The sequence below is a fragment of the Cryptomeria japonica genome, chromosome 4 (assembly GCF_030272615.1).
Source record: "Cryptomeria japonica chromosome 4, Sugi_1.0, whole genome shotgun sequence".
Taxonomy (NCBI): domain Eukaryota; kingdom Viridiplantae; phylum Streptophyta; class Pinopsida; order Cupressales; family Cupressaceae; genus Cryptomeria; species Cryptomeria japonica.
In genome coordinates, this window is record NC_081408.1 from 92,665,464 (window position 1) to 92,737,552 (window position 72,089).

The 72,089-nt window shown below is 37.1% G+C and overlaps 1 protein-coding gene across 2 annotated transcripts; it reads left to right on the forward strand.

Moving 5' to 3' along the window:
* The first annotated feature begins 32,723 nt into the window (after nucleotides 1–32,723).
* On the forward strand, nucleotides 32,724–45,908 carry LOC131032944 (universal stress protein PHOS32). Of its 2 annotated transcripts, none has more exons than XM_057964048.2 (5): nucleotides 32,724–33,354; nucleotides 44,685–44,806; nucleotides 44,913–45,031; nucleotides 45,165–45,238; nucleotides 45,455–45,908. In XM_057964048.2, the coding sequence occupies exons 1-5, from the start codon at nucleotides 33,135–33,137 to the stop codon at nucleotides 45,478–45,480; spliced, it is 561 nt and encodes a 186-aa protein (XP_057820031.2). In that variant the 5' UTR covers nucleotides 32,724–33,134; the 3' UTR covers nucleotides 45,481–45,908. The 2 variants fall into 2 exon arrangements, with proteins under 2 accessions (XP_057820031.2, XP_057820032.2); XM_057964049.2 differs by having other exon boundaries at nucleotides 44,727–44,806.
* The last annotated feature ends 26,181 nt before the right edge of the window (nucleotides 45,909–72,089 follow it).

A 72,089-nucleotide genomic window follows, 5' to 3' on the forward strand; every position in this document is an offset into this window, starting at 1 on the left:
AACCAATGTAGCATCTTCAAGGAAAGAGGCATATTTCAACTCCATGAAAAAGGGCAAGGAAGAGGTTGCTCATAAAGGGTCCAGTGAAGACTCAGATGCAGAGGTAGCAAACTTTGTCAGAAAGATCAAGAGAGGATCTAGTAAGTATAAAGAAAAGATACCACTCAAATGCTTCAACTGTCGCAAAGTTGGACACTTTGCTACAAAATATCCCTATAACAAAATCAGTGGAGATGAGCAAAGAAGTTTTGGCAGATCTCTTGGTTAAAAAAAAAAGAAAAGAAAGTTTACCAGCAAGAAAGAAGAAACTACTGGAAGCATAATAGCCTATATACCATTGAGGATGATGCCACGTATGAAGAGAGTGCATCAGAAGATGACTGCCCTGAGAATGAAAGATAAGTTAATCTCTTTATGACATTAGATGAACCGATTGGTGAATATGAGGAAGAAGAGGACATTGCTGAAGTGGATCTAGAAGGTGAGCTTATAAGTTCTCTTGAGGAGTTAATTAAGACAAGAAGAGAACTCAAGAAGGTCAAGCTTGCTGCAACAAAAGAACAAGGTCTTTTGAAGAAATCCCTAGATGAGTTCAATCAAGTTATCTATGACTTGAAACTCCATTTGAAGAAGCTAAGTGGATATGTGAAGTTACATCCTCTGAACTGATGAAGAAGGAAAAGGAGCATCAAGATCTGGAAGCAGAAATAATGAATCTCATAAAGGAGCTTGAGAAGAGTAAGGATAAACTAAAAATGAGGAGCAAATATGAGGGTAGCACAGAAGCCTTGGACAAGATGTTGAGCAAATAGAAGCAATCTAAAGATACCGGTGGCTTAGGATTTGAAAAAGGATAAAGTTCAAATAGAAAAGATACATCCGGTAAGGAGATACAGTTCACTTCTTCAAGTGGAGGTGAAGAGAAGAAAAAATTCACAATAAGCAAGGATACCGGTAAGAAGACTTATGCAGAAGTTGTTAAAAACCGTCACACAAACTAATATACATAATTATTGAATCAGAGGTTGTTGGCATTTTTGATGTTCATGTTGTGATTGTCATTGATGGACACACACTTGCATTAAGATCCTCTTTATGTGTATGAGTTTGAGCACAACCGGTATTTGTTCCAACCAGTATGTTGTAGGTATGTTGTATTATAGTCATTAGACTATTGATGTTTTGCAAAATGTGTTTACCGGTCTAAAGCGGCATGTCAACCCCAAGCGGTACGAAGGATTAAAGCGGCATTGTATATGGGGGAAATGGATAACAATAATAACGATATTGAAAGGCTAAATGAATTCAACCACAAAACCCTAGCCTAACAACAACAAAGATCCACCATAACATATGAAGATTACCTAAGACAATGTAAATCAAACAAAATCACCAAGATTATACCATCACATGTCCAATAGGGTTTTGATCTCCATTCTTCCTATCTCCATTGATCTTGCTTGGTATATTTGCTCTCAGATTTTATGTGCACAAGAGCTCAACAAAGAACGGAATGTGGTTGCAAGTAGGATCGTAGTGTAGTCAAGTCCTTAAGATCAGTGATTAGAATAATTGATTAGGGTTGATAATGAAGGAAGCATCTCCTTATATAGAGGACACAATATGGAATGGAGGGATAAGATTGAGAGGTGTAAAAGGAGGTCGGCTATGATTAGAGGGTAGGTAGAGGAAATAATAAAATAATGAAAGGGGTAGGTAGTGTATGAATTAAGAGATGAATGACATGTGTCATGTGTAGAAAAGGTTAATGAATTAATTAAATAAATAAAGATTTATTTAATTATTAGAGGAATGGGATAATTAAATAAATAAGATATTTATTTAATTTTAAGAAAAGGATAATTTAAATAAATAAATGTATTTATTTAAATGAGAAATAAGGCTAGAAGAGGATAAATGAATTAATTAAATAAATAAAGATTTATTTAATTAATAGAAGAATTAGGCTTGGATAATTAAATAAATAAAATATTTATTTAATTAGACTAGACAATTTTGGGTGTCTACATTTTGCCCCTCTTTGAGACAATGCGGCTTGTCGCATTATTTCAAAGAAGATAAGATGAACTGATACAAAGTTGCCCCAATATGGGAATGATATGCCCCCTTGAGAGATTGGATGAAAACGTCTGAAAAGATTGCAAACAATCTCTCGATAAAAAGGAAAGGCTAGAAAGGACTGACCGGATAAAGTGACAGAGTCACAGGATAAAGAAGATTGACTCAGGAGACGAGGGCTAGGGCTAGGGTAGCCTATAAGATAGACCACGAGGGAAAATACATCCTCATTGTCATCCACACATCCACAGCAGAGTGCAGAGCGAAAATAGAGCAGCAGCAGTCAGTAGTGATGGCTTTCATTCATAGATTCGACCACGTTCGTCGATTCTAGAGTCCAGCAGAGGCAGGAGAGCCAGTAAGTATCGTAAAACCGCCTCATACTTCGATGCATTTATTTTTGTCATTAATGCATGGTAGATAGAGCAATAAATGCGCTTAGAAATAGGGTACAAAAATTTCAAAAAATGCTTAGGCGCGTCTGTGTTGGTGCTAGGCGTGTCCATGCTCGTGAGGCGCGTCTGTGTTTGTGCCAGGCGCGTCTGCGTCGAAAAATGCATCTGAGTCGAATGCGGCCGCATTTGTGTTGTGCAGGGGCGTCTGTGCCAAGAAGGCACGTCTGTGTTGCCCAAGTGCGTCTATGCAGAGCATAGGCACGTCTGTGTCTTTTAGGCACATCTGTGTTTTTTAGGTGCGTATGTGTAGTCTTTAAGCGCATTTATGTCAGGAAAGCACGTTTATGTCCAAAAAATATGAATTTGCATCTTCTAGGTCAAATTGGTACTTCTGTGATGAACATACTCTGTCGATTGGATAAGCTGTTGAGAGGATACACTCAAGCAGGTCCTCTAGGGAAGACAAGAATAGATTGAGACACTTTGTGATGAATAGTGAGTACCAAGATATAGTACTTTGTGATGATCAGGGAGTACTAAAATATGAGCAGCACTTTGTGATGAACAGGGAGTGCAAAACACATAGTACTTTGTGATGAACAGGGAGTACCACTAGGATAGAAGCAACACTTTGTGATGAACAATGAGTGTCACTTGGATAGATAGCAACACTTTGTGATGAACAGGGAGTGTCACTAGGATAGAATGCCATATGCATTTAGATAAAAAGTAGCATTTTGTGATGAACAGTGAATGCCATTATGACTAACATGATTGATTTGCTTGACTACAGGAGTATTTACCTATGCTGGAGTCATGGGAGAGATTCCCATTGACTCAGAGATTGCGACCTGAGTTGACACTTGAGGACCGAGTTGTGATTGAGGCTATGGGATTGAGACATGTTCTGTATGTGCCTAAGTTTTGGGTGAACATGGGTTTGCTGACTGCACTAGTGGAGAGGTGGCACTCTGAGACATGTACTTTTCATTTGCCAATGGGTGAGATGACAATCACCCTGGAGGATGTATACAGGATTCTCAGGATTTCAATCGACGGGGAGCTGATTCCGTATGATCGAGATGGAGACAGGGAGGCTCTGAGATGAGTGTTCCGGGACCCAGGATTGGAGATGAGGGTTGGACATGTGGCGTGGGACACTATGACTGCTACAGGATTGGCACTGCCAGCAGTGATAGGAGGAGCGATCAGTGGATTCCTGTGTCTTGATAGAGCGACACGAGGGTTGGTTGTGGGCTGGGGAGGAACACTGGAGACACTGGTGACACAGCACACCAGATATGCCTAGGGACCATGTGTACTAGCACACCTGTACTATGAGCTGCATCAGTTTGTATACCACAGATTAGTGGGATTGGGCTGCGCGGTGACATTGTTGCAGGTGTGGGCTTATGAGCATCTGCTAGTGACGAGACCGATACATTTTAGAGGTAGAGGTCACGGGCATATTTTTGTGCATTTGTATGATATGATCACTTCGTAGCCATGGATAGGTAGGTTAGAGCACTGGCGACGAGTGATAGATGATATTGATGTGGTCATTTAGAGGCCATACCTGAGATGCGAGGAATGGGAGGATGATGCGGTAGAGCTTCCCTACACCTTCTGGAGCAAGTACCTGATTGGGCGGACGCCCTATGTACTAGAGAGATAGCTTGTGGATAGGGTTGGTAGGTAGTTTGGCAAGATCCAGAGGATGCCACAGGGCTCAGGGATGTATGCACGGACAGTCAGGGATCAGGCATAATTTGGACCCTTGCTATCATATGATCAGGCTATGACACAGCTATTAGAGATGATGCCCCTACCCTTGGACATGTGGCTAGAGATTAAGGATGCCAACATGGATGCCGAGTACACACCCTACTAGGTCGAGCATCCGTTCCCATGCCTGACGGATCCAGGAGAGTTATTTGAGGGAGATGGTGGTGGGGATGATGATGATGATGATGGAGCTGATGGGGGTAGAGGCTGACGGAGGAGGAGGTGGGCAGTTGGAGAGAGGAGGGTTGCACCGCGAAGGGAGGGTGGAGAGGAGAGACAGGCTCGAGTGGTGAGAGATTGCGATGGATTACCGCTACAGGTGTCAGCAGCACAGGGTCCTAGATAGGTGCAAGTCTAGGGACAGGGATAGGGACAAGTACCAGTATAGGGATAGGTACCATTACAGGCACAGGCATAGGTGGAGGCACCCATACAGGGGGAGCCATAGGCAGAGCCACAGGGGGCCGAGGCAGAGGAGGATGAGCTGACGGAGCTGAGGGAGATCTGCCAGGGACAGGTAGATGAGATCCAGGACCTAGAGAGGGAGAGGGATAGGCTCAGGAGGCAGCTCAGGGATACTAAGCGAGAGCAAGACCAGGCCATTTAGCACTACACAGAGGCTGAGACAACACTGAGGGCTGGGAGACAGGCAGCGGAGGATATAGGGGCCGGATATACCTATGTCCTGCGGGCAAGGGAGGAGATTGCCTACTGGTGAGATATCTATTATGGTGCAGTGCCAATGGATTAGCGGGCGAGGAGCTTCCATAGACCATCATGGATAGCGACAGCTATGGGAGGGAGTCGGGTGAGACAGGCATCTAGTGGTGGGGTTATGGGTCCTCCACCACCACCAGATAGAGGGGACAGGAGGGATGATCCTGGGGTGGGTCCTTCAGGGGCTCAAATTCCATCAAGGCCAGGCAGCTCCAAGGGAGGGAGTTCATCATAGCCTTAGAGGGCTCCCTATGTATCAAGATTGTATCATTTTTGTATGATGATGTAGACACCTTTGGGTGATTGTAGCCATATGATTTTTTTGACATCATTGTATCATGACACTTTATATATATATGAGATGATTCATCTTTGCGGTAGCTATATGCATGTGTACCTATGTGATGAGATGTTCTTATGTGATGTATATGATATGGATGCAAATATGTATATGATGCAATGCAATATTTTTGTTCTTTTATGTTTTATATGTGTATGCATGATGCAATTGTGAATGTATGTAATGCAGATGAATATGATAATGCAAATGTAAATTGAAAATATAAAATGTGCTAACATGTGTTATGTGCAGGATGTGATGCACTTGTGATATCTATATGTATGTATGAAATGTTTAATATGTGATAATGCAGGTGAAACTACATGAAATGCTTAATATATGGTAATGCAGGTGAAACTACATGAAATGCTTAATATATGGTAATGCAGGTGAAACTACATGAAATGCAAATATTTTTGGTGTGTCATTATACTCAGTCATGTGATAGCAGGCTACACGGACTCTAGAAGGATGATGGAAGTCAATCAAGAAAGGGGAATCAAAGACAGAAGATATGAAAGGGAAAGAGCTTCTTGTGTGTTATCATCATTGAGCTTTATTATGGCAAGTAGGTTATGACAATCGAGGCATATGTTCAACCCAGAAAGTCATTGTACCTATTTGCATGGAGATAAGACAGTCACAAACAAGGAATGCCCCAGTTCATACTAGACTCATAGTGTCCTCATATCCTTGGAAAAGTCATAGCATTACTAAGAGACAATCCACAGATAGCAAATACAAATAGGTGACGATACCCCATCCTCACCTTTCTAGTCAAAGACATCTTGGAGATAGAATCTCTAGTCAAAGACATCTCAGAAAAGCTAAAAGACATGTCACCAAAAGATAAAATCAAAAGAAAACCAAGACTCGACACTAACATCCACTGTAGTCCTCAAGTTTAGTGTCTCTTGTCACTTGTATAAGTCTTATTTGAGTGTGGTCACAATGTTTACTTTCACAGAAAGGATAGATAGCACTGAACCATAATGTTGTCTGAGTCTGTTGAAAGATTTGATTTGTTGAAGCCCATTGTTGCTGCTGTGTCTCATCTAAAACTGACTGAATCCATGAAACTGATACTTTATTGTGGAGAAAATGAAACTTTATTTCGGATTGGCGATGCAAATGTTGCTTTATTGCGGATTGTGCACGGATAGACTGAAGAAAGCTAGAAGAAACTCTACTCCTCAAAACATATGATGTTCTCAGTTCCACACCCATCACTAGATGTAGGATTTGCCTTAGCCACAGATAGGAGCCAATGGATGGAAAGGGAGGTTTATTATGAATGGCTAACCAATCTTGGGTAGATCAATAACAAGCCATGATGGGAATGGGTAAGTTTATTATGAACGAATAGGTTGTGAGTGTGTACAAAGTGAAAGGATGAAAGTGAATCCTAAAGGAGGGAGGAGCAATGTCTCTATGCATGGTGCTGGTGACCCAGTTTTCACCATGGTACTTGCCTAGGGCGCCACCGAAGTGGTTTTCACCATTGGACAAATTTATTTCTCTTTACCTTTTTTTCGATTTTTCAATGTTTTTGTGTCACAAGGCGCCTGTTTGCTAGGTTTTCACCAAGTAACAATTTTTTTGTTTTATAATTTTTTTGTATTTTTGAATTTTTTTATTTTTTTGTATTTTTGAATTTTTTGATTTTTTTGTATTTTTGAATTTTTTGATTTTTTTGTATTTTTGAATTAGGATATTCCAAAGAGCTATGTGTAGAACCTGTGAAGGTGCATGTTGTTGATAAGATCCTCCAAAGGTTCACCTTCTGTAGTTGAGAGCTGATATGCCCCGGATCCATAGGCTGTTGTAGTGGTGTAAGGACCAAGCCAATTTGATTCGAACTTGCCCTTCTTCTCTCTATCTTGCTGATTTTGGGGGTTTTCTCTGAGAACCAAGTCACCTACCTCAAATGTATGAGGCTTGACTTTGTGGTTGTAGCTATGACTCATTCATTGTTGATAAGCCTTGAGATGATTAAAAGCAGTTTGTCGTCGTTCATCCAGTAGTTCCAGTTCTTGTAAGCAAGAGACCCTATAGTCTTCATCATTGATGATGTTTTGCAAAGAGACCCGTAAAGAGGGTAACTTGACCTCAATAGGCAAGATGGCTTCAATTTCGTAGACAAGTGAATAAGGTGTAGCTCCTGTAGGTGTGCGGACACTTGTACGGTAGGCCCAAAGTGCAGGATTAAGTTGGATATGCCAATTACGGCCAGCGTCATCGACTATCTTCTTAAGGATTTTAAGGATTGTTTTATTAGATGCCTCAACTTGGCCATTACCTTGGGGGTAATATGGTGTGGAGAAACAATGGGAAATATGGAAGCGGTCATAGAGTTCACGAACATCCTAATTTTTGAAGGGACGCCCATTATCAGTGAGAATAGAAACAAGAATATCGTATCGGCAAATGATATAGTTGAGGATGAATGTAGCAATCTATTTTCCAGTGACTTGTGTGAGAGGCATGGCTTCAATCCATTTTGTGAAATACTCTGTGGCGATGATAATGAATTTAAGACCATTGGAAGAAGGAGGGTGAATATTGCCTATGAGATCGAGTCCCCACTGACAAAAGAGCCAAGGAGACGCAATTGGTTGAAGTTCTTGTGCTAGCGCATGTATGAGGTCTCCATGAATTTGACATTGCTTACATTTCTTGACAAACTGATATGAGTCCTTTTCCATATTGGGCCAGTAATATCCAGTCCTGATGAGTTTCTTGGCCAAGGTAGGACCACTAGCATGTGGACCACATATCCCTTCATGTACTTCACGTAACGCAATCTGAGCTTCGTCGCTTTCTAAACATCTAAGGAGAGTGCCATCTAGACCTCGTCAGTATAGGATATCAGCTAAATGACATATCGAGAGGATTGGCGAATGAAAGTGTGACATTGGTTATTTGATAGATCAGGAGGTAAAATATTGTCGCGAAGGTATGTGAAGATGGAACCATATAACTGGGACTCAGGACCGACAACACATATCGTCTCAGTAGGAGTGATCTCATATAAAGGAACCAAAAGTTTATCCACCAAGAACTCATAGCAGGTCTCATTTGGAGGTTGATCGATCAGTGAAGCAATTGTAGCCATGACATTTGCGGCGCGATTCTGCTCTCTTGGTATCTGCTTAAAATCTATCTTTGTGAAGTGTTGTTTCGAGTCATCCACCATTTGTTTGTAAGGCATTAATTTTTCATCTTTTGTTTGGTAATCATCAGTTGCTTGACGGATGACAAGTTGAGAATCCCTGAAGACACGAAGTTCCTGGATCTTCCACTGAACTGCAATCCGTAATCCAGTTGTTCATGCCTCATATTCTGCTATATTGTTAGTGCAAGGAAATGATAAGCGGTATGACTTTGGTATAGAATCCCCTTGAGGAGTTATAAAGAGGATGCCAGCTCCTGCCCCATGCTATGTGTATGAGTCGTCGAAGTACAGTTGCCATGGCTTTGCATGTGACATTGTTAAAATGGATTCATCTGAAAATTCTGAACTTAGAGGAACATCATCAATCATGGGAGCATCTACTAATTGATCTGTGATGCCTTGTCCTTTTATTGCTTTCCTGTCCACATACTCGATGTCAAATTCACTCAGGATCATTACCCATTTGGCTAGTCCCCCAGTAAGTGTTGCTTTATTAAGAAGGTATTTCAACGGATCTATCCTTGTAATCAACTTAGTCTTATGAGTGAGCATGTAATGTCAAAATTTCTATGAAGCAAAGACCACGGCGAGACATGCATGCTCGATTGGTGTGTAGTTCAGCTCATATCCCACCAATGTGTGACTGATATAGTATACTGCCTTTTCCTTGCCCTCAACACTTTATTGTGCTAAGAGTGCCCCCAGTGTTGTTGAAGTAGCTGATATGTATAGTAACAGAGGCTGATCTGGAACTGGTGGCATCAGAGCTGGTGGATTTAGAAGATAATCTTTGAGCATCTGGAAAGCCTGTTGACAGTTATCATCCCATTTGAATTTGATATTTTTATGTAGCAGGTGTTGAAAAGGATTACACTTATCTGCAAGTTGCGCTATGAATCTTCGTATGGACTGGAGTCTTCCTTGTAAGGATCGGAGTTGACTGATATTTCTTGGTGGTGGCATTTCCAAGATGGCCTTGACTTTTGTTGGATCAGCTTCAATTCCTCTTTTGGATACAATGAATCCTAGGAGTTTCCCAGAGGTTACTCCAAAGACACATTTCTTGGGGTTTAATATTACTTTGTATTTTTCCAACTGATCAAAGATGATTGAAAGTATGTCCAAATGTGTATTTCTGTCTATTGATTTGCCCAAGAGGTCGTCGACATAATATTCCATGGTTACATGCATGAGATCATGAAAGATAGTAGTCATGGCTCTTTGATATGTAGCACCTGCTTTTTTTAGCCCGAAGGGCATGACATTCCAACAAAAAGTTCCCCAAGGACAAGTGAATGATGTTTTGTGTTGATCCTCGGGCACGATCCTTATTTGATTATAACCAGAAAATCCATCCATCAAGGATAACATTTCATGACCTGCTATGAGATCAACAATCAAGTCAATATTTGGTAATGGGAAGTCATCCTTTGGACAAGCTTTGTTGATGTCTCTGAAATCTGTACATATTTTGATGCTGCGATCTGGTTTACTGACAGGCACTAAATTAGAGATCCATTCAGGATAATCAATTGGGCGTATGAATCCGACATCGAATAATTTCTCAAGTTCCACTTTAACTAGTAATGCCACTTGTGGATACATCTTTCTTAATTTTTGTTTCACCAGTTTTGCCCCTAGTTTGACTATCAAATGATGCATTACCAAATCTGGATCCAATCCAGGCATATCAGCGTATGACCATGCAAAGTTGACTTGTCGTTCTTTGAAGAAACTTATGAATTTTGACCTTTCTGACTCTGTTAATGATTGAGCTAAGAATATGTTGTGTGGAACCTCTTCTGTACCAATGTTTGTTTTTATAGTCTCCTCTACCAACATGGATGACTTTTCCTCATATGATGCTGGGAGAATGTCGATCCTTCCATCTTCGGGTGCCTTAGAGAGGTTTTCGCCCTTAGATACATCCTTTCTTTTTACTTTTTTGGGGTCAGATAGCGCCACAGTGTGGTTTTCACCATAAGACCCTTGGTTTGTTCTTATTTTCACATTTTTGCGACTGGAAGGTCCGACACCCTCACCAAAATATGCCATGTTGTTGAGTTCTATAGTATATCCTGCTTTATGGTCCCCAGGGGGAAGATCATCTCATATGCCAAGATAGTCAATAACAGCTTCATCATTTTGGAATGTGTCAAACTGTGCAGGTCCTTCATGATCCCAGTCAATGAGTTGATGGTGAACAAGGGGAAGGCCTTTAATGTCTTTGAAGTTGGTGGGGCTAAGAGTGAAGATGAAGTTATACTCAGGTATGTCAAGGTAATTATTGAAGTCATCGATGGCACTCTCCTCATCAATCTCGATCACGAGCGAATCCAAATTATCATCACTAGTAGCGCATTCTGGGACAGGTGTTCTCATCCTATGTGATTTCAACCTAGAACCTTGAGACAAGGACTGTGTAGAATTTTCGTGGGTTGTTTCTTGACCAACTCTAAACTTTTTATAAAATTCCTCTTCTTCTATGGGTTCATCTAGCTCTCTAAATGTCTCGGTGAGCTCGTAGTCACTGGAGGATTTATTTGAACCCCATTCCCATTCATTGGAGTCCGTGGAATAGCGATCCTCTTGTTGTATTTTGGCAACTTTGATTTGTAAGGCTCCTTCTATCCTTTTAGTGTGGACCTTGGAAGTCAGGAAACCAAGTCCCTTCGTGCGTTCCTTTTTGAAAGTCAATTCAGGCTGTAAAGGTTCAATGATGCCTTCCTTTCTTAACCCAAGAGGGCTTTTTCCATCATACCCGAATTTTTGTAAAATTTTGAAGCCTTTGCCATATTTCTCACATGGTAGACAGATGTGATCTTGTGTGTCATCTTCAATGTCTTTGTAGAGAATTTTGTATAAGTCTTCCTCTTCCAGTTCACCCCATCTTTGAAAGGTAGTAGGGTCCCATTTGAGTACCACGATGGATACTTGCTTGTTAGGATGTGGTCTTCCATATTCTTTTGGGGAACTCATGACTTGTCGTAAGTACATGGTCTGATTTAAAGTGTATTCTCCCATGCGTTTGTCCTAAAATTTGCCTTTAAGCTCACCTTGCTTTGATGTCGAAGGTTTCAATGACTCAAGATCAATGTATGCCGAAGAAGGAACAGCTTCACGATTACTGGGAATGATGGTCTCAATTTGTGATCTCAGGTTATTGCAATATATGAACGAATTAGGATCACCGTTAACTGTTACCTCGATTCCATTGTGAGGAAACTTAATGCATTGGTGATATGTCGATGGGACTGCCCTCATTTCATGAATCCAAGGATGTCCTAGCAATATGTTATAAGTGAGATCCAGATCTAGGATTTGACAAACCACATCCTTTGTAACTGGCCCAACTCTGAGAGGTAAGGTGACTGTGCCCTTGGATGAACATTCTTCATCATCATATGCCTTGCTGGTGATTTGATTTGTTGAATTCATAGCTTTATCAGAGTATCCCAATTGTTTAATTGTGCTCAATGTACAAATGTTTAGACCAGCTCCTCCATCTATCAAGACTCGCTTTATTCGATGTTTGTGTATGAAGGCTTCAACATGTAGAGGTGCATTATGTGGCTGACTTATGGAGGCATCATCGGCTTCTGTGAAGGTAAGCGAATGTGGAATGGAAAGGTATCCCACCATGGCTTGAAACTGGTCCACGTTCAGATCAGTAGGAATGGCGGTGTCTCTCAAGATTTTGTCGAGAATAGCTTTATGAGTAGGGGATATGCGTAAGAGCTCAAGGATGGAGATGAGCGCAAGTGTCTTCCCTAACTCTTCTACAAGGTCATACTCAAGTTTGGTTGATAAAGAAGTAGTGTTTTTATTTGAAGCATCTGGCAAAGTGATTTTACCTCGACGAGTTGTAACATGACATTCAGAGGTAAGTTCAGAAGAAGATCCAACACCTTTTAGGACAATCTTGGGTCTCTGAGTAGGATTCTCAGGGTTTTTGTCCTTGATGATAATAGTAGAGACATAATTGTCCATCAAGATGTCATTGATGGTTGAATCATAGTTGTAAGATGCTCTGGTATAGTTGGTTTGATCATATGTGGCTTTAGCTTTTCCCTTGTCATGTTTTGGGAATGGTTCCTTAAACATCTCATGTTCTTGGTTGGATGAGTGTCCCTCTATCTCAATGTCACCTCTATGAATGAGATCTTGTACGATGTTCTTCAGTCGATGACAATTTCTTGTCTTATGACCCTTGCTCTTATGAAACTCACAATACTCATCATCATTCCACCAATTTGGTTTAACCTTTGGTTCATATGGAGGAAAATTTGGAACTGTGATTACCTTGTTCACCACTAGCTTTTTGAAGACTGACTCAAGTGGTTCTCCCAATGGGGTGTACTTCCTTCATGATCTAGAAGTTGTTTGAGTATTCACTTGATTGTTTGTAGAACTTGATCCCGAAAAAATGAATTTGGGTCGCACTGTATTGGCATCAACAACACCATCATTGACTGTGTTCTTGTTTTTATTCCAAAATCTTGGCTTGTCTTTTCCTTTAAAGTCATCTTTGCTTTCCTTGAATATCTTAATGACTCCTTTCTCAATTAGGACCTTTTCTGTTGCTAAGCCTTTTTCAATGACATCCTTGAAGGTAGACAGACAAGCTTTCCTTAAGTCATAGCCAATGTCTTTGTTAACATTTTGTGTGAACATCTCTACCATTTGTTTTTGTGGAATTTCACAAGAGCATCTGCTGGCTAGATTCCTCCATCTTTGTAAAAATGATGCAAAAGACTCTCCCTCTTTTTGCTTGGTGTTGCACAAAGTAGTGACTGATATGTCTATCTCTATATTGTAGGAGAAATGTTGAATAAATGTCTCTGCTAAGTCACCCAGTGACTTAATACCAGGTGGGAGTTGGGAGAACCATTCCATAGCTTGATCACCTAAGCTTTGTGGGAATAATCTCATCAAATATGTCTCCTCTACTGCTACTTCAATGCAAGTTGTGAAAAACTATCTTATGTGTGCCTTAGGATCCCCTTTTCCTCTATACTTATCAAACTTAAGCGTCACAAAGTGTGTAGGAAATGGAGGCATTGGAATGCTCTTGTCGAATGGATAGGGACATATGTCTCTCATTGTGTATGTTGGCTTTGGTGTATTTATGTCCTCCATTTTCTTTTGTAAGTCCCTAATTTGTTGTTCCAAATTGCTCTTAGGTGGAGATCGACTTCTTGAAGCATACCCCATGTTTGAGGCACCAATTTGACGAGGAGCATTTTGCATATATGGATGATATTGATCATACACATGTTCATATGGAGGAGGTCTATAGTGATGCTGGGTATATGGACCACTTGGTATAGATTCATGTTGAGGAACACCATATCTACTTTGTGCATGTATACCATACTCTACAGGCGTGTCATGTTCTATTGTGTTGCCCCCAAATTTGACACAGGGTTTCCTTGTGTCCAAATTTTGAGCATGCCTTTGAATATCCAATTGCTTTGGTGGTTGATCCCTAGCTTAGGTCTGTGATTGAGCGTATCTTTCTGCATAAGACTTCCATAATGGTCTGCAAAGGTGAGTATCATATGCTTGACCATGTGTATGTGGGACCTCTAGTTTTTGAAGCAAAGATGATGGTGATTCAGGTACCATATATGGTCCTCTATTTCCTCCACCATTGGGCCTCCTTTGATCCGTGTTGGAGTGAGTTTGTTGCAAAGATCGATTTTCCATTATTTGAGACATATCAAAATCATGAGGTATTTTGGCTCCACTTTGTGCCATCATTTGTAAGAAGTATTGTCTATCCCTTCTCATTATTTCCTCAACCAATTGATTGAAATGGGGATTCATAATGGATTCTTCCACATCTGCTGAATGTACTGAAAAGTTGTCCATATTGTCATTGTGGGTATCATTGTTGTTTGTAGTGCCCATGTTCTCAACATTTGGAATGTTTCTATAGACATCCATGTCAGGTAATGTGTTATGATCAATATTGAAAAAGACATCATTGTCATACTCATAAACACTCATGTTTGCGGACTCTTGAGCCTCTTTAGTTTCTCTCCTAGATTTTTGAAGATGGGTTTCAACCATGAACTAGGTATTGACCAAGATGTGTGAGACTAGATGAAAATGGAAAAGGTATGGAAGACCAAGAGTTGGATGGAATGTAAATGAATCTGAAGTGTACTTGCAATGTCCAAAGTGTAAGACCAAGTATGTATGTAGTAGAGTAGGTGTGACTTCCAAAGAGAGGATAGTTTCTCTTGATGAGGTAAGTTGACCTTGACTCTAAGTAAAACCAAATGAGACCCAAAGGTAAGAAACCTTGATGAGGGACCACCTAGCAAAGTGTTGTTGTATGTAGTGTGTTGACAAAGTATGATGAGGACAAGCAAGTGACCTTTTGACTCAAGTTTAGACAATTGTGAATGTAAAGTGAGATGTGAAGCAATGATGGACTGTGTGAGACCCAAAGACCAGTTGAATGCTAAATGAAACCTGGAGAAATGACCTAGGAAGCTCAAGAATTCTGAGACTGACTGTGTTTGTTTGTTGGACTGTAACAATTTTTTCAATTCTGAACACAGACGCACCTGTATACTTCACAGACGCGGTTTCCTGACACAAACGCGCTTCTGAGTTTTTTTTTTTTTTGCAAAGTGCACTGTTGATTATGGAACATAGATGCGTTTCTACCCTTCACAGACGCGGTTAAATAGCACAGACGCGATTATGACAGACACAGACACGTTTCTATAAAATTTGTGCTTTTTCCAATCTGTGAAGTCGTTTTGTTGTGACCAAATCTGACTATTTGACTGTTTTTCGTGACAAGAGGACACAGTGTTGATGAAGACCCAATGTTTGTAAGTGTCTAGACTCCAAAATGACTCCAATAAAAAGTGTGTTGTTTGATGTAAAAATGTTTTGCATACACTTGAAGACATAAAAGACACAATGTTTTGTTGTTTGGTCTTAAATGTTTTGAATGTTTAAAATAAGTCAAGCACAATTCTTATGGCTGGCCAAGACAATAGTTGTTGATCCCACATGGGGTTTTACCCTTGAGGCTATGTTATTCAGAGCAGATACTTAGATGCTTAACCTCATTGGCTCCACCCTCGACACTCACTTCTCGGGTCAGCCAAGCATCAGTCCCCACGAAAACTCCCCATGGCGAACTTTGTATCTCTACTAAGAACCATATGTGTGTGGGCTGCTACCAAAGGTCTGACCTCCTGCCCCAACAACTAGAAGGATTTGGGCTTCTAAAACAAAAAGGTGCTAGTAAGGGCATCCGCTCATGTGGCCATACATGCGACACTTTTAGCTCTGTGAATACAGAAGGCTCCTAGCCGGTAGGGGTTATGCCCTACAACTGATCAAATAAATTTGATCAAACGGGTTTATGGGGAGACATAGTGTTGGTATGAACTAATCAGCACACGTTATCCATAGTTTTCACCATGAATATATTTGTTTATAGTGGTTCGAAGAGGTGGGTTTTTCTCGCTACCACTTGGGTCGTTCTCTTCTCACTAGTAGTCCTAATGACCACACGGGAAGACAGGCCCTCTAAAGATTAAACAAAAAGAGCCTATTGTTCAAGACACAAAAGACAATGGTTCAATTTTAGTGCACCAATTGAAGTGTTTGCTAGTCTATTGAAAACAAGACACATAATAAAAATCCAAAAACCCTTACCAAGGACCTGCACCAAAGAGTTGTTAGTAGTTTGGATTGTTTCAAATAATCACCCCTTCTTACAAGCACACAAGTTAAGTAAATTTTAAACCCAAAAGACTTTGTGAAAATAGGGGCCTTCAACAAAACGATTTTGCTTTCAAGACAAGCTGCACCAATTTCGTTAGCTAGATCTGAAAATGTCAGCGCAAAATAAACCAAATCTGAAACCCTAAATGCAAAACTCAAAACTGAATCAATAAACTTCAAAATTTGAAATTGATGAACACAGACGCGATTACCCTCGACACAGATGTGGTTCTCTGACGCAAATGCGGTTCTGTGAGGCACAGACGTGGCTAAAACCACCACAGACGCAACTTTAGGACATAAACGCGATTTTTGAAACCTACAAAATAAAATATTGCTTATAGCACAGACACGATTTCAGGTGTCGCCGATGCGCCAAAAAATAAAAAATGCAATCCAAAGGTACACGAATGCGAGAATATCAAAATGCTGTCGAAATCATCAGATCTGCAACTTCAAAAACACAAAATCTGAAACAAGGAGGTTAAATGCAAAAAGGGACAAGAGTCCCACCGGGCATGCCAAAATGTATATGGGGGAAATGGATAACAATAATAATGATATTGAAAGGCTAAATGAATTCAACCACAAAACCCTAGCCTAACAACAACAAAGATCCACCATAACATATGAAGATTACCTAAGACAATGTAAATCAAACAAAATCACCAAGATTATACCATCACATGTCCAATAGGGTTTTGATCTCCATTCTTCCTATCTCCATTGATCTTGCTTGGTATATTTGCTCTCAGATTTTATGTGCACAAGAGCTCAACAAAGAACGGAATGTGGTTGCAAGTAGGATCGTAGTGTAGTCAAGTCCTTAAGATCAGTGATTAGAATGATTGATTAGGGTTGATAATGAAGGAAGCATCTCCTTATATAGAAGACACAATATGGAATGGAGGGATAAGATTGAGAGGTGTAAAAGGAGGTCGGCTATGATTAGAGGGTAGGTAGAGGAAATAATAAAATAATGAAAGGGGTAGGTAGTGTATGAATTAAGAGATGAATGACATGTGTCATGTGTAGAAAAGGTTAATGAATTAATTAAATAAATAAAGATTTATTTAATTATTAGAGGAATGGGATAATTAAATAAATAAGATATTTATTTAATTTTAGGAAAAGGATAATTTAAATAAATAAATGTATTTATTTAAATGAGAAATAAGGCTAGAAGAGGATAAATGAATTAATTAAATAAATAAAGATTTATTTAATTAATAGAAGAATTAGGCTTAGATAATTAAATAAATAAAATATTTATTTAATTAGACTGGACAATTTTGGGTGTCTACAGGCATAACACATTTTTACCAGTCTTCATTTTTGACAAACCGGCAAACCGGTATTTTGTATGAACCGGTAATACTCTGTGATGAGTTACCAACCTGCATTTTTTGATGAGTTACCAATCCACCAATTGTTTAACGGTGTCGAAACACTGGCGATGCTTCTTGTGTCGTATTACTAAGTATGTCTAGATTCATTGAACCTAGGAAATTGAAATGTAATCCTATTGGACCGACATGAAATCAGATTCCTTTAAAAGGACATCATGTCTAGGGTTTTAGGTTGTAAAAAAAAAGGGGTTTATGTTGTTGCTAGGGTTTAAGGTGGTTGAGGAGTTGAAAAGAATATGAATGTGTAGAAGACTGAAGTAATGCAAGAGTGCATTAAGAATGAGCTATCAAGGATCTAACCGAGTAGTCTATGCTATTAGATAGATCAAACACTTGTTGATTACTCACATCTTTGACAAGTCTGTAGCCCTTAACCGAGTAGGCCCAAAAGCCTTTTGTAAAATCCTCTAACAAGGTGGTTCACATCTATGGATCTAAAATCCTCTAGCAAGGTAGTCCTTGATCAGACTTATCTCCTAACAGAGATTGAGATTCCTAACAGGATCTGTTCTGGTGAAGAACATTGTAAGACCTTAACCGGTCTGACCTTAACCGGTCTGGTTTCTATTCTACAGATAGTGACTTGTGAGTTCCATCTCACCGTGGTTTTTCCCATTTGGGTTTCCACGTCAAATATCTTGTGTTATGGTTGTATTGCTTTTGTGGGTGAATGCTTTATTTGCATTTTGGTGTGCATGTGTGATAACTGGTCTATCTGTTAAACTGTTTTACCAGTTTATCTTTAGATTGTTTAAGTGTTTAAGTGCAGTGTTTTTTGATATACTAATTCACCCCCTCTTTTAGTATTCATCAATTGGTATTAGAGCCTACCTTTCTATAAGTTTAACCACTTGGAAAGAGATATGGGGGAATACACCTTGAGGGAACTTACTCAACGGCTCGCTCAGTCTGAGCAAGCCTATGATGATCTTATGGTCAAATACAAGGCATCTCAAGAAAAAAGGAGAGAACATGCAAAAAAACTGATGGAGTTACCTAAAAATAGTTTTGTAGATGAAGCAGATATGGAAGCCCTAATTACAGAAGTAAATAAGCTGAATGAATCAAACTCCAACCTGAGAAAGGAGTTGGAAGGACTGACTATCTGGATGTGTCAAGAGCTTGAGAACCGGAGAAAAACTGAAGACCTAGTGAAAGAAAGAGATTGTGAGATCTCCAAGTTGAAACAAGAGATGAGTGCCCTAAATGCTCAACTCCATGCAAGCAAGGTGTAAAAGGAAGACATGTAAGGAGAACTAAACACTGCCATCTCTGAGAATGAAAATATGTTGGAAACAAATGCTGCTATTTCCAAAGAACTCTCTAAGTCAAAGGAAATACTTGCTAAGTTCAGCAAAAGTACTGTCAAGCTAGAGCAAAAGCTTGAGTCGGCTAGACCGGTAAAGAATACCAATGGACTTGGTTTCTCTGGACATGAGGAAGGAGAATCCTCAGGAACAAATGCTGAAGCATCAAAGAAGCAACCGACATTCAAAGGAAAATGTAAGCAAAAATTCAAACCTATTTGCTTTAACTATCTTAAAGAAGGACACATTGCCAATGTATGTAGGAGCAAAGCCTACAATAATTTTCCTTACTTTATTAACAATGTACCTAGATCCAATAAGTTCAATGGTCATTGTTATGCATGCAACAAGTATGGGCATAGAACATTTGAATGCAGGTCTGTCATGAATGACACTAGAAGATATCCTCAAAGGACCCAAGGAGTTGGTCCTAAACCTTTTGTGAACCGGAGTCACAACCGGTTTAATGTCTTCAATCATCAGCCAAGAAGCAGTGGCTATCAAGCGGCAACCGGATGGAGAGAAAATTGTGATCTGTCATGGTCATGGTCACACTGCTACAACATGTAGAAGGAAGAATGGAAACATGAACAATGGACCTTGGAGAACACCTAGATTGGTTTGCTATCACTGCAACAAACCGGGTCACATTGCAAGATTTTGCATAAGTAGAAAGAGTATATCTGATGATATATCAGTCACTCCGGAAGGAGGAATTGATGTTGAAATAGTTCAAGCAGACATGAACAAAAAATGGAAGAGGAAACCAGTAATGTTGGAAGAGGAACCAGTTTCTGCACCTAGTGTGGAAATATTGGAAGCAGCAAACTAAGCTTCAAAAGGCTTAGGGGGAGCAAACGAAATAATGTTTTCGAACCCCCAATTTATACCGACAAAAGATCTTAATCAGTATGTGATACATGTTGCTTGGCAGAAGACCGGAAACGGTAAAAAGGCAAATTAGGGTTTATGCCCTAATGGAGGAGCATTAATGATGGTAGGTGAGGACTATGTTTAAAAGCATTTTTGAAATCATTTCTCACTATCAATTTTCGAACGAAGAAAAGTTTTTCAAAGAGCAGAGCGGCAAAAAAGTGATTTGAGCAGAGATTTGGAGAAATTGAGAAACCGTGAAGGAGATTCAAATACAAATAGAAAATAGTCAAGTAGAGAACACAAAGCGGTGATTCAGCTACCGACGAAGTGAGGAGTGAAGGAGAATTAGAAAGCCCTAAATTCGTGTGTTTTAAAAGGTATTTCTCATGTTCTTAAAATTTCTACAATGGCTTCCGCATCTCATACCAGTTCTAGTGCGTCTATTGAGTTTGAAAGTTTTATTCCATGGAAGTCAAAGTATAATGCCCTATCACAAGTTTTGGCTAGAGTGATAGTAGAAGAGGGAATTTCTGACTACATAGATTGCAAGATTGAAGATCTAGGGTCTCTAGCCATCCACTCCCAACTAGGTCTATTTTGTGGAAAGGATAAGAAAATCAAACCAGAGTATAGTATCTTGGAGAAGAAGAAACTCCATAATGATGTATACTTCCTGGAAGACTTTACAAAGGATCATATAAGGATCATCTTGAGCAGAGTCCATGGTGACATAATGTACCTGGAGAGGATGCATGATATCACATCCCAGGCAATTCATGCAGTCACCGATTTTTGCAATATAGGGAAAGTATCAGCCCTAAGGACAGTTAGCAAAACTGAGATGTCCAAGCTCACTGGTTCAGTGAGTGACTCACGAGGCATGACTATAAATTCAATCAAGGATGATCTGGTCAAGTATGCCTTCATGGTGATAGGCTACCGGACATTCTCAGCCAACAGAATCAACTCTGTATCTGTTGCAGCGGTAAATGCCACTTACCGAATGATAAAGGAGGATGCATCATTTGACCTATGCACTGGTATGCAGAGACAACTCCTATTGAACTTAAAATCAATCAAACAAGATAATGCATTGAGGTTAAAGTTTGGAAAACTATTGGTTGGGTTGTTCTTTTACTTTCAAGGATACTTCCTAGGAGTACGAGATGTTCAGTGGTCTGGTGACCAACCGGTAACCAAGCAAATCAAGGAAAGCATTGAAGTACTTGGAACCAGTTACCCTGATATTCTGAATAAGTATTTTGATGAGTTCAGAAGGAAGATGAGCCAAAGAGTGAGGATATCAGGAGACATCGTCAAGAAATATGAAGACGATATCTACTTCACCATCCAAGTAGACAAATGTATAATGGAGGCTATTGAGCCTAGAATGGAAGAAGTGGATCCAATGGGCTATGAGGTGATGTACGACATGTTGGAAGGGTATGCCTCTACCCGTATTGCCTCACCACTTGATCCTAAGGCAAAGAGAACTAGCACCTACCTAGAAAGGATAGCACCGGCTGAGGAACCACCAACAACGAAAGAGAAAGAACCGATAGTGAAGAAGGCAAAGGCAATGTCTGCAGCATCAGCACCGGTTACTATTGCAACTCCAAAAGTGACCAAGCGGTCACCAGCCAAGAAGAAACCGGAAGCTGCACTAGAAAAAGTGTTCAAGAGAAAGAGGAAGACAAGGAACACCTCTCCAGACTCAGAGGAAACTCTGTCTGAGGAAAAGCTAAAGAAAACACGTCAAGCAAAGAAGAAGACCAAGAATGAACTGACATCTTCTGCACCGGTAAATGTAGATATCTCCTCCTATAAACCTTTGACACATTGTCAAAGAACAATAAAGAATATTAGGAGAAAAGTGTTAAATGATTTACTTGAGTGTTTTGATGACTTCAATGAGGATGAAAAGGAAGCGGTTGAAAAGGAAATAATTAAGTATCTGTGTAGTAATGACCAGTCACCTTCAGAGATTAAGTCTCAGACACCAGATTCTTTATATATGTCATTAGATAATAGATGGCGCATTTCCATAGAGAAAGAACAGGAAATCAGGGAGAAATTTTTTGCACAGTACTTTCCTGACCTGTCAAATTCTAAATTGTATGATGTTATTGACCAAAATAAAGGACTCTTCTTCACTAGAAAAACAAGACTCTAGCTGTTAGAAGGCAGAGTTGCTGATGTCAAAAAAGACACCCATCTATTTATGCAAATTGCCATCCAGAATCACAAAGCACGTCTAGCCAACCAGCAAGCTAAAGAAGAACCGGTTATATCCAAACCAGATGAAGCATTTGATGATGAAGGATATCTGGTTGATGAACCGATCAACACTATTGATGTCGATGCCCTGGATAGAGAAGATGTTATCCAAGAGATACCATTTGAGGCAACAGGTCAAGAGCAACAGGCTGAACAGGAGAAGAAAGTTGAGGACAGATAGGAAGCAACAAAGAAAGAGGCCGAGCAGAGGAAAAAGGAAGAAGAAGAGAAGAGGAAAAAGGATGATGAAGAGAAGTAGAAGAAGGAAGAAGAGAAAAAGAAAAAAGATGAAGAGGAGAAGAAGAAGAAAGATGAAGAGGAGAAGAAGAAGAAAGATGAAGAGGAAAAGAAGAAGAAAGATGAAGAGGAGAAGCAGAAGAAGGATGAAGAGGAGAAAAAGAAGCAAGAAGATGAAAAGAAAAAGAAAGAAGAGGAGGATAAGGAACAAGAGAAAAATAAGGAAGCAAAGAGGAAGAAGAAAGAAAAAGAAGATAAGGAACAAGAGAAGAAGAAGGAAGCAGAAAAGAAAAAGGCGGAAGAGGACAAGGTAGGAGAAGCGACGAAGAGCACCAAGATGGAGACTCCGAAGGCAACCGGGAGTCAAGCCAAACCAGCTAACCTCTCCAATCCTATAGATCTCCAGTCTGCAAGTGAATCGGAGCTAATGCAGAGCATCAAGGTTTCTCAAGAGTGCCTTGAAATCATTCGAAGGAAGAAGGATTAGGATATAATTCAAGCGGTTGTGGACACACTTACCAGTTTGATACCTGGTACAAATCTTCCCAACATTGAATCATCACTAGCAAAGCTTAAGCTACTATGCACAGTAGTGGATGATCAGGTGCAGAGCCTGGAAGAAGCAGCTGAGGCAAATGTCAAGAAAGAGCATCAAAAGGCTCTTAATATAGCTTTGGTGAAGAAGTTGAATGAGCTTCGATCTGAACTAAAGAAAGAGCAAAAGGATATAAGGGACACTCTAGATGAAGGGAATATGCTACTTAGCAAGATCTGCCAACCCCATCTGTTCTATGATGATGTGCTAGCTCAAAAGCAAAAACTTGAAATGGACTTGCAATCCTACTTGAGCACATTCAAGCCGCCCTATGATTCCTTCACAACTTATGGGCAAACCGTTCACTGGTTTCATATCTAGTCCGCCAAAATGGAGCAGGAGATCAGCACACGGTCTAGAGATTTGCAGGAGCTTCAACTGGTTTTACTTCCATATCTGCAAATTCTTTAGAAGTGTTATCTAAACCTGGATGCCTTGACAGTTACACAAGAGATGAGCACAGTTGATGCCATGGAAGTATAGGTCTCCTAGATGCAAACAAAGAAAGAAGTGGCCACCTCCCTACTTGAGTCCTAGTCTCTATCCATGAAGCAATTCTTGCTGGACTATAAATCTATTTTTGACAAGTACTATTCCTTATTATCATAAACTTTTATTATTTTTATATATCAAATGGCAACAGGGTTGTTTAGCGGTACTTTGTCATTGTTGGCAAAGGGGCAGAAGTATTCTATTTTGGAGAATTATAGGGGAGAAGTATCTGGTATATCTGGTATTTAAAATTTTGCTATGTGCTATATACTCTGATATCTCAATGTTTATGCTCTGTATGCAAAATTGCTATACATTGTATTGATTAAGGGATAGTGTATATGCTTAGGGGGAGCAATTTTGCAAATGGCATGATTTTGTTGTAAAACACTTAGATGTCAAAATTTTATTTTCCTAAGTGTTGCCATCAATGCCAAAGGGGGAGATTGTTGGTATTTTTGATGTTCATGTTGTGATTGTCATTGATGGACACACACTTGCATTAAGATCCTCTTTATGTGTATGAGTTTGAGCACAACCGGTATGTTGCAGGTATGTTGTATTATAGTCATTAGACTATTGATGTTTTGCAGAATGTGTTTACCAATCTAAAGCGGCATGTCAACCCCAAGCGGTTCATGGATACCAAGCGGTACGAAGGATTAAAGCGGCATAAAAAATTTTTACCAGTCTTCATTTTTGACAAACCAACAACCGGTATTTTGTATGAATTGGTAATACTCTATGATGAGTTACCAACCGGAATTTTGTGATGAATTACCAATCCACCGATTGTTTGATGGTGCCGACACACTGGTGGTGCTTCTTGTGTCATATTACTAAGTATGTCTAGATTCATTGAACCTAGGAAATTGAAATGTAATGGACCGACATGAAATCAGATTCCTTTAAAAGGACATCATGTCTAGGGTTTTAGGTTGTAAGAAAAAAAAGGGTTTATGTTGTTGCTAGGGTTTAAGGTGGTTGAGGAGTTGAAAAGAATATGAATGTGTAGAAGACTGAAGTAATGCAGGAGTGCATTAAGAATGAGCTATCAAGGATCTAACTGAGCAGACTATGCTATTAGATAGATCAAACACTTGTTGATTACTCACATCTTTGACAAGTCTGTAGCCCTTAATTGGGTAGGCCCAAAAGCCTTTTGTAAAATCCTCTAACAAGGTGGTTCACATCTGTGGATCTAAAATCCTCTAGCAAGGTAGTCCTTGATCGGACTTATCTCCTAACAGAGATTGAGATTCCTAATAGGATCTATTCTGGTAAAGAACATTGTAAGACCTTAACCGGTCTGGTTTCTATTATGCAGATAGTGACTTGTGAGTTCCATCTCATCGTGGTTTTTCCCATTTAGGTTTCGACGTCAAATATCTTGTGTTATGGTTGTATTGCTTTTATGGGTGAATGCTTTATTTGCATTTTGGTGTGCATGTGTGATAACCGGTCTGTCTGTTAAACTGTTTTATCGGTTTATCTTTAGATTGTTTAAGTGTTTAAGTGCAGTGTTTTTCGGTATACTAATTCACCCCCACCTCTTAGTATTCATCAGAGGCCACACTCAATGTACCAAAATGTGTATCTTAGGAGAAATGAAAGGGTTGATCATGAAGGATTCACTATAGTTAACAACATGAAAGGAAGACCCTCGGTGAGACAGACGTTTGCAGGACCAAGGCAACCTAACCGGTATGTTCCAAACTTTCATGGTTATTTTTACCGGTGTAACAAATTTGGACTTTAGTTAATTGTAGATTAACAAATAATCCCACTCTGAGTTATGAAAGTAGAAATCCATTTAATGCACTATGGGATATGAATGTTTTCTATTATTAGTGCAATGGATTTGGTCATAGGAGTTTTGAATGTAGGAAGAGTAAACATGTGTCCTACAATAGTTTCAAAGATTCATCTTTCAATGTAAATGTGAAATGCTATAATTGTCAAGAGTTTGGACATATTGCAAAGCTTTGTAAGAATAGGAAAATCAAGCAGTAGAGAGCATTGATTTTGAAGAAACATTTGCACCGGTAGCTAGACTAGAAGCAATTAAGATGTTTCTATCTTTTTCAACCTACAAGGGTTATAAGGTATATCAAATGGATGTAAAATCTGCCTTCCTCAATGGAAATTTGGAAGAAGTGTACATGGAGCAACCAAAAGGGTTTATGTTACATGATGATGAAACCTTTGTGTGCCAGTTGAAAAAAGCCCTGTATGGTTAAGAGCAAGCTCCTAGAGCATGGTATTCAAGGCTAGATAAGTACCTAAAGGAGCAAGGATTCAAAAAGGGGAGTGCTGGCAACAATCTATACATCAAGACAGATGGAAATCACATGATCATTGTGGTTGTGTATGCATATGACATCATTTTTGGAGGCAACAAGGACACTCTTTGCAAAGATTTTTCTGATTAGATACAGTCAGAGTTTGAGATGTCAATGCTTGGAGAATTGACATAATTTCTTGGTTTGCAGATATCATAGCTAGATAAGGGAATCTTCATCTCACAAACCAAGTATGCAAAGTACATGTTAAAGAAGATTCAAATAGAGGACTACAAGTCGGTGAGTACCCCCATGGTGACCAGAAGCAAATTGAGAAAGAATGATGAATCACTGGTAGTGGATTAGATATTGTATAGATCCATGATAGGCAGTTTATTATATCTTATTGCTTCTAGACCAGATGTAGTGCAGGCAGTGTGTATGGTGGCTAGATTTAAAGTGACACCTAAGCAGTCACATATGAATGCAGTCAACATAATTTTTAGCTACCTGCAAGGGACACTCAATTATGGATTATGCTACCCTAAAAAGGGGAATTAATCTGGGAATCATATACTGATGCTCATTGGGCAGGTTGCATTGATGACCAGAAAAGCACAATTGGTGGTGTATTCTTCCTAGGTGATCGGTTGGTCTCATGGCATAGCAAGAAGCATGATTTTGTCTCCCTGTCCACTGCTAAAGCATAATACATTGTTGTTGCCACATGTTTCTCTCAGTTTCTTTGGATGAAGAAGACCCTCAAAGATATACAGGTGGATATCTCTGATCCTATTTTCATCCAGTGTGATAATTCAAGTTCCATCAACATATCAAATCACCCGGTGATGCATTCAAGGAAAAAGCATATAGCCATCAAATATCATTTTCTTAGAGAGAAAGTTGAAGGACTAGAAGTCATGATGGAATATGTCCCTACAGGAGAACAAGTGGCAAACATTTTCACCAAACCATTACCGATAAGAACTTTTGAGTACTTAAGACACAAGTTGGGAGTTGTGTCACTTACCTCATGCACTTAAGTTTGGAAGGAGATCTATGGTTTAGGAGGAGTTCATTGTAAAATCCCCTATCTCTTGGACCATATGCTGGACATAGGGGGAGATCAAGTGTTTATGATGCATATCCAATATGCTTGAACTTTTGGGTGTACTAGATGCACAAACTGCAAAAGAAGGAAATTATTGTAGGAATACCCAAGAGAATTTCATGATTACGGGTATCTACTTTCCCACTTGGCAACACTCATAGTACAATCATATTTGATTCTTATATGTTGCTAGTTGAGTGGACTGGGGCTAAAAGGGGAGAATACACTGTATAACCAGTGGAGAATGAATTAGATGGCAAGATGCCCTGACCCTTTGCCATTGTTGTAGAAGGGGGAGAATGGTCAAATGGGCCAGATGAAGGAACATAGTGCGTTGACATCAATGCCAAAGGGGGAGATTGTTAGCATTATGTTGTCATTGATGTCAACTGACATGGAATGGTAATTGGTGATTAGGTAGTGGTGACCGGTAGGGTGAAGTAAGTAATGATGTCAACTGGTATGAAGGATGGAGTCTGTAAGTAGACAGTAAAGGTATGTTACCCATACACATGAAGTGAAGCATCTACCGGTAAAGCAGTACCGCCGATAGATAAAGAGAAGAATAATACAATTGGTAAATGGAATTAGCGGATGGACCAACATGTTTGATGGAAGGTCGAGTTGATCCATCGGTAAAGAAGAGATTAGCTAGTATGAAGGTCCACCGATGAGGATAGGTTATACCGGTAAGGTGAAGTTGAACCAGTAGTATGTCTTGATCAATGAAGGATGTTAAACCGACTATGAAGTTTGAGCATAGGTGGATGTCGACAAGGATGACAAGTGGAAACCAAGTGGCAAGCACACAGAGGTCAGTGAAGTGCTCATCGACGTAAACATTAACAAGTAGGTTGGAATTAATGAAGAACCCACATATCATGGGATGATGGCAGAATGTTGCAGCTCGAGGGTGACAAGGTGGCAAGGTGATTGAACTAACCTTGCAGGATGATTGGATCCTTATACTCATTGGCTGAAGGAAAGAACTGATCCATTAAAGGCGATTGATAGAGCAACACCGAAAAACATGTTGCAGACAACCAAAAATAGAAAACGCACATTGAAAGGCAAAGAGATGACGGTGTTGTTTGATGTGATGCAGATCACCATTCCAAAAAATAAAATCAGATCAAATCTAATACGGATTGGCTTGGTGAAGGAAAACCCTAACATGCCACCGCTTGAATGTTGCTTTTGGCAGGAACCCTCACACTAAAATATGTGAAATTGAGACTAAGATGGGGGGATTCTAGATGTGAGTTGTGAGAGAAAAGAGAGCTTGTGAAAGAAGAAAGACTATCTGCCTAAGAGTTATTTCATAGAGAGTTAGAGTGTGTGTTAGCAGGCTAAACCGATGAGAGGTTCTAACCGGTAGAGACAGAGTTATGGGTGGACTATTATAGTCTTAATATTCAAGCATACTGGTAGGTATTGAAAGGTTAGGAAGACATCCAAGTGTGATACTGTGTAGGGAGAGGTACTGAGAAAGAGAAGAGAGGTAAAGAGCAAACGATAAGAGATCAAAGAGAGCAATCTGATAACCGACAAAAGAAGGACTGGTGAAACAGAGGAAGTTGATAAACGATAGACATCCATTGATAAGGTTTTGTAGAACTCATTTGCAACTAGGTGTTACCATTGCATTTAAATTGTATTTCATTATATTACATTGAGTTGGTGCTTGGAGTAGGGGTTGGTGCTCCTTGGGTTGGCTCCCTAAATCATTGTAATCCATTGTTTCATTGTGAGCCTGGATTGGAGTAGTAGACTCCAACAACATTTCTCACCGAGGTTTTTTTCCCATATTAGGTTTTCCTTGTACATCTGGTGTTGTGAGTTATGCATTTGTGTGTTTACCTCTTTTGATATCCTCTCATATCTTATCGATTTGATTGCTTAGTCTTTAGGTTGTTAACCGATACTCAAAGCTTGGTTTAAAGAAGAAAAGATTTTAGGAACCACTGATTCACCCCCCTCTCGGTGGTACATTGTGTTCAACAGACGTTTGGATATTTTTCCGCAAAGTTATTGATTTCGAATTCTGAGACAATTTTCTGGCTTAGAACACCAGAATATCCTTGGACCTATTCTACTATTGGTGAATCTTATGGATCCTTTCTGTAGCTTGTAGAGCTTCAGTTCATTGTTTCCAATGTTCCTTTCCATGTGGACGACCTTCCATTTGGTCCGCACTTCATCCTTTGGATTTTTTGGAGGGTTTTCTTTGGCGGAGGCCGACTTGGTGGTTTTACAGATTTCATTTTATTCATCAACATTTGGTTCCTCTTGGGCTGACGCGGATCCCTCTAGATCATATAAATCCATGTAATTAAGCTTGTATAATTCAGTTTTTAGAATATAAAAGATCTATCTTGAGATTAAGAGGTCCAGAGTTGACAGATTCTGTAATTGAGCATGTATGTATTCAGGCTAGTGAGCCTAATTTTGTAGCCCACAGGTTGCCGACAGATTGTAATTGGTTTTCATGATATAATTCAATCTGTTTTGCATTGCCTCCATCATCTTTTATTGTATCCATTGTGTTTTTACTCCTACTACATGGTCCAGATTGATCTCCTTGAGGCCCCTCTTAACCGTGACTGCACCACCTTAAGGAAACATTGAATTCACAATATTTGTAACTCAAGCTTGATGTTGTCGATGATGATGCAATTCTATTTGGATAGGACCCTCAAGCGTTGATGCAATAACATAACATGAAAAGACAAGATCAATCATAAAATCTAACTTGCATGAAGATTGTTGTAATTTGTTTCTCCATAATGCTCAAATTTGAAGAAATTCTCTCATAATGCTTTCTATAGGAAGTTCTTGAATGTGGATGGGTCAAAATGAATAAGGAAATATTAGCTCTTTAATAGGGTTCCCAAGGTATTTCATAAATTGGGTTGATCTCCAATGATCATATTCAAATATCAAGATCACAAATCAACTGCAAGAGTTGGCACATTGACATATTCAAATTTGGACCTAGTCTCAGGGGACTATGATACCTAGCACCATAGTCCACTAGGACTATGGTTCCTAATGCCCTAGTCCACCCAACAAGTGATAGAACAACAATAGATTTAATGTACATAGGCTCTCAACACATGATTTGATCATTGTATTAGCATATGACAATAGTTTTGCAAAATCAAGTGCAAAAATAGGCTTAGAAACATACTAAGGCAAGGGTCCAAAAAGGAGTTTGAAATTGTAAGGTGTTACAATTTAAGATACTAGAACATGTATCTTTCTTTCTTATTGCATAATTCAATATATATCTCTATGAATCCTTGAGAATTTATGGTAATCATGGAGATCAATTTAGCTCTGTATAGTTTAGTCTAGCTTCTTAGAATAAGCACACCATCACTTTAAAGTTATCAATGGTAGGATCATATTCTCTTTAACCTTTTCTCTAATGGAATCCAACCAGACTAGCATTCTAGAGTTAATCTTATTCATTTGTGTAGATAACTCCATCCTGGATAGTTGAATTTTTTTTTAATTTGAGATAAAAGAGTCAATGAACCCGAGTGTGACATAAAGGATTAGGTAGAGGAGAAGGACTTCTTGATGATATATATTCCATGGAGTATGAAGATCTTAGACTTGGGTAAGTATTTGTATTGTAGTCCTTTTTGGTGAATATGGATTTTAAAGGATTCAGGTCTTTTCTTCTTTAGACTCTTCCTCTAAAGTGATCTATTATTACTTTTTATCCATTATTTCTTCCTATAGACTAACTATGAAATAAAAATGCTAAAAAAGAAACCTCTATAAAAATTCTAATGTTGGTTATTTAGATAAATCACAACTAACTAAGAATTTCCTAATTGGTTTTTTCTTAAAGAATAAACAACAAACAAAACAAGTAAAATTTTAACACTTGTTTTTTTTTTTTGTGTTTTCCTTATAATATTTTGAAATGCAAACATGACAATAACTAGCATAACATACATTCAAGCAACACAATATGAAACAACAATATTTACTTCAACATATTAATGCAATAAATATTAAATACTTATTTGCAGTAACATGGGTTCTTCCTCTATAATTGAGTGGTAAGCTCTTCGGAGATTGAAATATCTTTTAAATCATCATATTCAACTGAGGACATTTTAGGAATTAAAAAGAAAATTGTCTCATTAGGATCACATATGATCACATATGCCATATGATTTACTTTCAAAACTAAACTGTGATGTCTTGGATTAAAAAAATGATAATATTAATATTGATAATGTTTTTTCCATGACACCAATGATAAAAAGATGACACAACTAACTAACATCTAAAAATTACCATCGCTTCTAAATATTTATGACACATCCTTGTAATACAATTACATGTTAAACATACACATGCTATTTAAATTTTAGGAGTCTTAATTGAATGAAAATATATACACTTTTTTAGAAAATTAGTGTAAAGTCTATTTTCAAGCATAAAATAAGGAAAATATCTTCAAGGATGACTCCCAATAAGAGTCTACCATTAGTATGTTAGTTTTACAAATAATAAATTGAATAATTATGAGGTTTGTGATTTGGATACCATTAATAGAATTGGGTGGTGTCATCTTTTTAAGAACTAGAGCATCTTGAACTTACAAATTTGGTTTGGTGAATCTTTTCTAGCATTGAAACCCTCCATAGATTATCAAACAATTTTGAATGTGTGTGTGTATATCAAAATCTAGCATGATACATTGCCACATCATGTATACATCAAAATCTCTCACATCTAGCCAACACTATCACTAATGCCCTTCTATGCAGAGGGTCCTTTTGATGGCGGTGTGCCTTGTTTAGGTGGACCTATAGATGCCAATTTGAATCTAGATACTCGTAAAAAAACAATTGAATGCTCCACAAATATCCCCTTCTATATGTTGCTAGTGTTCCCTATTCATATGATGATCTCACATCAACAAATCTATATATACATCCTTATTGAAAAGACAACCTTTCACAGTTGAAAGTAAGATACATAGTGTCAAATTAGAGAATTTCCAAGGAGGAGCATATAACACATAAAGTTATCACTTTATTGTTTCATTAAAAGACACATCCCAAAATCAAGGAGATATAATGTTGTAGTTTATCGCTACATCTTTTTATTGTTTATGCTTTCTTTGTTCTATCAAGATTTAGTTTAATTTGTATTGAATGTTTGTATTTTGATACATTTGATCCAAATTTAACTATCACAATTATTAATATATATTTTTCAAAAATAGTTTAAAGTACACAAATTTTAATATCTAAAAACTAAAAAGATGTGAGAAATACACAAATCTACTCTTTTTAAATTGAAATAAAATCAAATTACGTTTTTTTTTTAAATCACTAAAATATGTAAAAAAAATTAAATATTTAATATAAATAAAATAGTTTTTTTATTAAATATTTTCACAATTTAATAAATTAGAATAAATTTATATTTAAATTATATAAAAGTAACTAATATAATTTTAAAAATCTTAATATACATAATTAATATAGGTTTTCAAATGCTATATTAATATGTTTAAAATCTAGATTTATTTTTAACTAATCTAAAATGATTTGTAATACGTTTTGAGTTGATAGATTTTTTATTTTTTTTAAGGCTTTTAAGTTTATTTATTTACTTACACAGTATTTTATAATAAAAAGATATTATCATCTTTGTTTGCAGTTTGCGCAAACTATAGTAGCCGCCAATAAATTCAAAACAACACGTGTAAAGACTCGTTCAAAGATTCGATATAATGACATTCTGCAGACCGCCATCAGGACAGGTGTGTAGCGGCCGTCATTTTCTGCGGACGTGATTTTTGACTAACAGTAGGAAGGATTTATGGGATTCATTTGCTTCAAACTGCTCATGAAAGCTGGTTATTTTACTGTATTCAAAAGTGGATTGGCACACGGTTTTTCAGGAAACAAGAAACCAGGTAGGTTCACTCCATGATATCCTAAATTTCTAGTGTAGACAAGCCCACACATTTTGGAAAACAGAAATCAGGTGGGTCCTCATGTGAAGAAAGCAAATTACATATAGAAATTAACTGGTGGGAACACTGTGAAGCTTTATTTGAAGAGTCAAAAGTAGGGAACAGTTGCTAGAAGTTATCATCAATGATCTAGAATCTGATCAGAGGTACAGTGTTCTAGAAAACTTTTGCCACTTACAGCAAGAGTATTCTTTAAGTACACCAGAAGACCATTTTGGTTTTTGTATCTGTTTATGAAAGTTTCGATTGTGTACGAGTTGCAATTCAATTAAAAAGTGTTGGAATTATGGAGACTGGGGGTCACAGGTGGAAGGTCATAACTCTGCCATCATCATTAGGGAAAAAGCATGAACCAGAGCTTGAGAGAGAAACAGGGGAAAGAAGAAGAGGGAGGGACATTCTGGTGGCCGTTGATCATGGACCCAAAAGCAAGCATGCATTTGATTGGGCCGTTGTGCACTTCTGTAGGATGGCTGATACACTCCATCTTGTGCATGTTGTTTCCAGTTAAGTATTGCTATTGTACCCATTTCTCTTCTTTCACATACTTATATAGGTCTGTTATGATCTATGCGGATTAATGCAATTTTCATGTTGTTTTTTAAGATGTGGAATTTACTTTTGTTAGATGTTTGTATGTTTCAAAAATCAAAGTAATTTCAGATATAGACTTCTTCCTCTCTGTTTTTTGGATACTGCAATATGCAGTGTTAATTTATTCCCCAAAGTTGCATTGTGTTCCCTGCTTCCTCTCCCTATCATTCTAGAAGAATCTCACACGCAAAATAAATGTTTCAGAATTTTCAATGGAATGATTCTATTAACTCAATTGTTTCAGATAGGGGATGCTCTACCACGAGGTGCTGGCCCCTTTTGTGGTTTAGGGCATGGTTTGAATTATTTCAATGCATCACTGAATATCTTTGGCATCCCGGTATTATGAGTTTGCATCCCCTTAGTTTTAGTCACCGAGATATGTTCTGCAGATCATACTTTATCCAACGCCCAATTTGACAGGGCGAGTCAGCTCTGGATCAATACAAAGGATCTTTACTCCTTTCGGTAAGGATACCAGAAGAGCGGAGGGCTTGATTGTCCTCAACCAAGTGACATGTAATCTATTCTACACTATGGCACGGTACACATAGGTGAGACTATCTGGGTTTCACTTTGGACTCATCCAATCACATATAGTCTATTAATATCCGAGTTATCAAAATTTCCTGTCTATTCGACCAGTGCAATCAACCAAGTTTTAGTAATTTAGGCTGGCGTTTATTCTTCAAACAGCTTCTTGACGTTAGGGTCTTTAGGCACTTTCCCTCGTAACAAATCAAAATAAAAAATAAACTTCTGAGCTGGTGTTTACATGTTGTCATTCCTATCATTCTGCTTCTGCCCATGTATGGATTTGATCTTGCATATAGGCATCTCACAATATGCACCAATTCTTAGATGTATCTGTTGAATTTTGCAACACAAGCACCTGCAGGATCAAACAGCAAACAAAGAACACCTTCCTTAAACAAGCAGCACAAAGGAATGCTATATTCCTCAAAAGCCAAATTACAGAATGGATTACAATGCTAATGATGTGCTTTTATAGAAAGCATAAATATTTCCTAAGCTAAAATTAGGAGAACTAAAGTGAAAGCATGAGGATTTAAAAAAGGCTCAACTCTAGCTCAACTAAAAGGTACACTAAATGAACTTAAGCCTAAAAAAAGCATAACTAATAGTTAAAAATGCTCCAACACTAGCTGTTTTCTCTCATGATGGTCCCAAGCAGTAGTAGAGATTAAGAAAATAGGTGAGTCTTCCTACAATTGATGCAAAGTTTGCCTTTGCTTTCTTAAATGCTTGTAGAAGCAAGAAGAGTGCCTACAGGCCCTAATTTCAAGAAGCTGCTCAGTTGCAAATTTGGTTGATTGAGAATAACATTACTACTGGATTTTATCCCAAACTTTTGTTTTGGCTGCAGGGGATTTAATTTTGTCTCCCAGATTCGCCTCATTTACGATGCAGCCACTTTAGTTTTTTTTTGATGCAATCTAGTTTGGTTTTGACTAGGAAGGATGAAAAGGGTCTATTAATTTCCATGAATGAGCAAAGTAGATCAAGCCGACTCAAAAGAGTATAGTGAATGGCAGGATAGAGTAGCAAATTGGGATGCAAAAAGGGGACTCCAAAGAAGCAGCTAGAGCTAAACCTAAAATGAATAGAACCTAATAAGAATGGGGTAAACCATAGGCCTTAACCTTACACAATTTGGTATATTCAAAGAGGTTCAATTCAAACGATTATTTAAGGAGAATTGGCTAGATAAAGACGATCAGCTAGAATCAGGGAGCTTCTCCCAGTGTTTCACGTATTAGGTCAATAAACCTCAAGTATAAAGAGTAATTCAGTAATCGAATAAGCCAATTACGCCTAGACTCTAGGAAGAGGGTAGAAACAGGTCAATGGAATTGTAAAGCTTGATGCAATTATGGATAGAGGGTTGAATAAAAGGCAATCTATATGAAGCCAAGATACAGAAATTGAAAATGCAATGCAAGATTACACAGCAGAAGCTTAATTCTAAGAGAAGAATGAACAACGAGATGGCACAAAATAACAGACTACATATATATATCCCTATGACAGAATCAACAACAAATCCATGCACAATTTGATTGGATCAAAACAAGTACATGCCAAGATTCACAGTCCTTTCTGATGTCTGATATTCAATCTTCTGTGTCTCCCCCTTTTCACTCCTTTTCTTCAAATGATTGCCACCCTTTAATAGGTATTAGGGACACTTGATATGGTAGGGTGGCTCTGACCAAAGCATGTTAATAGGAACCTCCCTAGGACCAGTATTCTTTTAGTGACCTTATAATTAGACAAATTTCAAATACATTGGTGCACAGTCTAAATGAATCATTTCTTTTCTTTTTTCTTTTATTTTAACATAAGGAACATACCACAGCTTACAATAAGCAACAAAATGCAAATTTGGACATGAACATGTTCAAGGTCTCCAAATATTCTGGTTACGTTTTTGAGAATTCAATAGTAATATGGGGTACCACTCAGAGTGAAGACTGATTGTAGCTTTGTGTAAACAGCCAAAGGACTGTGGCTAGAAAATTAGGCACGTTAAGATGTTCAAGGCTCTCTTAAGCTATCCTGATTAGATTTTGGAGGCTTTAACAATAATATGCAATACCACTCACAATGTTGATTGACTATAGCTCTGTATGAAGAGCCAAAGGACTGCAACTAGAAAATTTGATTTGCAGTAAAACAAAACATTTGTGACAAGAAGGAAAAACCTACAAAAGACAAACACACATTAAAGGAATTATTTTGGGTGATGCAAAATTGCATGATCACTAAGATGCTCTTGCATTAGACACCTCAGATAACAGAATTTATAGTTGAGTGCTCAAAATAAAGGAAGTGAGGAAGATCGCTTTGACCACCCAAGTCAACATAATTCTTCTCCAGAAATCCATATCATCTTCTGGTCCCTTAGCTTTACATTTGAGTAGATATTCTTCGTACTATATTATCCCAGTTCTCTTGCCTACACGTGCATCTAAAATATGCAATATAGGTTCTCCCTACTTCGCAGGAATGTGTTGCTTCTAATCAGGCTCCTGTAGTAATGGTGTGCTGTCAAAAACATAGTTAATCCCATGCTATGAATACAAATCAGCACCACTGAATATTGGTGAGTTATCCAAACACTCAAGCAACTCAATCTAACTACACAAAATTTGGCAAGGACCAAATTCTTGGGTTTTGTCTTTTTTTTTAAGTTCCGAGCCAGGAAATATTTCATTGCTTAAATGTTCCATGAGTAACTCTCATTTTTTATTTAGTGTCCTCTCTTTTATGTTCATCTGTACTTGTTTTTTACTTGCTGCTACAAATCTCCAATTGCTTCTTGACTTGTGCATGCACTTCCTTCATGAGTTTTGCAAAGTCTTATGCTTCTCTGCTAATACATATATCATCTACAACCTTCAACAACTCTGCAATTACCTTAGGAGATATCTCATAGGCAATTTGGAAAGGTGTCCTGCTTGTAGACCTATTCACTAAGTTATTGATTGCAAATTCAGTGTGCTCTAGTATGGAATCCCACTGCAATGATTTCTCTCCTATAGAACTTCATAAGAAATTACCAAGATCCAAGATTCTTGTTGACAACCTTGGTGTACCCATCTATTGTGGATGGTATGCAAAAGTATAATCCAACTTTGTACCCATTTTCTTTCATAATGTATGCCAAAAATTACTTAGGAACTTAGTATCCTTGTTTGAAGTGATTCTCTATGACAGCCCATGTAACTTGACAACTTTGTTAAAGAACAAATCTACCATCTTGGATGTATCATTTGACTTTTGAAAAGGAATGAATTGTGCCATTTTTCAAAATCTTTCTACAGCTACAAAGATAGCATCTTTATTTTTTTGAGTTCATGGCAATCCATGAAATTCTCTTCCCTAAATGTCCTTTTATTGTTAGTGGCTTATACAATCTTGTATTTTGGGCAACTCCTTTGCAACTTGACATTTTTTGCATCTTTCAACATCCTTGTGCAAACATGGCTTGTATGAATTGTTTTCTTCTAAATAGATATCCTCCCTAAACAAAACAATCCTCTAATCAACCTCTACCTCTAATCCAAGAGTCCATGAAAGCTCTCCATGCATTTTCAATATTTGGATTTGTATCCTATAAATCCTTCATCCTATCCATTCCCATCAATGCCATTGTTATAGTAGACAACAATATTTGTTTTCTATTCAAAGCATCTTCAAATTTGTTTGTTTTACCAGCACTATGTTAAAAAACAAAAGAATAACCCTACAAATATTCTACCTACCTCATGCATCGTTGATTCACTTGGCTATTGGTGAATCTCAACCCTTGATGATCATTGTATAATAATAAAACAAACTCCTATGGCAACAGATAATGTCTGCACTTATGCAAAGCTTGAACAATTGCATATAATTCTTCACAATAAATTGTTGGCTTTTGCTTAGTTTCATTCAACTCTTCACTAAACTAAGCAATGGTCCTACTCTTTTGATTGAATACAACATCAATAGCTTTATCATTGGTGCCACAATCAACTTGATTTTTCGTTGAAAGTTTGGAAGTGCCAATACTAGCTCTTCTATTAACTTCTTAAAGAGTTCAAAACTCTTATTAGCAGTAGTTGTACTCTCAAATCTTTCCTTTGACATATAATGTGTTAAGAGGTTCACATATGCCTCTAAAGTTTTTTATTTTAAACTTCTTGTAGAAACTTGTCAAATTGTGGAAATTTTCAATTGTTGTTGAACTCTAGTATATTGACTACTCAACAATTGCTTCAAGCTTCTTAGGCTCCATTTGTAATCCATCTTGAGATATCAGAAATCCCAAGTAAACCAACTACATGAAAATATACTTCATTAGGTTGATGCATAACTTCTCCTTCCGTAGTTGTGTCAAAACCTATTATAGGTTTATAGAATGTTCTTTTCTTTTGCTAATTACCAAAATATAATCTACATAAACAGTCATAGACTTACATCATGGACCTCACTTTTTGAAAAAAAAAAAGGAGATGGGTATTAGTATCAATACTTTTCTCCAAGTACTTGTCTCCATCAACCATTTCATCCTTCAAGGGCGTAGCCGCTCTATTAGGTGGAATTCGGTCCCATTTTGTTGGACCTTCCTTATACCCAACATGTACATGAGAGAGAAGGCAAAGTGATCTATGACTGCAGGCAAGTTTCTTTGCTCGCTTTGACCCTTAATGGTGTTTCTTTAGTGAATGAATGAAACTATAAGTACTCCAATTCCTCTCTCAAGATGAAGAGTTGGATACTTAAAGCAATCTTATTGCAAATGATTTGAATTCAGGCATTTCACTTCCATGATTCCGCCACCATTCTATAAGATCTTTCTTTGCATGCATGCCATATAAGGCTTCCACAAAAGAACAATCAACTTGTCTTCTTGTAAACTCATTCCATTGATTCCTAATAATTGAAGCATCCTCACCTCGGCCTTAAATATTTTTTTACTGCAGCTCCAAACCCCTTCATTACCTTTTTGTCTTCATATGGAGACTTGTTCTTGGCCAATTCTATATTGTACCACTTAGGATTCAAGGCAAAAGCACCACAATGAAGAGGTGTATCAAGTTTGTTCCATCTTCTATGTATCTTTCTTCTATCAAAGGATATGGAGAAAGATCTCTAATGCCTAATATTTCTCAATTCTTTCAGGCATAGAATCCATTTTCATAAATTTCTCCTAAAAATGACTTGTTTGAATCTATAAATTTTATCAGCTCACTTATGGGGTGAATAAAGGGAACACCACTTGTAACATCAGCCCAAAAATGGTCATCAAGGAGCATACCTCTCACATCAATTACAGTATTTAATTTAGATTGTCTTGACTCTTCACAATGTCCATATATCACTAACTATTGTTCGCAAAGCTGCTTTGACTACATAATAATGCTCAAGGAGTATAAAATAATAAGCAAACTATGTATCAGTAGTTGTGAGGAGTTTCATGTTAGCAAATTTATGATAAATGGCTTGTGCACGGTAATGATTTATATGAACATTTGCATTTTTCTACCCATTTCAATAAGATTTGAAATCCATTGAATCTTGTCAATATCTTTGAGTGCATTGTTCAATGAATGCCAACAAGTTTGCTGCTTTACAAGCAAGGGCAGAATTTGTAACAACTTGGGACTACATGTGATGGCCCCACCTCCTCAAGGCATCACATAGCTGGTTTTGAAGGAACTTTGGATTTCAAAAAATAAGGGCTTTTGTTGTATGTTACCATGATATTAAGAAGTGGACGATTTCAAACATTTGTCTACACATCTATCAAAGTGCTTCATACCTTTGCATACCTCACTCTTTTCATTGGTGTAGTTTGTTGCTCTAGTGAAACTTTTTCATTATCAATTAGAGTAGTGTGAAGCTTTTCACACCTTGGTGGTTTATAAGTTATAAGCTATTGGTTCATTATTGATAGCTTGGACCATCTCCTCGTTTAAAGGGGAGCGAGTGACATTATATGTTATTCCTCTTGCATAAAAGAAGCATGTGATCATTACATCATTCGTATCTCAACCCCGAACATCAAACAATTTTCCAATGGGATTTGGGTTGCCTATGTGTGATCTTTTGTGAGAAGAGCCTACATCGGCTACTCACATCTCTAGAAGTCAGATTCATCTTTGAGTCTCTATGTTGATTCTGATGCCCTTGTTGTTGAAGCATGAGAGCTCAAATGAGGCACTTTCACATCAACTCTTTCTTAATCCCTAATAGCTTCATATTGTACTAGCTCATTCAAACAAGGTTCCACACCTTTTCCAGATATGTGAAGAATATGAGCCGTCAACCTTGAGTAAGTGCCATGAAATGTCTAGGACAAAGTTTACATCTGATGGTGGCAACTCCACCCAACCCTAATTGACCCTAAAACATGTTCATTGATAGTCTGATAGTAAATTTTAATTTTAAATTTAAATCAAATGATATTTTAAGTTTATTGATTCTAATGATTTACAGTCATGTTTTAATTTTGAGATGGTTTTTGTCTATTTAAATGAGGCTTTAAAACTTAATATGTGTTTCAAGCATCTAGTTTTAATTTGAATATATAATTTATAATTTAAACTTTTATAGTTGCATCAATAATGGCTTGATAAATTTGACTATTGGTTTGGGTTGGAAATAATGCCTTATAAAGTTCAACCAAAATTATTTAGTTTAATAACTGTTTACACATGTGGAGAGTCAAAATTCTTGCACCTATCTAGCTTAACATTTTGCTCGCTGGTTGCTAGTTGCGCATAGGAAATCCAAAATAATGTGATAAATAAAATAAAAAGATCAATTGGAATATTGCTACTCTTATGTTTGCTCCTCTGTGGCATCCAAATTGGTGAATAAAAATCCAAAATTGTGTTTGTTCTTGTGCAACAGCCGAACTGTAAATGAAAGTTGTTTCTGCTTAAAATGCTGAAAAATGACCTTGCATGATGCTTTTTAGGGTTTTTTCGGTTATTTATTTTTATAGTTTTTCAGTGTATGACGTAGGGTTTTTTTCATTTTCTTTTGGTAGAGATTGAAGGGAACACGAGTGGGATGTTTTGTGCAAGCAGGGATGTCTCTGTACCCCATATTGGTATGGGAAATGTGCCTTGGTCCTTGGAACATGTCCTAGGGAGTCAAAGAGTCTTCCTACTACATTGTGTCATAGTCAATTAATTGCTAACCCTTTGCAACCATTAAATGTGGTAAGGGTTGGGATGTGGCACTAATTTCAATCTCAATCTCACTACCATTTTTCAGGATATTATATTATTAGTTCTTTCGTCATCTGTGATCATCTTGTAGCACTTTTCTTCAGATTTATACTTATTACTTAAATAACTTTTCCTCAACCATGGTTCTTTGTCGTCCTTAGCAAGGTTGAGTAAAACTTTGTGCAACATCAGATTCTCTCCACCTTCTAAGGTCACACTTGTTTCACTTCCTGGTTCTTCATTACCCTGTGCATTACGCAGTATTTTCTTAGTTGTCCTTGTTTGCGTGCAGTATTTGGACACTTGAATACCTTGCGGCCTGCATCTCCACATCTAAACTTGTATGACTGAAATTTGGCCCCTGGCCTTCTTTGCATTTGCGTTCCTTCTTGGATGACTGCTCTTCCTCAGAGCCTTCTGCATCATCGCTAAACAGTGCAGTCTATACCCATACACTTATTTTTCTGCTTTTATCCTTACCTTGTAGTCTTTGTTGCTTTCAGGAAAACTTTTCCTTTGCCCTTAGTATGAGTTGGTAGTCATCCTCCATGGAATGAATTGGCAGCAGATATATTGTATCCTGGTTGTGACACAAACCATTCAAATGCATAGATAACTTTTTTGCATCATCTTGAACATTACCTGTGTATATGCTGAGGTGATAAAACTACTCAGTATACTTCTTCACAAACACTTTCTGCCACAAGTTATGAAACTTCTTGAACAATTGTAATTGGTAGGCAAGAATTTATGCTTTAAGTTTGTTACCATCTGATCCTATTTAGAGATTTGCAAATTATTCTTCTTAAATCAATCCTTTTTGCACATACTTGCACCATGAGGCAACATTTCTCTCTAACTTGGTGGTGGCATTGGATCTCTTAGGGTCCTCCATAGACTCAAATTCAAAGTATTCCTCTAGATCATCAATCCAGTCCGGCAGATCTTTAGGATTCAAACTTCCTGAGTATCAAGGGAGATCATGTCTTGGCTCAAATCTTGCTCGTACCAATGGTATAGAAGTTAGAACACTTATCTTCAACTTAGTTCAGCATCAAAACTTGAAGTATCTTTAGTGCACGGTTCATGATTTGGTCTTTCATTTTCACTGACATCTTTAACTATGACTATTCCTAAACTTTGTGTGGCTAAGGGCCTTGGGCCTTTGTGGGGCTCTTATAATGTCAGCCAGTTCATTATCACACTACCCCTTTGATTTCTGCCACTTCTATGATCCATTTCTCATATGGATCACTTGCAATGCAACATTCACACCAAAACTTATGCTATGGGGTCACCACTCACCCATCGATAACCTTGGGCTTTGATACCATTTGATGCTTTCATGGATAGGGAATCTAATGAAAGATAATCTATATGTGCAGTTGAGATATAGAAATTGAAACCCCAATGCAAAAGAACATAAGAAAAGTTTATTTTTTAGTCAAGAATGAACAAAGAGACAGCATAAAATAACATATTATGTATATATTCGTTTGACAGAATTTACAACAGATCCATGCACAACCTGATTGGATCTAAACAAGTACATGGCAGGATTCACTGCCTTTTCTGATGTTTGATCTTCAATCTACCTTATCTCCTCCCGTTTATGCCTTTGTTTGAGTGATTGCTATCCTCTTATAAGGATACTTGATCTATTAGGGTGGTGCCAACCAGAGCATTGTAATATGAAGCTCCCTAAGACCAATATCCCATTAGGTGACCTTATAATTGGCACAAAATTCAAGTACATTGGCACACAATCTAAATGAAGCCCCTTTTACAAAAAGCACATGCCATGGCTTACAATAAGCAACAAAATACAAATTTGGACATGTGGACATGTTCAAGACCCACTTTAATATTTTGATTACATTTTGGAGGCTTCAACAATAATATGCTGTACTGCTCAAAATGTTGATTGATCATAGCTTTGCGTAAACATCCAGAGGGCTGCAGCTAGAAAATTGTACATGTGTACATGCTCAAGGTCCCTGAAGATGTTTTTGATTACATTTTTGAGGCTTCAACAATAACGTGGTACTGCCCAAATGTTGATTGACTGTAGGAACAGCCAGAGGACTGTGCATAGAAAAATAAGAAAAACTTACGAAAGACAAACAAATGTTAAGAAAATATTTTTAGGTGATGTAAGATTGCACGACCCCTAAGATGCTCTTGCATCAAAACTATAGCTAGCCTAGAGTAAACAAGGACATGTCTTCAATAAACATACCTACATATTTGGATTTCTCTACATAGGCAATTGCAGTCAAAATTGAATCATTATGCGTTTGCAAATTTGTGATCGCGACATTATCCTTCCAAACTATCTTAAAAATAATTGGTCTCATCCACTGAGAGTTCCCACTGGGCAAATGTGGATTGGCTCCCATCAATTGAGCATTGAGACATATCACCACATTCCAAGAGAGCTACAGATGTGTCCACTTTGCCTTCAGGAGATAGAGACAGGATCATCTATTTTCAGATCCACTATTTTTTAAAAACCCCAAAAGATTTTGCTGTCTCATTAGGGGTTAAGGGAAGTCTTTGGAAATTTTCTCAGTATCAAGATCATAGGTGCTACTGCTTGGTGTTATATATCAAAGAAGATTGCATGTTTATATGCTGTCACTTGAGTAAGGGGAAACAAAGGGATGCTTTTGCTAACTTCAAAATATAATCTTTTTCACTTAACCCTCTTAGTGGCTTGAAGCATGCATCTAATAGTAACATCAAACATGCGAGACCTAGTCAAAATGAGGCTTTCAGGCAATGGTGACAGGAACCATAAGGTGTCAAAACCAAGAAGACACAATGTGGGACACATATATACCTTAATAGAAGCACTTGTAGTACAGATTTCTTTCACAATAGTTTCAAGTTTTATTATTGGCTTTGGTTGCTTAGTCTTTGGTACATTTTTTTGTTGACTTATTTTCTTTAGAGGCAATTTCAGGGTACTCTCTTGTGACCTATTGTACTGGGCTTTATCTTCAGTTTCCTTATCCTCTTGTAGATGTTTGTGAACATTAAATTCAATTTCAATGAAACCATTAAAGAAAAGTAAATATCATAAAAAACTGTGCAGAACATATAAGGTAGCTCTATGTCTGCTTGATTCCTGATTTTGTTTTCACGCATTAATCCTTTTATTTGCTGTCTTTTCTGTGCATTTGTCTGAAGGACGTTACTAGGTTGGTGAAATTTACAAACATGAAAAATATTAATATCTGATATTTTCTTATCATGATTACTTGACAACATTTTTACTGAACAAATTTGAAGGTAGTGTGTTCCCTGCTCCTGACCTGATATGCTATGTAATTCACTTGAATGTAATTAAGATAAGAGCAAGCATGAGAGCTTTTCTACATAGAATTTGTTTTGCGCTCATGTTCTTTATTGGGTGATCAGTATGTTGGTTGTATTTGGATTGGCATAGAAACTGTGCTATTTTCTAACAAGAAGTAAACTTACACTGATAGAACCCAATTTCTATTTGTTATGCGGTTTTCTTCAAAGCTCAGATTCAAATGATGAGATCTTGTTCAACGCTACACAAAGTCTAATGGAAAAGTTAGCAATAGAAGCATATGATGTGGCTATGGTAAGGCTTGTACTCACCTTTGGTAAAATTTCTGTTATTAAGACTCAGCAAGGCCCTCTGGTCCTCAGTTCTAATACCATTTTTTATTCTGGTTGGTAACAAAAAGGTGCAAACGGAAGCCAGGATTTTGGAAGGTGATGTAGGTAAGGCGATTTGCAATGAAGCTGCAAGGATCAAGCCTGCTGCAGTTATAATGGGAACGAGAGGCCGGGGGATAATCAAGAGGTAGCAACCTTTTATTTTTATATTTTTTTCTTTGAGAAAGGAAGATAAAATAATATGGGTCTCAGGATAGCTGAATTTCAGTTGTGACTATTTAGAAAGATTTTCTAAGTGCTCAATTCTCTTTATTTTAAAGTGTGCTGCAAGGGAGCGCAAGTGAGCATGTCTTCCACCACTGCAGCTGTCCTGTAGTGATTGTTCCTCCAAAAGGTGAAGTGTTTCTGTACATGTTCTTATTGCCCTTTCACTAGCTAAAAATCTCGTTTTCATAAAAGACCTCTTCCTTCATAAGGAATTTATTGTTTTCTTTAGAGAGCTTGTGCCTCATCATGTCTAGTTAGATTAATCTATTCTGTGCATTTAATGGAAACACCTCAAATTGGTATATTGCATCTATTCTTATGCACCTAATTTTGTTTTTAACAGAGTCTGGAGGCCAATCAGTCGTATAGAGTTTGGAATTTTTCTTCTTCAAGAACACAATGGGTGTTGGTACACTTTATAGCACTTTTGAGCTAATGGTGAGCTGTTCTATCAGCTTGCTTTTAATTGACTGTGTGTATATTGATGTATATAAAGGGAATGATGGCTTTCTGCATCGTGGCCTAGGCAGCAGACCTATTTGCCATTTGGAGCCCCTTGTTGGGGACAAGGAAACATTTTCATTTTACCCATGGTCCCATACACAATTTTAATTTTGCTCCTCCACGTACGTTTGAAATCTTTATGATCCTTAATACTTCTACAGTGTGTTAAGATTTATGCACCGATGAACATAGTTTGTTGTTTTATGTTACGAATTCTCTAGTATTTGGACAGATGTTTGTAAAGTATAAAGTTAATTATCTATTACATAAATTGATTGATATTAAGCATGCAATACTTCTGCAATCCATGATATTAGAAAAACATGTGCTTGTATTGTTTAGTTTTTATGAGGGCAGTCTGAGAAAAAACACAATATGGAGTCCATGACATTGGAAAAACATGTGCTTGTATTGTTTAGTTTTACTGAGGGCATTCTGAGAGAAAATACTATATTTCGTAACAAAATGATGCATGAACTATAGCAAAATTTTGGATGGTGGTGTGCTCCTAATTTTCTTTGGAAGATTTACAATATAGTGAAATCTATTGTTTATGAAGAAATACTTAAATCTGTTTGGAATAATCTCTATCCAGATGCTGCTCATTAAAGCTCTTGAAATAATACATGTTCATATTTTGAAACAATCCTCAATGAATTTTTCTCCTGCCTCTCTTAGAGGCCATACAGTGATAATTGCTATTACAAGAACAAAATCATGGAATTTTCCCATCTGTGACGATAGCCTGATTTTTCAAAGTGTTGGAAATACCTCAATAGGAATGGGCTATGCAAAGATGCCTTCACTAATGGTTTAGTGATTTCATGGAATTTTTATCCAAAATTCTTCTACTATTGCAGAGGACAAATATTGGCATTGAAGATTGCAGAGGACAAATATTGGCATTTAAGATTCCAGGTTGAATCTGATGCATGGACCCTTCTCAATTTATAAAGGGGGCTTCAATTTCTAATACCCTCCTTTCCGTTGTATCAAAAGAGAGTTGCTATAACAAGAGTGTTTTATTTCATAGTGTACATTTTTATTCCAAATAGGAAGGGGAAAATGAAAAATGTGTTATCATATGGTACATTTTTGGTTAAGCAGTAGCTGCATAATTCCAGCACACCTTTAAACCACATTGAATGTATGATTTCTAAATTGTAGTTGCATCACCATTTTATGCAATAAAAATGTTTCACATCATACATTGTGCTTAAAAAATATATATTTTATCATACATTATGAGAATTCAACCTAGTTAATTTTTAATTTGTGTAATGTTAAGTGTCATGTTTTAAGTAAATGAAAATTAAAAATTAAATAAGAAAAAAATTCCGAATTAAAATTATGTTAAAAATAAACTCATTATGAGAATTCAACCTAGTTAATTTTTAATTTATATAATATTTAAGTATCATGTTAAATAGAATGAAATAATAATAAAAAAATCATACTAGAGTAGGAGATAGAAAATATTATATAAATGGTTATTAAAATTACAAACTGGGTCTTCGGTTAATGGATCAAGATGATTAAGCTTCATATATTCTAAATTTATGCAAGAAATTGGGTCAAAAGTTAATAGATTGTAGTGAGCATGGTTTGGTTAGAGGCTCTTCAAGTGAGCATCATTTGTTGGTGTAGGTTGGTTGTAGATGATCTTTAATGATTAGATATAGCAAGGGTGTTGAGACTCGTACCAATCGACACAATTTTAGCCATGTAGTTGAGACACAGCACGTAGAAGCGATGCAAAATGTTTGCTATCTTAGTGTGATCTTTCTAAGGGTGAGTACAAGGAGGCATCTCTTGATGATCATCATCTCCCTTTTTTACCAATGTGTTTTCAAATGAGATTCTCTATATGCTGCTAAAGTGGGATGCATAAATTTGTATTGATCTTCTTCCAAGAGTGGAACCCATATCTCATGTGCCATATCACATGATTTACTTAGGAGTTTAGTGATACTCAATTTTAGTTTGAGTTGTTGAAAGAGTGCATTCATCCTAGTGTCCTTTGGGGTTCATCAATATCTTTACATAGAGGAAAGATGAGTTTCTTCATGGATGCATTGATTATCGATAGTTGAAAAAGTTTATGATGAAAAATAGATCGAAAGTCAAGACACCATCAACTTCACATTCATCATATATGGCATTTTGTACTTGTTTTTCTTTTGAGGTAAGCAAGGATTTTGAAAGGGCCTCAACCCTTGTATAAAAGTAAGAAAAGATAGGCATTAAGCACAAAAGGAACCCAAGAGAAACGACAACACACACAAAATTAGAACACTACTAATCCTTATAACCTACCAACTGAATTCAGGGTGCTTTGAAGCTAAATTTATCCAACGGTTTTTGCTTAATCCTAGTACACGGATCCAATTGCCCTAAACTTCTTTTTTGGAACAAGAGAGATGATCACTAATAGAACCTTTAACCAATCAAGGGACTATTAAAGAGAAATCTATCATTGTACCTTCTATAGGAGCTTTCCCCCTATTTTCATCATTTAGCAAAACTTTAACAAAAGTAGAACATTCCTCAACAACAATAGGCTTATCATACTTCTTCCTCCGAATAAGGTGGCATTTTATTGATGATGTGGCAATTGGTAGTGGTGTGGTTCACTTTACAACAACATTGACATAAAATGGAAGGCTTTTCGAAATCAATCTGTTGCATCCAAAGATCAAATTTGGATGATAAAGTGATTTGAGAAGGGAGCACCTTTTTTTTCCACAAGCGCACAAAATCTAACATATAATAAATGTTTCTTGAATTTAGTGAGCCATTAGTACTAAACTATTGCCCAAAAGTATTGGCAATAAGCATGAGAACCTCCTCATCTTAGAAATCCAATGGCAGGCTCGATAAACAAACCTAAATAGGGACTTGGAGTCATCACTAAACGAGTTAAACCTCAAGGACAAATTTTTAAGATAAGCCATTTGATCCCATTCACCAAGGACCATCCTGAAGGACTCCAGAGTAATATTTAGGAGAGGAAAAAGAAAACATTAAAAAATTACTCAACATTAAGAAAACCTCTACCTAATCCCTTAGTTTCCAAATCAGAAACACCCATCTTCTTACAACATTAACATTGGGATGATTACTGCAAAATCTCCCAACCAATGAGTTCAAAAATTGAACAATTGTCTTAACCAAGAGATAAATAGGAATAAAAAACATCTTCCCCTCCACCATGGCTTGGTAAGGGCAATAACACTATGTCCAAGGAAAATCTCTAACAATAGTCCTTGAGCATTCATCCATACTAAAAAACACATCAATTTTAGGATCAACAACATCCACGAGAAGTCTTGGAGCCCGATTAGGAGTAGCAACATGGGAAAAAGTTTCTATACTAGGCACAATAGGATGACCTAGGGTAGGATGTAAATATGCATTACATCCATTCTTCATAAAAGCCACAAACACCCTTTCCATAACAACCACCCTCGAGCAATAAACCACACTAGACACCATGACCACATCATTGGCAAGTCTAGTTTGCAAGCAAGTATCAACAAGGTCACAACCACCAACAAGAGAGAAAACCCTTGGGCATTCCTCCTCACCCCCATGCCCAACATCCATGTCATAGAATTATTTAGCTTGCAAACAAGGATTAACACCCTTCAAAGCACTGCATCAAGCAAGGAAGAATCACATTTCTCAAAGATCTTGGGAGCCCTAATATAAGCAAAAATATGAGAATCTACCAAACTCTACACTGCAAGGTCTCTAGGGGAGTGCAAAAGAAAACCCCACTTAAGAGAAAGACGCAAATCACTAGATTGGACCTAGAAGAAACCGACATATCTTATGAACCCAAATTACATCTTCTAAACCACTTTTCCAGCTACCTTGGAACATTTTTTTTTTTTTTTGACAATATTTTTTTCCCAATTTTAAGTCCCAACTAGTGACCTCCAACTTGATCCTTCTAGAGATAGTATAAATGACTTAGATTTGAAATCACTAATCATGACATGAATGACACACTTTTGAACCTATTTTCTTTACAGGTACCTTAGTTTAGTTCAAGTTAAAATTCCTAACTAGATTATATTATTTGAATCACAATCTACTTTTGTTTACTTATGCTTCTCAATTTCTTAAAGAAAATTAAACACCATTGTTAGTTTAATGATGCACTAAGTAAGGTTAATTAAACTAGAACATAGTTTAATTTTTTTCTTGCAATATACATGAAAGGAGTTCAAAAATATAGATTCATAAAAAATTGTTGAAATTCTTGATATAATAATGAATCCTAATTAAGAAAAAACAGAAATAGAAATAAATAAGGTAGTAATCAATCAATCAAAATATAAACCTTAATAAAATTTGAAATGATAAATATAAAAATTTGAAAATATCAATCTAAAATAATATATAAAGAAAACCTTAGATTAAAAAAAAATTGATTACTATTTTTCTTCTAAAAATAATATAATCTCATTTATACAATGAAAGAGATCTTAATCAAGATCCATTCTTAAAAATTCTTAATATTTTAAAACCTAAGAATAAAATAAACTATTTAATTATATTTTATATGAATTCAAAGTTAGAATATAATTATATTCCAAATAGATTAAATGGACCAGCTCGTGCAAAGTTCAGCCTCTTCTAATTTCATGGTCACTATTAACTCCTTTTCTAATTGCTGCGTCAATAAATACTTACAACTAAAAGGTGATTCATTAAATAAACACAAAAGGCTCTTAATATAAATGCAATAGATATGCAATATATTGGAAATCCTCCAAATAATTCTAAAGAGGGTTAAGAGAATTTGTCAATTCAACAAAGCTTTTATAAATATATTTATTTATATAGACTCTTATAATTCATAATTAGATTTGTTTTATTTTTTGGATTAGATTGCATGTCAGTTTTTGAGTCAATGTTTGGGATCACACTCTATGATCTATCATCAGAATACTAGAGAGTTAAGAAACATAAGATGTTTAGTTGCAGAGCAAACCTGAACTAAAAAGAGAAGAGATGGGATGTGACACAAGATCCAAAGGAAAAGGATGTCATTATGAACGACCTCTACTTTGGACCTCGTGTCACATCCCATCTCCTCTTCTCTTTTTAATTCAGGTTTGGTCTTAATATCTTATGTCTCTTAGCTCTTTAGTGTTAGTGCAACTTAACATGCAGTCTTCCCCGTGATTTACGATGATTGTGATTTGCATTGTTGCTTATGTTTAAGCTAACCAAGGAGTTCTTGTTTTTAACTCCCTCTTCATCTTCTAGTTTTGTTTCATGCAAACAGTTCTTGATCTCCATAAATTCCATGCATCTAAAGCATAATTTCTGCTCCTATGATCTATAAACCAGTTGTAATTCATTCAAGTTTGAATATGGTAATGAAAATGGCTTTATTGTTTTCATTTGTTCTTCTGATTTTTCTTCTGCAAGTTTTGCTCTTCTCTTCTTGCTAGATCCATATTGTGCAGGTTAGAAAATTTTACATGGTATCAGAGCCTAGGAGCTAGAAGAAAGGAGCAGAACATTTATTTTTTTTGCAGATTTATGAAGATTAGCATTACCATGGAAGTTGATGTAGACCTCTGAAACTAGATGCATGCTTATTCTTTCCCTCATTTTTGCATGCTCCTTGTTTTTTTTTCTCATATTGATTCTTTAAAATTGTATGTGCTTTGCAAGCACTGCATGACAAAGATCTGGAAAATTTGGGGCTTTGTAAAAAAAAAAAAAGGGAACTTTAAAAAGTTTATATGGGGGTTTTTCTTAATGCATTTAGTATAGGTTTCTTTCAATAAGTTTCCTGAATAAAATGGAAGATTAAAGTTGCTATGCACTCTTCCTCCAATTGATAGCCAAAATTTTTCTTTTGTTCTAAATTCATGTCTACATGAGATTCCAATGTTGCAACTTTGTTTGCTCTTAGAGATTCTTTCTAGCAGGGTCCTGACTATATGAGATTCCAAAGTCGCATCCTCGAGTGCTTCCAGAGTTTCTTTCTAGTGGGACATTATTGAGCAATGGATATGCAATGGCATCATCCCAACCGAAGGTCATCTTTGCAGTTCTTCAGCTTGAACCATATTTTTGCAGATTCATATCTTCCTATCTTCAGATGGTTAGTTTCTGTATTCAGAGACCGTGTACCTGTCTATTCATCCATTTGAGCAATACAGAATATGTACAACTGCATTTTCAAAGTATCCCAGAGGTACTCATGCAGTGGTTTCTATGATTTTGATATAATCCTGTTGCAGTGTGGATTCATTTGCAGTTCTTCTTCATCGATAATTGCAGCTTTCTTCTATAGTTCAAATAATGGTCAGGGGTTTCTCTCAATTGGGTTTTCTCCTTTCTTCTTTATAATTGGGTTCTTAATAAAGCTTTGTTGCCAAGACCCATATCTCTCCTTAGTTAGACTTAAGGGGGGGTGTTAGGGGCAAGTGCAAGGTAATGAGTTACAAATTCGCGGAAGTCCGCGCATTGGAAAACGCGCTCTTATAAACGGGGGCCCATTTTAAAAAAACAGAGGCCCATTTGTGCTTTGGGCTCCCGAGCCGAAAGGTAACGGGGGTTCGAAGCAAAAAAAAAGTTCTAAAATGGGGGCCCACTTTTAAACAAAACGGGCCCCCGTTTTGTTTAAAAGCGGGCCCCTGTTTCTAAATAGCATTTTTCCTTTTTTTTCCACAAGTTGCCCTTGTTTGAAAACGGGGGCCCGTTTTGTGGAAGTTGATTCCACAACCCGCAACTTGGCTCAAGATTAGGCCCAGGATAGGCCTGGGATGGCCACACCTGAGACATGGACCTACAAATTCAAATCTCCATGAATGAAAGCACAAATATGAACTTCAGAAATAGTTTATGCGCCTCTAATCAGAGAATTTTTATACAAAATTAAAACCTATTTCAGATTATAATGTCTAGATTCTAAATATAACTGTTTCTAAATAGCATTTTTCCTTTTTTTTCCACAAGTCGCCCTTGTTTGAAAACGGGGGCCCGTTTTGTGGAAGTTGATTCCACAACCCACAACTTGGCTCAAGATTAGGCCCGGGATAGGCCTGGGATGGCCACACCTGAGACATGGACCTACAAATTCAAATCTCCATGAATGAAAGCACAAATATGAACTTCAGAAATAGTTTATGCGCCTCTAATCAGAGAATTTTTATACAAAATTAAAACCCATTTCAGATTATAATGTCTAGATTCTAAATATGTAAATTTATTTAAAAATTTATTATTTTAACTATTTTTCATTTAATTTATACTAAATCGGGTCCATAAATTTGAAATATTAACTAATTTTGTTAATTTAATAACTTTTTTATTTTAAAGAATTTTGGAAAAAAAATTATATGTCATCAATCTACACAAAATTATTTTGTATTTTAAAAAAGAAAAAATCAAAAAATGTTAAGTTTACATCAAATTATGTGGGTCGTACACGTCAAATTTTTAAAAAGATAATTACGGCCATTAAAAAATTAATTAAAAAAAAAATATTAGAAAAAAAATACAGAAAAATATGTTCATCAATCTTCAGTGTGTTACAAACCATTTCCCAAAACGGTTTGAGAAAATAATTTTAATTGTGTCAAAAAGTGTGGGTCGTACACATGCATGGTATGGTCCTGAAACAGGCATTTTTAAAACATAGTTTTTAGAACTCCATTTAAAAAGTTATTTTTTATTATGTGGGTATTAAAATAAATTATATATTTGGAAAGTACACTCAGAGGGCTATCTTTTATATTACTGACTTTTTCCAAGATTCAATCTCTAAGTGTTTCAAAATTTAAGCTCAAATGAGACAAAATCTGAAAATCAGGGAAAACACTTCCACTTTTTGGCCAAAAAGTGAACTCATCTTCTTGCACTGACCTTTAGCGCAACTTAACATGTAGTCTTCTCCGTGATTTACGGTGATTGTGATTTGCATTGTTGCTTATGTTTAAGCTAACCAAGGAGTTCTTGTTTTTAACCCCCTCTTCATCTTCTAGTTCCGTTTCATGCAAACAGTTCTTGATCTCTAGAAATTCCATGCATCTAATGCATAATTTCTGCTCCTGTGATCTATAAACCAATTGTAATTCATTCAAGTTTGAATATGGTAATGAAAATGGCTTTATTGTTTTCATTTGTTCTTCTGATTTTTCTTCTGCAAGTTTTGCTCTTCTCTTCTTGCTAGATCTATATTGTGTAGGTTAGAAAATTTTACATTTAGTATCTTGATGATAGATCTCGAAGTGTGATTTAAAGCATTGATCTAAAAACAAATACACAATCTAATCCAGAAAACAAGAAATAAATCATATATTCACATGAAAGTTCCATAGTTCCAGGACTCACAGAGTCCTGGCGAGTCCCAAGCTGAGTGACCTAGCTGAGTCTCAGGGACTCGTGACTCTCCAGGACTCCTCTAGGCAAAAATCACTAGAAATTGGTTTTTTTGCCGAGTTCTGCCGAGTTTTTTCCGAGTCCTGTCAATTTTTTGCCAAGTCCCAAGTCGGATCAGCCTTACCGAGTCCGTGCCGTTCCGAGTCTCGTTTCTATGCATGAAACTAAGAAAAAAAATACTTAAAAGACCCATCAATTCCACTTGGATTATTAAACAGAATTAAACAAATTGCCAATCATCCTTAATGATGAAGAGCCACTAGTGCCTTTAAGAAAAAGAAAATAGCATGTCCCTCCATGTGTTTTGTAGCATCCAATGGCGTTATTTGAGATTTTATGGTCGATTACAGTACAAACATTCTAGAATCATCTAGAATGTTTCTATCATCCACATGGATGTCAGCACAACTTACCAAATCATTGCATAACTATACTACCAATTCTAATAACATGCATGTGTTAATATTCCATCTGTAATATAATAACTCTAATTTTTTGTTTTTTAAAACTGTTCAACTAGTTTATTCTACACATACCTGCAACTCTCAGACTTGGCAGGGTCTGGTTTTTTCTGCCTAAGCTTTTCTGTTTTTTTGGCCAGAGATTTTTCCCACATGTCTGGTTGTTTAATCGACATACTGTTCTGTAATGATGCATTAATAATTATTTTCATCAATTAAATAAACTAATGTAAGTTATTTCATTTTTTTATTTCTTAATTGTAGTTTACTTATTGCTCAATAATTCTTTCTTCTTGCTGAATATATATATTCCATTGGATCAGCAGATAGAGAAGTTTAATGGCCTACCAAAAAATTGTTGTCCATGTTCAACCATGTTCATCTTAGAAATTCTGCTTCAAACGACCCCAATTTCTTTTTTTGGTAAAAACAAATGATAAAATGAGATATTTTGGCTGAACTGAACAAAAACATTCCCTGAGCATAAATGGAATGAATTGTTCTTTTCATAATTATTACTGTCATTGGATTCTCATCTGGTTCATTTAGATTTAGATGTATCCATATTCTTCCAAAGTCATGGTCACTTTCTCTTTGGCTTTCACATGGATATGTACCAGTGCTTTTCTGGTTGGAATCTGCCAGCCAACTTTACATGAATCATGTTAAACATTAGCATTGAATTCATAACCAAATTAATTATGGGTCCATAGTGTTCTTCGCTTAGAGGTAGATTATGCTTAAATATAATGAATCAAGACTAAGCACTTGGGGAGATGATTTGCTACAACATAGAGGATTTCTATTTCAGGCCGTGGCTATTCTGGTTCTAAAACGGACAGCGTGATAGCGACGTGTTAGTCAATCGCAGTAGTTTATTGCAGAATCAATGGTATAAAACGTGCGACTAACACGTGTGTTAGTCAATCCTACTGCCGTTTTGGAGCCAGAATATACGCGTCCTCTATTTCAGAGGTGGTTATAAATTTTTTAATTTTTTTATCTGAAACCCTACTTCAATCTGAATAAAAAGAATTAAACTATTAAGTAATATATTATTATTAGGCTAAAATGTAATGATTCGTTGAAGTGGTAATTATGGACTTTCCAAGCTCTTCATCAATTTGGTGTGTTATGACTTTATTGATTTGTTTTAATTGACGTTTCAAATTAATAGACTAAAATGTAATTAAGTTGAAGTTATTATGGACATGCTTAGTTCTTCATTAATTTGGCGTGTCTATAAATCTTTATTTTATTGATTTGATTTAATTGATGTTTCAAATTGAAAATTTACTTTTAGATTTAAGGAATGTTACTTTTAAGGAATTGAATTGGGACCTACTACATAGGGTTATGATAATTTTGTATTACGCAGTCTTTTCAATTTTTCTATGGATCTCTCTATTATTGATGTAGCCTTCAACATTGTGCTCTTGTCTCATATACCTATTTTTTGATAAAGGATTGTGCTCACAAGTATAGTGGGGCCTGTTCTATAGCAAAGGGAAGACAACCAACTGTTTTATAAAAGTCTTCTCATTTTTTCTATGGATCTCTCTAATATTGATGTGGCCTTCAACATTGTGCTCCTGTCTCATATACCTATTTTTTGATAGAGGGTTGTGCTCACAAGTATAGTGGAGTATGTTCTATAGTAGAGGAAAGACCATCAACTTTTTTTATAATAATCTTTTCATTCTTTCTATGGATCTCTCTATTGTTGATGTAGCCTTCAACATTGTGCTCTTGTCTCATATACCTATTTTTTGATAGAGGGTTGTGCTCACAAGTATAGTGGGGCCTGCTCTATAGCATAGGGAAGACAACCAACTTTTTTATAAAAGTCTTTTCATTTTTTCTATGGATCTCACTAATATTGATGTGGCCTTCAACATTGTGCTCCTGTCTCATATACCTATTTTTTGATAGAGGGTTGTGCTCACAAGTATAGTGGAGTATGTTCTATAGTAGAGGAAAGACCATCGACTTTTTTATAACAATCTTTTCATTGTTTCTATAGATCTCTCTATTATTGATGTAGTCTTCAACTTTGTGCTCTTGTCTCATATACCTATTTTTTGATAGAGGATTGTGCTCACAAGTATAGTGGGGCCTATTCTATAGCAGAGGGAAGACAACCAGCATTTTTACCAGCTTTTTTATAAAAGTCTTTTCATTTTTTCTATGGATCTCACTAATATTGATGTGGCCTTCAACATTGTGCTCATGTCTCATATACCTATTTTTTGATAGAGGACCTTGTGCTCACAAGTATAGTGGGATATGTTCTATAGTAGAGGAAAGACCATCGACTTTTTTATAACAATCTTTTCATTGTTTCTATGGATCTCTCTATTATTGATGTAGCCTTCAACATTGTGCTCTTGTCTCATATACCTATTTTTTTGATAGAGGGTTGTGCTCACAAGTATAGTGGGGCCTATTGTATAGTAGAGGGAAGACCATCAACTTTTTTTATAAAAGTCTTTTCATTTTTTCTATGAATCTCTCTAATATTGATGTGGCCTTCAACATTTTGCTCTCGTCTCATATACCTATTTTTTGATAGAGGTTTGTGCTCACACGTATAGTGGGGTATGTTCTATAGTAGAGGGAAGACCATCAACTTTTTATAACAGCCTTTTCATTTTTTTTATGGATCTCTCTATTATTGATGTGGCCTTCAACATTGTGCTCTTGTCTTATATACCTATTTTTTGATAGAGGGTTATAGTGGGGTTTGCTTTATACTAGAGGGATGACCATCAACTTTTTTATAATAGTCTTTTTTTATTTTTTCTATGTATCTCTCTAATATTTATGTGGCCTTTAACATAGTGCTCTTGTTGTATGTATCTATTTTTTATAGAGGTTTGTGGTCACAAGTAGAGTGGGGCTTGCTGTATAGTAGAAGGAAGAGCATCAACTTTATTTTATAACAATTAGAGTATTTTGTCCATGTACAACTTTAAGACTCCAAGAAGTTATTGCAATGCTCAAGTAAATATTGATGTAATGGATGGATGCAAAAAGACAAGGGTGGAATTAAAGGAAGTATTTCAACATTGATTTTATTTTCAGAACTAGATAAACAATAAAATCAAATTAGATGGTCGATAGCTATGATATTTGATCTTGACAAACCATATATCTACTCTTGTTAGATTATATATTTAGTTTAGATATATTTTTAAAAATTAATTTTTTTCTTGTTGTTTATCTCAATTTTAAGATTAGATATATAATTATAAGTTCATGACAGCAACCACGTTAACACACTTCACATTTATGATATCACTAGCAACTTTATATTGCAATTTTATAAAATAAAAAGAAAATAGAGTATGTAGAAGAGAATGTTTAATTTTTAAACATGTATTTTTTTAAACTTTAGGCATATTTTAAAACCACTTATCATGTTTAAATACAATGTTTCACAAAATTAATAAACTATATTTACTTCTTTTTTTTATCAATGACAAGGTATATTTGCTTGTCTTTTAACAATTTTTGATAAAATTTATTTAAAAAATTATAAGATCCCAAGCTATACATCATTCTCTACACATTTAAAAAAAATAATGTTACCATTATTTTGTTGTTAAAATGAGGTAAAAGATTATAAATGTAAATTTTGAAAGAGTATACAAATCTAAAATGTGTTAATGCAACATTGGATTATCCATTATAAGATCATGTATAAGTTTATAAAAGAAAATAGAAATCAACAAATCTTAAGAATGTGACATATATCACTAGATATACATGGAGAAACTCTGGAGGATTTTTTTTTTACATTAAAAAAAGATTTTAATGTGTACTAATGCAATAAAAATATGACATAAACAACACACTTCTCCATTCAATATGAAAATATTTTAATAGTACTTGTGTACCTACAATAACCCCTAAAACTAATATCTCATGCCTCCACTTTATAGAATGACAAGAGAGGAAAATTATAAATGATATTCTAATATATTTTACAACCAAAATCATGGAACTTCATGGAAACTCCACACCCCACTTGAAGAGAATTTTTTGAGAATAGTAAAATGATAATAGATAGCATCCTTGACTCACCATGACTGCAGCTATTCTGGCTCCAAAATGGACCTTTCGTACAGGGTGATAGCGACGTGTTAGACAATCACAACCATTTATTGCAAAATTGATGGTGTAAAAAGCGCAACTAACACGCGTGTTAGCCAATCCGTACTATTGTTTTGGAGCTAGAATAGATGCGTCCACTCATCACTACCTATGTGGACACAGCTCCCAAAGATGACAACCAAGTTCCTCCAAAATAACACATGGGATCCACTTGATAAATGTAAATATACTCCACCCTTTCTCCTAGTGCCTAGGATTGGAAGATGATGTAGATGCATTATTTCAACTTGTAACTAGCACCATCATTCCTCACATCATTTATAAAAACCACCACAAATAACATTCCACCTCTATTGTAAAAATAATTAAATAGTATTTTCTCTCTTCTCTCAAGGAGGGAGTTCATGTATTCTATTCAAGATGTTTGGATATATGACATACATTATTATAATTAAATACTATACTATCCAACATTCTTTCACTTGTAATTATACATTATAATAACATCCATAGGAACAATAAAATAAATATACTATAGGAACTAAGGCTTGTGGCTTCATACATTAAGAGTAGTTATTTATGCTCACTAGTTCAGTGAGGGAATTTGTAACATCCTCTTGAGTGCCAATTGTTTGCAACAAGACCTTACCGTTCTCTATTATCTCTTGAAAAAGTTAATGATAAATATCAACATATTTAGTACAATCATAGTACATTGGATTCTTGGCTAAAATGACAACATTCTAACTATTAAAACCAATCTAAATCACTCCACAATCATTTTAACCATACTACCTCTTTATAGGAATGTTTGGTATCCATATACTCTACTTCAATGATGAAGAAAGAAACTATGTGATACCTCTTACTCATACAAAAAACTACATCACAAAATAAATAAATCACTCCACAATTAGAGCCAACTTTGGATCACAATCATTTTAACCATACTACCTCTTTATAGGAATGTTTGGTATCCATATACTCTACTCCAATGATGAAGAAATAAACTATGGGATACCTCTTACTCATACAAAAAACTACATCACAAAATAAATATAACATATAAAATAGTATACCTTCAACTATCTAAGCCACCCATCCAATCTACATCAACAAAGCCTTGTATCTCCAATGTTTTAATGGCATCATCAATACTATGATAGTAAAAATAGTAATAAGAATTTCTTTAAAATATCTATACTCCCTCTTAATATGAGTTTGATACTCTACTAGGGTTATATATAAACTTTCAAATAATGATCTCATTACTTGGACAATATCTAATCTAGTGGAAACCACTACATACATCAACATTGCAATAGAAATAGCATAATAGACACTAGAAATATCCTCTATATAATCATCTAACTTAGGACACACATACATAATGGAACATTTGTGCTAACAAGAGAAAAATTACTCATAAGTTTAGAATTGAACATATGAAACTATTGCAAAATATTGTTAATGTAATGGAGGGAATTTGCCACCTCAAGGATGATGCATCCTTGGGGACAAGTTGTCCTTCCGATTACCTCTACGAATTGGCACTAAGATGAGCCAGGGGATAAAATAATAGACCAGGACAATTACCCACGATTCAAGACTCACATATGGCTCTGTCAAGCCTCTGTCCTGAGGATGAGCGTGCGGAGCTGAGACACTAGCACGACACATTGTCGTCCTGTACGAACAAAGTACAGAGCGCGTACGAAAATTTTCAAACACGAGAATAATGCAATGAAGGATAGAAAGTGAATGAACTAAACTAAAAGTTACGAGATGTGAAATGACTAAAATAAAAAAGAAAGAAGAGAGAAAGATAAAAACACTCACAATCGGTCCACGACTGAAGCCTCCTGCTAAATGATGATTCTCTCACCTCCATGAACCTACACACAAGCAAGAATGGAAAATGTTGGGGTTGTGTTTTGGAGCCTGCCTAAGTTAGACCCCCATTTTGGTGTTTCCACCTCCACGAACCACCCAAGAATCCATGGGAATAATGATATGATAAAGATAATTGAAAATGCAATGCAAGGTTGGAAATGAAGATTTGGAATGTAAGAAAGAGAGGTTCGAGAAAGTCCCCTTTCACAAATAGTTGTTGGAAAATGCTGGTGTAGTGTTCTTGAGATGCTACAATGATGGTAGTGTTGATAGTATGTTGTCCAAAGTGGTCTCCAAGAGCTCAATCTACAAGAAGATTGCCAAACTTGTTGAAGAATCCCCTCAAAATGCCTCCAAAGTGAAAGATAGGCCCAAGAAGGAATTCAGACATCGATGGGCGCATGAAGAGGCGTTACGATTTCTTCTGAGTGCATGCATAATGCTCAAATGGCCACTTGTGGACTGTTAAATTCGTGGGATGCTAGCGCACCGCGTAGACATCTCCATGTCATGCATGTGTCCCCGAAGGTGACAGGTTGGTGGAGTTGGTAATGGCTTCGGCTAGAGCTGACATGGATGGTGTGAGTGGACAAAAGGACATGATGGCGGATCCTGACCTCCGATGACATGGAGGAAAAGAGACATTTGTCACATTAATTACAAGGGATAATATTTTTGATATTATATTTTGCCCCCACTTTAGAGAGAATGCCTTTGCCAAGGGATGCAAAGATAAAGTAGAGTAAGATACAGAGAAAGAACAATCGCGATAGGGAGGCAGATTTTTGTTGATCAGACAAAGTTGCCCCCAACGAGATGATGTCGAGATTTGGTATAGATGTTGCTATTTGGTACATCTCAAACACACTAGTTGTAGACTAGCGTGATGGACGATAAGATAAAGAAATAGATAATATAGCACAACAAAAACAAACCTCGTTCTAGAGGAAAGCCCCTATCTAAAGAAAGATATGAGTTAAGCGGCCGCAATTGGTATAAGATAAGTTAGTCTGGGTAGCAAGATGTGTTATGCTAGATGGCCATACGATACGGCGTGATATGCCGGTATGGATAACCATACGATAGAAAGATAAAGATATAATTTTGTTGGCATGGGTAGCGACATACTAGATAGCCATGCGATAGGGTGGATAAAGATAGATTTGCTAGCATGGGTAGCGATGTGCTAGATAGCCATGTGATAGGGCAGATAAATTCAGTAAGTAGTAGATTGACCGCTACAAAGGCACTCAAGAATGGTTTGGCCCCCATGTAGGCGATCGTGGGAAAAGAAAAGATCAAGTGGTTTGGCCTCCACCTAGGCAAATAAGGAAAACAATCAATAAAAGACACCAATGCAAAAGCCGAAAGGATAAATGCTAAAGCTAAAAAAAAGAAAAGATAAGTGCAGATATGATGACCCCCCCTTAGAATGATAGGCATGTCATTCTAAGGAGAAGAGTAATTGTGGCACATCAACATAAGGAGATGTTTTTGTGGAATGCCACCAATAGATAGTGACACATAAATACCCACAACATCAAAAGATGCAATGCAAGATGACAGGGGGATCCGATAGTTTGGCATCAGAACCCATAGCAATGTCAAAAGGATATATAGTATCACTACGAGATGGGTGTATCGTCATAGTGCCAAATTTGTCGGATTTGAAGAAGAGCACATGAAACCAAAGATAAAATAAAAATTTGGGTCAACATGGAAGAAAGAAAAGAATGCCCCCAATGCTTTGCATTGTCCCTGAATGTCGAAAAGAAAGATATGACAAATAGAAGGAGGTAGACAAATATATGAATGTGTACTACAGAAAATCACTTGTATCCGAGCACCTACAGAGTAACTCAAGTCCTTCAGGAGAGCACAATGGATAAAGAGAGGGAACCTCCTATATCCAAGTACCTACGGAGTGACCTGGGTCCTTCATGAGGGAACAAATAGATAAAGAAAGCACAAGGGAGCACAATCACACACACATGCAAGAAGATGTAGATCAAAGATAAAAGTCCTAATCATCAACCCTTAGGAGGGAATTGTACTACAGGAGATCATCGTCCTCAAGAAGAGCCTCGTCCTCCCAACCTAGGTCATAGTGAGAAGGGGGGCGAGCTCGGAGAGGGACTATCGCAAGGGTCATATTGGGTGCCTCACCAACAATGAGAGCAAGAGATGAAGCAACAACAACATCTTCATCTACAAGCTCAGAGGAGGCAAGGGTCAACGATCGTGTGGAGATCGTAGACAAGGTCGGGATGTCCTCTAAGGAGTCGAACATGCAAGCTTATGTGGAGGAAGCAGGTGACTCGCTTGGAGAAGATGAAACAAGAATGAAACTACCGGTCTTTGGAAGAGAGACAATGATAAACTCAGGAGAAGACATGGCCTTCTCAATCATACAAACAGAAACAAGCAAACCAACAGGCACTAAGACAGGCAAAGGAAGGGATGAAGAACATACCTGTGAAGACTTGCACCATCCAAAACTCTATAATAGGGCCCTACTCAAACTTGTGTTTACACAGGATAGGAGTGTCAGGCCTCCTATCAACCATAGCAGGCTGAAGGACCCTAAGAAAAATCGGATACTGGAGCGGTGGCGAAGTAGGCGGGGCAGACAAAGCTGCACTAGGCACCACCTGCGTATGTGACATGTTAAGAGGTCAAGAGAAGGGATGCATTTCTGACAAAGAAGTGATAAGAGGCGGCTCCAAAGAAGGAGCACTGCAAACCTACACCCATTTAGAGGGAGGTTGATCGAAAGACCCTGAAGTAGCAGGGAGTGAGACCAAGATAGGTATAGAGATGGGATAAACCAATGGAATAGGCTCTAAAATAATAGCCCTAGGTGTTAGAGCCACACTAGCGGACTATAAGGCAACATCATGCTCTTGAGCTCAGGCCCGTCGAAAGCATTTACACTCATGCGCACGCTGATTCTGATGGAGATGAGGACCACCAACTGGAACCGGAGAGGATTGAGGAGCATCGTTCTCCATAGAAGAGGCCTCCAGAATTGTGTCAAGGATGGGAGAAGGCCCAACCAATGAAACAGGAGGTGCATCCTCGAGAGGCACCACATCCACAACAACAGGTGCCTGACCTCGTTTCGCTCGATGAGCAGTTGAAGGAGAAGAGGGTGTCAGCACAGGTTGTAACTAAGGGACATGAGAAGATCACTTCCTTTTCTCAAAACGAGATGGCCGAGAAATATCGGCCATGATCGGGAGCTCGAAGGGAGGGTGGGCCACAAACTTCAACAACATGGGTGCCTTTCCCTTGGTTGCACTAAGCATTGTCGCAGGAACAATAGACACCACTGGAGGCTATGTGGTCCAAGGCAGACACAGAGGCTTAGCCTCAACCCCTAATGATGAGGAGATATGAGACACTACCCGCTCCAAGACTGGAATCGATTGAGGGGTCGATGAAGGAGGTGGCAATGAAACACTAGGATGCACATATTTAGGGGCCAACTCCCCCGTTTTGTGTTGATAATAAATACGGTACATTAAATCACATGTGGGGAAGCATGGGACCCACCAGAGTAGGCCAAAAGTGGTCCAACGAAAAATCCCCATGGGCAATCAGGGGTCGGTATCTAGTGTCCTGGATGACATCCACCGTGCCCTCATGGGGAAACTTGAGACATTTGTGCACAACCGAGGGGACTGCTTCCATAGTAATCAGCCAAGGAATGCCAAGCTTAACTCAAAAGAGGTCTGATTTGGGAATGATGACAAACACAAAGGACACTGCCTTAGGCCCTATGAGGACCGTCAAGGTGATACTACCCAAGGGGCGAATAGAGAACCCATCATGTGTCCTCAAAGTTGCACAACATTCATCATACACCGGTCTATGCCAGCCGTTCACAAAGAGTCTCCTCTGTGATAACATCGACTCTGCTAGATGGTTCAACCATCACACTTGTGATAGTTTAACCGTTCAGTTTGGTAGGGATGTAAGGAGGAGTAGGCTCTCCGTAATATGGGGCATCTAGAGGGGTAAATGACAAGGACAGATTAGATACTTTCCCCTTCTGGGCCAGAGGTGAGCTAATGGGGGTGATGGTCACCATGCTCACATATGGACCATCATCTAAAGAAGGATCCAATGCAGAGATAAACTTTGTTGAATGTGGAGGGAAAGGATGGTATAAATTTGCAAGTCATTGTTGGTTTTATCAATAGATTTGTTTTATTTGTGCTTCTGTGCGTCCACCTTGATTGCACCACTGTCGATGTGGTCTTGGACAACATGTCGAAGACGATAACATTAGTCAGTGTCATGACCAGGCACATGATGATAATGAAAAAAATTTGAACCATCATACCAACATGGATAAGGTCGACTTTCAGACAACGGTTTGATTTCCGGAAGGGTAATAAGGTTGTCTTTCAACAACTACTGCTTTATGCTCAAGTAGGAGTCCATTTTGTTGCGGGGCTTTCGTAATAACCATTGAAGGAATAGCCGCAACATTAGTGACAACCTTATTCTTTTGGGACCCATCCATGGATGTGCCTACAAAGGACCCATCATGAGGGTTCGAAGAAGTATCTTCAAACTGCGATATAGTGTGCTGGTAATCGGTGAGAGCAAAGCACATGTTAGTGAAATATTGATATCAATTAAGAGATAGTTTCTCCCTCAATGTTGACTGTAGATTGCCGATAAACATCCTCTGTAAATTACTATCTGGCAAGGCAAAGGGGATCTTGGTTGAGATAGTTTGATATCTCATAATGAAATCAGTGATCTTCTCATTGGTGTTCTGTTTACAATGAACAAGGTTAGTGATAGTGACCCTGCTGCCAATGTTCGCCTGAAACCGCTTGAGGAAAAGATCCATAAGATGATCAAAGGTATGAATAGAATGGTCAGGTAAGGATCTATACCATTATAACATTGTCCCATTGAGGGAATGTGAGAACCATTTCAACAACATGAAATATAGACTATGGTATTCACTACACATAGTCATAAAAGAATCTATATGCATATTTGAGTCCCCATCACCATTGAACCTATCAAACTTCAGGGACTCAATAGTAGTTGGAAGGATAGTATTCAGGATGGTAATGTCAAGGGGACTCTTCCTATAATACATAGGCACAAATGATTGACCAGAGGCAGAAGCTAAGTTTGTCAGCTGCAACTGCAACTACCCCATGTTCTATAAGATTGTATTCAGGACAGGATTAGAAGGTAGAGGAGGTGGAGGTGGGCTAGATCTACTACCACCTCCATGAGAACCTCCAAAAGGACCAGTATCACTGATAGATGTAGTGGTAGCACTGATTATTGAAATCTGAGCAATGACGGAGGTTGAACTACTAGCCATGCATGTGTAGCCCAAGGGAGTTAGTGAAGCACTAACACTAGGTATGGTGGAGTCCACCATGTGCGTGATCAACCCTGAAATGCTAACACTAACATGGGAAGAGAAGGGATTATATTGATTGTCCACAAGGGCTACATCTACCAAGGGCACATTTCTTTTAACAATCATGGATAAAGCCCTCAACATCTCCAGGCCTCTTTTGTCGGAGATCAACATATCTCTCAAGGTACCTACAACATTCCTGAGCTAGGGGAAGACATTCTCTCTATTCAAGAAACCCTCAAAGTCTCTCAGATTCTTCTCCAACATATTGATCTTCTTAAAGTCTACAATGACCATAGAATCAGGATCGACCATAGGAGGGGAAGATGGGATAGAACTCCTAGGAGAGTTAGATTGTGAATTAGAAGGAGAAGGCCCCCCAATCATAACAGATTTCAGATGGTGAGAGGCCAAGAACTCATTGGGATCAAGCAACTATTCACCCTGCATGGTGCCGGGTAGAGAAGGATTGTAGTGATCAGGGATAAAACTCTGCTTGTATGACATCCTGACTACGACTCCTATTGCAGTTTGAGTCGTAAATCTCATAGACAAGCTACACGATGTTCAGGACCACACTACAAGGACACCGAATGATAAAGTTGGTTTTAGATGATAAACGGAAAATGTAGAAATTTAAACTAAATGTGAATGAAAGTTTTTTTTTTAGTTTAGGTTGTTTTCAAATTTTTAAACTTTTGAAAAATTAAAAGACTAAATGCACCTAAATGAAGCAGAAATAAAGTAATGCAAAAATAATCCTGTTTCACATCAGGTTCACCAAAATGTAATGAAGGGAATTTGCCACCTCAAGGATGATGCATCCTTGGGGACAAATTGTCCTTTGGATTACCTCTACGAACTGGTGCTAAGATGAGCCAGGGGATAAAATAATAGACCAAGACAATTACCCATGATTCGGGACTCACAGACGACTTTGTCAAGCCTCTGTCCCAAGGACGAGCTTGTGGAGTTGGGCCACCAGTGCGACATGCTGTCATCCTGTACAGACAAACTACAAAGCGTGTACAAAAAGTTTCAAGCATGAGAATAATGCAATGAATCACAAAAATTGAATAAACTAAACTAAAAGTTACAAGATGTGAAATGACTGAAATAAAGTAGAAAGAAGAGAGAAAGATTAAAAAACTCACAATCGGTCCACAATTGAAGCCTCCTGCTAAATGATGATTCTCTCACCTCCATGAACTTACACACAAGCAAGAATGGAAAATGTTGTGGTTGTGTTTTGGAGCCTTCCTAAGTCAGACCCCCATTTTGGTGTTTCCACCTCCATGGACAACCTAAGAAGCCATGGGAATAATGATATGATAAAGATAATTGAAAATGTAATACAAGATTAGAAATGGAGATTTGGATAGTAAGAAAGAGAGGTTTGAGAAAACTCCCCTTTCACGAACAGTTGTTGGGAAATGTTGGTGCAGTGTGCTTGAGATGCTGCAATGATGGTGGTGTTGATAGTATGTTGTCCAAAGTGGTCTCTTAGAGCTCAACCTACAAGAAGATCACCAAACTTGTCGAAGAATCCCCTCAAAATGCCTCCAAAGTGAAAGATAAAGGCTCGAGAAAGAATTTAGACATCGGTGGGTGCATGCAGAGGTGTTACAATTTCTTCCAGGCGTAGGTGTAATGCTCAAACAACCACCTGCAAACTGTTAGATTCCTGGGATGCTAGTGCACCGCGCAGACGTCTTCACACCGCGCATGTGTCCCCATGAGGTGATAGGTTGGCGGAGTTGGTAATGCTTCGGCCGGAGTTGGTACATGATGGTGGATCCTGATCTTCGATGACATGGAGGAAAAACGCCATTTGTCACATTAATTACAAGAGATAATATTTTTGATATTATAGTTGACATTCTTACATTGACCAAGACAAATATTTTCGTGGACTCAATATATATTAATTTCCATCCCAAGTATTCATTTTTCCTCCCTTAAATAATTTATTTGAATGATACATTAGAATAGCATAGATAAGTATAACTATAGACTTTGAATGAAAAATCAATAAAGCCCTTAGATCCAACCAACATGAAGCTAAGATATGCAACTATGTAGAAACTAAAAAAGAGGGAGAGGTATACAAATTTCATGCTTATTTGTAGGCCAATTCCACAACCACTATCATGTACATAAATATGAAGGAGCTAGGTTATTCCAGTTTAGCTTTCAAATAATCCAATGATCAACTTAATAGCCTACATGAATTTGTGGCTAATGAAATAATGTCTTCCAATGTTAGGGACTTAAACTAAGCACCCAACATAAACACATCACACCATAGTCATGAGAACCCAAGTTCCTTCATATTACCAAGGAGCCAAAAATAGACACTCAACATGAATAAGTTATGTTGTACACCACCATGGAATATAAGAATACTGCCATACATTAGAATTATTATACACTTTCAAAAAAGAGATCTGTTAGATACTAGGTTAACCTCAAAGACACTGAGAGGGGGGTGAATCGGTGTCTGACCGGTAGATGAAAGATTTAATCTTATTTGCAACTTTATAACTGAAATTAATATATTAGTAAGCAAATAATAATGCAGTAAAGAGAAACAAAAGAATCAACATCAATGCACACCACAACATAGATATTTTTGGCAAGGAAACCCGGTAGGGGAAAAACCTCGGTGGGATTTGTGACCCACAATATTTACTCACTGGCCAATATGAATAAATAAATTACTTAGTACAATAGGGGTTGCACATGTAGGAAGGCCAACTGCCTAGATCTCACTGCTCAACAACAAAAATGGAGTCCCACTGACTACAGAATTGGATGGTTAAATCCAATAACAATGTATTGCTTCAAAATAGCATTTACAACGCTGGATTCAGTATCGGTTTAAGCTCTATCTGATACCTTTGCCATAAACTTTGTCGGTAAATGATTCTGCTTTCGCATAATAGTATTTGCTCTACTTTGCTTCTTATTCAATTTCAAAATAAATACATCAAAATGCATAAACAACTATCCGGTATCATATCCCTATCTCATCTCAAATATTGCTTACATAAACACATACCTACATACATTACTTACTTCTATATATACCAAATGACCTACAAGATCTCATACATGTATGAGTCTTTACAATACATCATGTCGGCCATACAAATATCATTTACATTATAAACAATATTATTGCCAAGTCAGCTTAGATTGTTGGTATAATCTTTTGCCAGTGTAAACTGCAGCTAGTGTAAGCTGGATGCCGATGCTGGTAGGTGAAGTCTGTTGTCGGTTGAACTTGTGAAACCTTGTTGAACCTAGTTGCCACTGTGTTGCCATCAATGACAACATCTACCATTCTTATCTGAGTTTATAATACCAACAAGATCTAGATAAATATCATATCCAGTAAAATTACATGATCAAATCCATAAAACTCCATTTTCTCCATCCTTCAAATGCATGTTGTAACCTAAAAATAAGATAAACTGCAAGAATTTCACTCAAACAAAAATTAAAATCAGCCAATTCCTTCAAAATGGATTCCCTCAATCTTTCCAGTCTAAGAAACCTTGAGAGAGGAAATACCTATAACCTTAAACACCATGAATCCTTCACATTCAATATATGTAAGCAATATGCAACCTACATGCAAGTTCATGCAACTCACATTCATGCAAATCATGGAATAAATTTTTGATACCAATTGAAAGAAAATGAGCATCCCAAAATGAACTATGAGAACTAATATGAACATCCAATATCCTATTTTTATTTAAATTATATGTTTCAACTACTTGATACAAGAACATACTACAATACCTTTAAAACAAAATCAGATAGTCAATTTTTTATTACATTAACCCTCAATGAAAATATAATGTAGCTCATAGATTTAAGAAAATTTCAGCAACATAACATCATGTAAATCAACACTTTAAGAACTTGAAATAAGAAGAGATAAGATAGAAGAGAAGAAACAACAAGAAATGCGGGGAAAAAAATTTCAAGTAAAAAAACCCACACTCCAAAGCATTGAACCAATGCATTAATTTGCAACAAACAAGTTAAAATATACACTTATAGGCTCATAGTCTTAATATGGAGATTTACACCTTACTCTTCTTTGGAGAAAATATGAGAAGGACTGAGAGGGGGGGGAGGGATGAATTTGTCCAAAATAGAAATTTTAATACAAAACATAAACAGTTAAACAACAACACACATTCAACACATGAACACCAAGATTTTCTATGTGGAAAACCCAAACAGGGGAAAACCATGGTGAGCACCTACCCAAAAAAATATATCCACTATGCATATTAGATTACAAATGAGCTCATTGCTCTAGATTTGCAAACCAAGAATAACTACTGATGTGGCAAGATACAAAAGAGGAGTTACAAACCTAAAGCCAACTACAATAGGGAAAGATACAAAAATTATATGAAAAGAAGGATCTCTTGATCCTGAAGTTGTCCTTGAACTCTAAATCAAATGATCAACATTAGCACACATGACTCAAACCTCAACTTCCAATACTTTGTCTCAAATCTCTGTCACAGTCTCAACACAACTTGCATATCTTCAAACACAACTCTTTTTCACTACTCCTCACCAAACCTCATTGAATATCTTCGCATCATACATCTACACTCTACACCTCATCATCATACACTCAACTCAATCACACTCATCCTTATATACAAAATAGATCATCAAAGCTTGAACCAAGTCGACTTGAACCAAAATATACTTTCTGGACCAAAACCACACACATGGATCCACTATTGGAGAAAGAGGGGACCAAAACACATCTTCAAAAGATCAATTCACTGATCTACAATCACCAAAATATAACCAATAAAATATCCACATGCTACACATCCATATAATTAATTAATAGTCAAAAAATACTCTCCAATGCAAATAACTTAAATCTAGATCTCCACACACTACACTGAGACCCATAACACATCAAAAAATCTCCAACACATCATATCCAAACTTGAGGATAGGTCTAACATAGAATATCATGACCAACAATAAACACTGCCACAATACCTGAAGAACACAAAGATATTTCTAAACCATAGAACTATTATATCAATTATACCAAAATTCTATCCAATAAAGATAACTATAATAAACAACATCATCAACACCTTCCAGGCTTAAACACTTCTAGAACAAGCAATAGAACAACTACAACATCAACAAAGGAAAATATCTCTGCACCACGAGCATTCCAAACCAATCTAGAACAACAAGTTTGACATCAATGACAACCATGCAACAACACATACTTCCAACAATATCCCCCTTTGTTATTGATGGCAATACTTGACAACACTCGACAAAAACACAACCTTCAACCAAAACTTGATCAAACTACAAATAAATACTACTCTAATAAAAATACTACAAATACTGCTCAATATCTCAATGAAACTTTTCTATCAAACATATCGCATCTCATCACATCTTTATCTCTCCCAAACTACACTATCTCTCCTCAACAAAAGCAAATCTCTATCTCAAACTTCTTAATCTCTCCCCCTTTTCCATCAAGGGAAAAGACCTTAACAATACTACACACACCATTTCTCCCCTTGAGAACAATCATATCATCAATATAGGAAAATAAATAGGCATGAAATCTCCCCCTGGAAAGATCCATCCCCATAATACACCTAGCTTGAAGAAGGAGGGGAAATGACCCTAAGCTTCTCCCAAAGAAATTAAAATGTGTCCTTTGCCAATGCCTTAGTGAAAATATTTGCAACGTGTTTTTTTGTAGAAATATTGTCCAATCGAACTTCCTTTTCAACAACTTTCTCCCTTAAGTAGTGATATCCGATTGAAAAATGCTTTGTTCTTGAATGGATAACTAGATTCTTTGAAATGTTTATTGCACTTGTATTGTCAGACATTATAAGAATTACTTCGTCATATGTTACCTTGATATCATTAAGAGCTTGTCTCATCAACATTACCTGAGTGCAACAAGATGCGACTGCAATATAATCTGCTTCAACAATAGATAGGGAAACTGGATCTTTTATTTCTTATAGAACCAAGAGACCAATCTATCCCCTAAAAAGAATGCACCACCACCAGTAATCTTTTGGTCATCAACACTTCAAACCCAATTTGCATTGGTATAGGCTTTCAAGATAAAATCTCCACCTTTTTTGTACCAA

Coding starts and splice junctions, on each gene's coding strand:
- LOC131032944 (XM_057964048.2), top strand. CDS start 33,135: ATGGAGACTGGGGGTCACAGGTGGAAGGTCATAACTCTGCCATCATCA. Junction 33,355..44,684: donor TCTTGTGCATGTTGTTTCCA/GTTAAGTATTGC, acceptor TTACACTGATAG/AACCCAATTTCTATTTGTTA. Junction 44,807..44,912: donor AAGCATATGATGTGGCTATG/GTAAGGCTTGTA, acceptor GGTAACAAAAAG/GTGCAAACGGAAGCCAGGAT.